This window comes from Cornus florida, unplaced genomic scaffold (assembly GCF_030987335.1).
Source record: "Cornus florida cultivar Cherokee Brave unplaced genomic scaffold, ASM3098733v1 CherokeeBrave_3.0.0_Hap2_Chr05, whole genome shotgun sequence".
NCBI classification, from domain to species: Eukaryota; Viridiplantae; Streptophyta; class Magnoliopsida; order Cornales; family Cornaceae; genus Cornus; species Cornus florida.
In genome coordinates this window covers 22,062,351-22,134,439 of record NW_026775575.1, presented here as the reverse complement: position 1 = coordinate 22,134,439, position 72,089 = coordinate 22,062,351, and the positions used below count along the sequence as shown (strand labels likewise).

The window sequence follows — 72,089 nt, the reverse complement described above, 5'->3', positions numbered from 1 at the left end:
CTCCCAAATTGATGCGGAAATATTTTATGAGACGTGGGAGAGACTTCAAGATTTTCTGAGAAAGTATCCGCACCACCAAATTCCAAAGTGGCAATTGGTGCAAGCCTTTTATGATGGTTTGACAGAACCACATAGGCAATTAATTGATTCTTCATGTGGGGGCATGTTTATGTCCAAAAATCAGATAATGCATGGACTCTACTTGAGAACATAAGCAAAAATTCTATGCAATATGGTTCTCGTAGAACTTCTACATCTAATGTGATTAAACCCTCAAATCCGTGTCAACCATGGACTCTTAGGGAAGAATCTTCTCAAGTGGATGCCATAGCTCACAAAGTTTTTCAGCTTGTGGCACCACATTTCTCATCTTCTTAAAATTCTTCATCAAGTGCTATGTGTGCACATTGCACGAGTACTTTCCATACTGCAGAAGATTGCCCCACACCGGAGCAATTTTCTGAAGGTATGCTAGAACAGGTAAATGCCATGTTCTCACCCTAAAAATAATCTTTATTCCAATACATACAATCCAGGTTAGAGAGATTATCCAAATTTCTCGTGAAGGCAACAAGCCCTACAAAATTCATCATTCTAAGGTCATGGCTAATCAAATCAATCTAATTCTCAGTCCATGAACAGGCCATTTCAAACTTCTTCAAGCTATCGTCCTTCTTCCTATAGTGCAAAATTTTCAAATCAGAATCATGTTCCTTCGAAACAGTCTCAATTGGATGAGTTAGTAATTTCCAATAAGTAGATAATGACTACTCTTAGTGGTTGACAATCAACTGTGCAATTAGTTAATACTCACTCTCAATCAATAGCCAATATTGAAACCCAACTGGGACAAATGGCTAATTCAATAAATCAGCTTCACAAGAAGGACACAGGAAAACTTCCAGCTTAACCTGTGGTGAACCCGAAAGGGCAGTATATGATTGATGAGATCACTCCTCCGAGTGGATCAAATATTGAGCAAGTTCAAGCAATCACCACACTTTGAAGTGGAAGAGTGGTGGACAATAAGGTTGATGAAAAAACTGAAATTCTTGCCCCCAAGGATTCAACTTCTTCATCCAAAAATCTGAAAGATAGTCCAGAAATTCCAAATCCACCAATCCAAAATGTTGAGACATCTTATGAGCCTAAGGCTCCTTTTCCTCAACACCTCATAGAGTCCACACATTTTGGGAAAAAGGGCGATAAAATTCAGGATATGTTTAAAGTCTTTAAGCAAGTAAAGATTAACATTCCTCTCATTGATACCATTAAGTAAATTCCACCTTGATGCCATTAAGTAAATTCCACCTTATGCAAAATTTCTTACAGATTTTTGTACTCAAAAACGTATTTCTAAGAGCAATATTCCAAAGAAGGTAAGGTTAACTGAGCAAGCGAGTGCTATCATTTAGCATAATACACCTCTAAAGTTTAAGGATCCGGGTGCCCCTACAATCTCGTGTGTTATTGGAGACAATGAGATAGAAAAGGCCCTCCTTGACTTAGGATCAAGTGTAAATCTGATTCCTTACTCAGTATACTTGCAACTTAACTTAGGAGAACTTAAATCCACTTCAGTTGTTTTGCAACTTGCGGATAAATCTGTAAAGCGACCTCGTGGTATCATTGAAGATGTACTTATCAAGGTGGACAATTTCTACTTTCTGGTAGACTTTGTGGTTTTAGACACTGAACCAGTCCATAATCTAATAAAACATATTCTTGTAATCCTTGGTTGGCCTTTCTTAGTTACAGCTAATGCTTCAATTAATTGCCAAACTAGGGTGATGGATATTTCTTTTGGAAATATGAAGGTAAAGCTTAACATCTTTAGTGCTTCTCAACATCCTCAAGGGGAAAATGAGTGTTTCTTTTTTGACATTATTGATGAAATGGTTGAAGAATCTCTCCCATTTATTTTAAGTCAAGATCCTCTTGAAACTTGCTTGGCTCATTTTGACTTTGAAAATTATGATATTGATCAATCCATTTGTGAAGTCAACACTTTGCTTGAAGCCAATGTAATCTCAGACTTTCCTCCTTGGAAAGTGCCAAAGAACCTCTTCCATTAATTTCCAGCACTTTTCATGTCCCTTCATTGAAATCTCCACATCAATTTGAGTTAAAGCCACTTCCGATCAATCTCAAGTATGTATTTCTTATTGTAAACAAAACTCTTTCGGTCATCATTGCATCGGATCTTTCAAAAGATCATGAAAATAGCCTTCTAGCAGTGCTACAAGAGTACAAAGAAGCTATTGGTTGTTCGGTGGCTGATTTAAAAGGAATTGACCCTTCCATTTGCATCCACCGTATTCTTTTGGAGGAAGAAGCTAAACCTTCCCGAGAGGTGCAACGTCGGTTGAATCCAAACATAAAGGAGGTTGTCATGAAAGAGGTAATTAAGCTATTAGATGTGAGAATCATTTACCCCATCTCGGATAGCAAGTGGGTGAGTCCAACTCAGGTTGTTCCAAAGAAGTCTGGCCTCACTGTTGTTGAAAATTAAGCCAGAGAACTCGTGCCATAATGTACTACCACTGGTTGGCGTGTGTGCATTGATTACATGGAACTAAACTCTGCAATTAGGAAAGAATATTTTCCACTCCCATTTATTGATCAAATCCTAGAGAGATTAGCTGGTTAGAGTTTCTATTGTTTTCTTGATGGTTATTCTGGTTATAACCAAATGGCTATAGATCCTCAAGATCAAGAGAAGACCACTGTAATACCCCTAGTTTTACAAAGGATATAATTGAAATTTTATTTTATTATTTTATTATTTTTAGGTGCTACGTGGCTATGTGTTTAATTGGTTTCATGTTTTATGTTTAAATGAATTAAGTGTTGTATGACTTGATTTGTTGGTTTTAACGTAATTATATGTTTATTTTTATTTAATTGTTTAATTATAATTTTTAGATAGATTAAATGTGTAGTTTATTTTATTTTATTTTATTTATTTGTTTAAAAGGATGGGCTTGGACAGTAGTGATAAGCCAACCGTTTGGGTCTCATGGACAACTCGGATAGGAGAGTAATTGGTACAGTTAATACCCATGGATGATTATACATAGATTCTTGGGTATGTGTGTATATAGGGTAAATCTAATTATTATGATTTTAGGGTTTTATATAACTATGAAATCCATAGCTGACTTATATATTATATATTTTATATTTTATATTTTATTTTATTTTATTTTCTTTTGTTTTGTGTTTCCTCTTAGAATTAGAATTAGGTTTTGCACTAAGCCTATATAAGTATAATACTACGTCTACTTAGGGTTTAGAAGCAACAAAACCTTTTCTCGAACAGAGAGTTTTAAGAGAAAAACTGAGAGGAAGGGGACTAAGGTTTTGGCCAACGAATTAGGCTAGACCAAGGATGAAGGTTGAGGGCTATTCGAGCATTAGAACCGGAGCAGAGGAGTCCTTGACGGCAGTCACGATCGCCGGAAATACTTTGGAAGACGGCGACGAGGTTTTTATTCAAAAACCACAGAGGCAAGTTCTTTTATTTCTCTCTCCCGTTGGCTTGTGTTCTGTGCACACCTAGATGATCTCTAGGACTTTAATTGGAAATTAAATAAATCTTACATGTTTAATATATGATGGATTATTAGCCTGTATGTGTTTAGTTTTGATTGGAACTGTTGTTGCAAAATTGTATCTCAATGTTTAATCGTAAGCATGTTAAATTGGTAATAGTTTGTATGATTTTGTTTTTTTTTTTTTTTTTTTTTTTATGCAAACTGTTTTAAATAAATAACTGGGAAGATATAAAATAAAATTTAGACCCTTAGGTTCAGTTTTTTACCAAGAACAGAAGGGGTGGAAGCGGCCGGAGACGAAGTAGAAGGCCGGAGGAGGTTGGAGCCTGCTCTATTATTTTTGAGCCTACTCTATTATTTTTTTGAGCCTGCTCTATTATTTTTGAGCCTGCTCTATTGTTTTTTAGCCTACCCTATTATTTTTTTTGAGTCTGCTCCATTATTTTTGAGCCTGCTCTATTATTTTTTGAGCCTGCTCTACTATTTTCTTTAAGCCTGCTCTATTATTTTTGAGCCTGCTCTATTGTTTTTTGGAGCCTGCTCTACAAGTTTAGAGTAGGTCCTGCTTTATTATTTTTGGAGCCTGCTCTACAAGTTTAGAGCAAGTCCTCTCACGTTAATGTTTTCTGGACTTTTCTGGGCGTCGTTTGGATGATTTTAATTCTTTCTGAACTGTGTTGTGAGTATACTGGGGTTCTTAATTCCAATTTCAAGTGTTATTAAAACCTCTTATTGCATAGTTTATGTCCATAGGCTAAAGGATGGAGCAGTAGAAAGGTAAGCAACTTTGCACGCTACTAACGGATAGGAAGGACTAAACTGTTAAATCTTGTTTTAAAAATTTTAATGGATTGTAACAAGGATTCCAAACATTATATTATGCTATATTAGAGCCTAAATTGAATAAATTAATGTCTTTGTGTTCATGGATTTAACCGTAGGAAAGTTGAACCGATTTTGCATGCTGTTAACAAATAAGCAGTATTAAATTGGTTAGTTTTGATTTAAAATTTTAATGGACTGTAGAATAATTTATGAATCATGTTCTGGATGCAGAATAGAGTCATATATATGTTAGAATTTGTTATGACTGTCCTGGACTTTATTTGATGAATTAATAAGTTCTATTCTATCAAATTACCTGGATGTGAGTCTGGATTTTAATTGAAGAATTGTTAAATTATATTATATCAAGTACATGGATGTTGGTCTGGATTTTAATCATAGAATTGGTAAATTATATATTCTATCAATTTTATGAATGTATTCTGGATTTTTAATTGATGAACTATTCAGTTTTGTTTTGTTAATTACATGGATGGATTTTAGGTTTTAAACTGATGACCTATTAAACTTGTCTCGTCAGTTACATGGATACTATTGTGGATTTTTAGTTGATGATCTGTTTAAATTCTGTTTTATCAGCTATATGGATTATGTGGAGTTTATTTAATGTACTATATGAAAAGTTGCATCATTTATGGATCATATGCATTATATGCACCGGTATGGGACGGTAACATACGGAGGGAAGGATTATATCAAAATGCTAATTCCTACCCATTCATACATACGGAATGGATTAACTAAAATAGTTAAATCCTACATGGTTTCATGTCCTGTCAACTAAAACAGTTAAACGACATATTGGATGGTTGTTTATATTTCTATATTAGGAAGGATAGGGATTTAATTAAAATATTTAAATCCTAATTATGTGTTGTGTTTTGACGACGAATAGTTGACCGGCACAACATTGTATTTGGATGGAATTTATATATATAACTATGGTACTGCGATATGAGCTTGAGTCTCAGAGTCGACAGTTAGGGAGCGTATATACAGTTGTATGCGTAGCTGGCTATGGTGGTTAAGGTATACCCTGTTAGGCTTAGATAGTCATGCCCACTCAGGTGCGTTATGCGTGATGTCTTCTATTCAGGTTGAGACCCTCATCATAGTCCAGTGAGAGTCTTGTAGTGTGTATACATATATATCTACGGACTATATAGGTATGGTTGAGACATCTAGGGTGTATCTGCGTATCGAGTCTCTGTTTGGATTGTAGTTAGGATAGAACTTGTTCGTGGTCCTGACCCACTATTATTTTTTCAGGTAACAGATGGTTCCAGGTTTTAGGGCTTGTTCGTGCTAAGCAGAGACGGCTACTCATTCTTTCGATGACATAGGAGTTTTCTCCATGGTTTAGCATTGGATTTTCTTCAGTTGTTGTTTCAGTGTTGGATTCTTATTAGAGGTCCACTAGATGGATTCTCGAGTTGTATTAGAAATTGAGAAGTTGAATGTATCGGAATAGTTTTTATTTATAAAATTTATTCTGAGGTTTTAGTTTCTGGATTATCATTTTAGTTTCTTTTCAGCAATTTTGTTATTCCTGTTTATCTTAATTGTATTTTGTGTTCGTTTACTGTGAATTGATTTGATATCCTTGGGTAATCGGGCGTGGGCCTGGCCAACCTGCATCCGGAAATCCGGGAGTATCAAAACCACTTTCACTTTTCCTTTTGGAACTTTCGCTTATCGTCGCATGCTCTTTGGGTTGTGTAATGCGCCGGCCACTTTTCAAAGATGTGTGATGTCTATATTTTCTGATATGGTCGAAAAATTTCTTGAAGTATTCATGGATGATTTTTCTATCTTTGAATCTTCTTTTGACTCTTGTCTCCATAATCTATCACTCGTCCTTCAAAGATGCAAAGAAACCAATCTGATTTTAAGTTGGGAAAAGAGTCACTTTATAGTACAAGAAGGGATTGTCCTGGGACATATTATCTCTAAAAGAGGGATTGAGGTCAATAAGGCAAAATTTGAATTAATTCATAGCTTTCCTCCTCCCTCTTCAGGGAGACAAATTCGATCTTTTCTTAGTCATGCAGGCTTTTACCGCCGTTTCATCAAATATTTTAGTAAGATATCTCAGCCTTTATGCCATCTTCTTGAAAAAGACACTAACTTCGACTTTGATGAATCATGTTTAGAAGCTTTTAAGAAGCTCTGTTCCCTACTCTCTTCTGCCGCAATCATGAAACCACCTAACTGGTCTCTCCCCTTTGAGATCATGTATGATGCATCCGATTATGCATTAGGTACTGTTTTGAGCCAACGTGTGGATAAAACTCCTCACACTATTTACTATGCTAGCAAGACTCTGTCAGATGCTCAAATGAATTATACAACATCTGAGAAAGAATTGCTAGCAATTATCTATGCCTTGGATAAATTCCGTTCATATCTGCTTGGATCCAACGTCATCATTTTCACGGATCATGCCGCGTTAAGATATCTACTTGCGAAGAAAGAGACCAAACCTCACCTCATTCGTTGGATACTCTTACTCTAAAAGTTCAATATTGAGATTAAGGACAAGAAAGGAACTGATAATGTAGTTGCAGACCATCTTTCTAGGCTTTTATTGAAAACACTTCTGATTTATATCCAGTTCATGACTCCTTTCTGGATGAACAACTGTTCCAGATTTCTCATGAGTCGCCTTATTGGTTTGCTGATATTGTCAACTATCTTGCGGTTGGAAACATTCCATCAAAATGGTCTAAGCAAGAGAAGGACTGGTTCTTCGCTCAAATAAAAAATTTCTTTTGGGAAGACCCAGAATTGTTCAAGTACTACCCGGATCAAATAATCCGGAGATGTATTCCTGAATTCGAAGTCCAAAATATTTTGAAATTCTGCCGCACTCTTGAATGTGGAGGACATTTTAGTGCTAAAAAGACTTCATTTAAAGTCCTTCAGAGTGGATTTTATTAGCCTTCATTATTCAGGGATGCTTACAACTTTTACAAGTCTTGTACACGATGTTAAAAGCTTGGGGCCATGTCTAAAAGGGACATAATGCCATTGAACTCCATTTTAATCATCGAAATCTTTGATGTCTGGGGAATAGATTTTATGGGACCATTTCCATCTTCAAATGGTTATTTCTACATTCTCCTAGCAGTGGATTATGTATCTAAGTGGGCAAAAGCTGAGGCAACCATAACCAATGACCACACTGCAGTGGTCCAGTTCATTCAAAAGAATATATTCAGTCAGTTTGGCACACCTCGGGCACTCTTGAGTGATGGAGGATCTCATTTCTGCAATCGTTATATTCGATCTATTTTCCTTAAATACTCTGTCAGTCATAAGGTTGTCATACCTTACCATCCTCAATCGAGTAGTCAAGTGGAAGTTTCCAATTGGGAAATCAAGCATATTATTGAAAAAAATGGTTCGACTGGACCGCAAAGATTGGTCATTACGACTGAAGGATGTGCTTTGGGTCTATCGAACTGCGTTTCAGATGCCAATTAGCATGTCACCATACCGGATTGTTTACGATAAGGCGTGTCATTTTCCGGTTGAATTAGAGCATCGTGCATTTTGGGCCATTAAGCGGTTTAATTTTAATCTTGATCAGGCCGGCTCTAACAGAAAATTGTAGCTCAGTGAGCTAGATGAAATCCGGAATGAAGCTTATGAAAATGCAAAAAATTATAAAGCAAAGACCAAAGCATTCCATGATAAACATATCATTAAGAAGTCTTTTGCTTCAGGTCAAAAAGTTTGGCTTTTCAATTCTAGATTGCAACTTTTCCCAGGGAAGCTTCGATCACGCTAGGAATGTCCTTTTCTGATCACTTCTGTATTCTCTTATAGTGCAGTTGAGCTGAAAGACCCGAATAATAGGAATCTTTTTAAGGTCAATAGTCAGCGGCTTAAGGCTTACATTGATATCTTAGTCCCGGTCGAATATGTGGATTCTATTACCTTGACGGATCCAATTTATGAGGACTAGAAGGATTCCCATAATGTCTAGCTATCGACATTAAATTTAGCATTCCAATGAGGCATTCTTTCTATTCTAAGCTTCTTTCTATACTTGTTATCATGAACCAAAGATTCTCTACAAATAGCTAAATAGAATTCCCACTTCACATTCTTCAAGAATCATTTACATGTCCATTCAAGTGGCCATAGTGGGTCTCTATAGTCTACAAAGGTTTGGTAACATTTTTGGGTGTCTTTGATAAACAATTCATACAAGCTACAGCAGCTCTCGCATCCGGACGCCATCCCTTGCGTTCGGATGCCACTCATAGCCTCATCTCATGTACGGACGCCACCACCGGCGTCCGAACACCTCCATCTAGAAGCCCTCACGTTCAGACGCCACCATCGGTGTCTGGACGCCGACACTTGATGCTTCTCATGTCCGGACGCCACCAACGGCATCCGAATGCCAATCCACCACCTTTAGCCCCCAACGCCCACGATCAATCATTCATCGCCCCACAACAGTTCGGGTCTGGACGCCATGGCTCGGGTCCCGACGCAAAGGCCCATACAGCAACCCAAGTCCAGCTTGGGTTTTATAAATTTTAATCTCTCATTCCCTTTATTCACAACCTACACCTCCTACTTCCTAACCCTACCTTTTAAAGCCATATCATAATCATATTTCACTCTCTCCATCACCATTTATCCTCTATCCATCATTAAATCATCCTCTTCCATCCTCATAATTCAATCAAAGAGGGCACGGTTTCCTACTCCAAATTGAGGTAAGTTCTTTTCTCTTCTATGTTTCAATTATTGATTATTTCATAAAGATTAGAACTGGATTTGTGAGGGATTAGTTTATTTAGTGAGAAATTAAAATGTTTCAAATCTAGATCTATGATTGTTAGATTCAAATAATCTAATCTTCACAAGTGTTCTTTACTTTTCAGTCTTGCACACCACGTGTTCGACAAAAGTCCTAAACCAAATTCTTTCCCTCAAATGGCTTTTTCTTCTGCTTCTAAGTGCCCTCATAAATCAAAAAGTTCTTCTAAGGAAACTACTGATCCGGATTAGTCTAAATAGCCTCATCAATTTGAAACTACATTTAATGTTAGGAATGTATTTCATAGACGTGCTGATACAGACTGGGCAGTCAAAAATCTCAGGAAACGGGGACTAGCATCCATTTTTCAGCCATGTCATAATGTGGTTCATCCTCATTTGGTTCGTCAGTTTTACTAGAATCTTTCATACAAACCGCATGAACCAACCAAGCTTTTCACTGAAATTGATGGCACCATGTTTTCGGTTACATTAGAGGATATTGCAGTTGCTTGTGGATGTCCAATCAACTCACCAGTCGATGTGGACAGTCAGCCTCTCTTTGCTCCTCTACCAGATATTATTGATTTATTGGATGACCTAACCGATGTTTTGAAAGAAGTAGCGCATAGCAATCTCAAAAGTTTAGATAGCACTTCACCTAAAAGATCTTTTGTTCCACCCCAGATTTGGTTCATTGAGGTTTTACTAGCTATGAATGTTCTTCCAATTGGGAAACCTACAGCAAATAACAGTGTTCTTTTGGTTTGTCTCTTTTCCGCATAGAATGAGTTTTGGTTTTCAGTTACCACTTTGATTATGAATTAAATCCTGAAGGTTTATAACAAATTGATTGTCTGCAAAAAGGAAAGCTCTATGACTTAGTCATTTCCGTTTCCTTATCTCATCACGAAGCTGATTAAGAACCAAGGGTTGGTGATTCCATCTAATGAGAAGCGCGAAACTATAAAAAAGGTTTACAATTTCAAAGATTAGAATGAGCAACTTTTTGCTCGAACTGGTGAAATTGATGGATGATCATGCTCCTAACGGAGCCGACACTTCACCCTTTAATTTGTAGGGTGAATTGATTCTTGTTTTAGTTTTATTTAGTCATGCTATTTACTTTTGTTTTGAATAATTTTAGGATTTGGGCCATATTTGGCATGACATTTGTGGGTGCACTTTTGATGTGCACATATTTTGATTTTCTTTCCCAGTTTTGAATAAAGCATGACATGGTACTTTATATTTTTATCTTTATCTATGTCGATGCTTTTATGCTTAGTGTATAGTTTTCAGAATAGATTCTCAGGTCTAAGTTTGGGGGAAGATATTTTGCTGTTTCACTACCAATGGTTGCACTGAAGTCAAGGTTTCGCACTTGGTAGTTTCTCACTTTTTACACTTCTATGCATGCTTAGTTTATATACTTGTTTTCATACATTGAGTACAATATATCATTTAAGTTTAGGGGTGTTGAGAGTTTGTAAATTGTCATTGTTTAATTGTTAGAAGTAAAAAAATAAAAATAAAAAATTGCATGTTTAGGCAAATGACTTTTGGCGTTGTTGGAACTAAGTTTGAGGGGGGGTTTACGTGATTAATTCAACCTGTATACTTCTATAGAATATCAAGGAATAATTGAAAGTTGTCAGCATGATTGTTCAAATGAAAAAGGTCCATTGCATGATTTAAATGTTTTATTTTGGAATCTTTCATCTCTAAGTGACTTCACAATGCACATTGAGCACACCAAAAAATTACATTCCCTTCCTTGTGGTTTTGCTAAATTGACTTCCTGAATTAGTAAGTCAGATAAATGAAATAATCCTTGGCATATAAATATATATAAATGAATAAAACTGCATTCTTTTAACATGTCAACTGATTAAAAAGGAAGATAAGGAAAGAATGTAAGACGTATGATTAGTTGAGTTTGTAGCCTAGACATTCTGAGTTATTATGCCCTTAGGAGTGTCTTTACACTTAACACCCTAAGACCATCTGGTTTGAAAGTCGTTGGCTCAACGCTTGTTACATGGGGTGGTTAGAGAGCTTAGGAAACTTAGACATTGCACATGGTCATACATAAAAAATTAAAAAAATAAAAATAAAAAATAAAAACACAAAATTTGTTCAAATAAATAAGAATCACAATTTTTTTCAACATAGATGTAGTATGAATTGCATAGTGCATCAACAAAGCTTCATAACCCATAACAGTACTACTATTGGACAACTAAATTTTATAAACAAGTTTCACAAGTTCTTTCAACAGGCATCATGTATCAATTGCATATTACATCAAAATATTTTGATAACAGATAAAGAAAATATACTTTGTAAAGTAAATTTTATAATTCATATTTTAATAAATAAGAACCACAACTTGTTTCAACATGTATCTGCGTGAAGAATTGCATTTTACATCATCAAATGTCTCTAACACGATGTGAATTTTACAGTTGGATAACTAAAATTAAAAACGTTTAAATTTTAGTAAAAATTTTTACACAACCTATTTAATCAATGAATTTTTATAAAACCTAAATCCTAAAATAAATACAATTGTGGATATTGATCAAAACGGAAATAAATTAATATAAATTAATTTGAAAAGCATAATGAATATTTACTTATACATGAAGAACACTGCGAGAGGCGTGTAAACTATAATTATTTGTGTTAAGCCATTCATCACAAATAAACATGAATTCCAAGATCTTAAAACTTCATTATTTTCACATAGTCTATAATGCATAAATATATAGTTAGATATAAATACCTCGATTCATGATATCAAACCTTGTTGAGATTAAATCCAACTTCTAGATCCTTTAACCACGAACTAATCTACAACTCTAATCAATAGGCAAAGGTGGAAACTAGTTTCTCTTTCTTGACCTTTTGCACACATAAAACTTTTATGTGTTGTATCATTAATTGTACATAATTGATGGAGTATATGCACTTTTATAAAGGCAGAGAGAGGACCAGTTTTCCTTATAGTAATATAATTCTACTTTCCATCAAAGTAAGGAATAAGAAAGGAAAACACTTCTCCAATAAGTAATTACCAAAAAGGTAATTATAAGTTGACCAAAAATAAATAATATTAATTGATATCTATTTACTTACCCACTAAGTAATATGTCACGTGTCCAAATCATGTGGGCCACAATTAAATAAATAATCTTACATTCTCCCACTTGGCACATATGATAATTTCTGTAGTGGTTTAATAAAATAGTTATTAATGTGCACCATAAATCAGATTAACTTATTAAATCGATCATCATAAATACCATGGTAAATAAACTACTAATGCGAGTCATGGCGGTTATATGTCCTTAAATGACACAGTCCCTTCCATGTACCACAACACTAGTAATCTATTCAACATAGTCTATAAACGAGAAGTATCAATAATGATCTAACAATAATGTCTTTTCCAAGACTATTCCTATTACCATTTATTAAAGCAATACGTACATGTACATTAATTAATAGGAAATATCATAAACACATTTAATCAGCGCAAAATGTCAAATACATATAAACACTGTTAAGCAATCCACAATTAAAAAATAATCATCATTGACTACATTCAAGACCCATTCTTTCAACACGTTCCATAAATGTCTTGAGTGGTAGTTCATTCGTTAATGGATTGAAATCATAAATTGTGTATTTATATGTTCAATAGATATTCTTTGTTTCTAAACATCTTCTTTAATGATAAAGTATTTTAACTTTAGAGTACCTATCATTTTTCATACAAGAAGATCAACAATTGCAGCATAAATTTTCAGCAATCTAAAAATAGTACCCATAACTCCAAGTCCTGAAATAAATTCTGCAACAATAAATTGTAGCCTCAAAGCATTCTACAAATTAAAAAATTCATAATAGACAAAGTAATAATAAATTACTTTGCACTTTTCATAATATTGTTCCTCCAGCCAAATCTTCTAGAACTCTTTTAATATATGCTTTATGAGACAATTCTAAAAAATCCATGTGATCTATTATGAAATATTTATATTCCTATTACGTAAAATGTCTCATCCATATATTTCATTTCAAAGTTCTTAGAGATAACTTTTAGTTTCTTATAATAAATTAAGATCACTACTAGCAAACAAAATATCATCAATATATATAGAATCAAAAATATAAACTTACTCCCATTAACCTTCTAGTATATACACTGATCAACAGTGTTTTTCTTAAAACTAAAAGAAATAATGGTATCATTAAACTTAATATACCATTGTTAGGAAGCTTGTTTAAATCCATATATTGACATCTTACGTTTACGGACCATAAATTCTTTACCCTCTAATATGAAGTCTTCAAGTTGTTCCATATGGACTTCCTCTTATAAACTCATATTCATAAAAATTGTATTCACATCCATTTGATGTAACTCTAAATCATAATAAGCTACTAATGCCATAATATTTTAAAAGATTCCTTCTTAAATACTAGAGAAAATGTTTCTTTATAATCTCTTCATTCATGACACTGATCCATTTAGTAAAATCATTACTGTTAATGGCTTGTAAATATGTAACCGGATTCGTATATATCTCACTATATATCAAAATCAGATTCTTGCAGATATATCACATAGTCATCCGGAATAGCAGATCTCCTTTCTCTTTGAGATCATCTTAATGTTATTACTTATAATTCTTCTACAATCTATTCATTTGTGACAATCTCATTATAGAGTTGTTGATCATTTAATTGTTCTTCGTTGTTATACGGTTCAACAACTGAAGGAACAATTATTTCCTTATAAGTTATGGGTAAAGATTTTTGTACCCTAACTTCTGAAATGATCAAATTCTTATTTTTATCACTCCCACTGATTTCACCATTCTTAATGAATCTGACATTACCGGTTTCAATAATTATCGTACTATGTTTCGGATAGTAAAACTTGTACCCTTTAGATTACTTAATATCCACAACATTATGGGTAACGAGGAATTATTTAACATACTCCTAACCAATTCCATAAGAGTACGATTACACCTTACAGCTACACACTTCTGCTGTGGCATGTATAACAAATTGTATTGAGCACAAATGGCATACATTTCAAAGAGTTTAACAAACGGTTAGAGTATTAACTTATTTCATCATACTTTACATAATATTCACCACCTCTATATGACCTTATGATTTTCACTTTCTATCTAATTGTTTTTCAACCTCATTTATGTATACTTCAAGGGTATCCACTGCTTGAGATTTTTCAAACAACAAATAGATATATTCATAACGTGAAAAATCAATTATAAAGGCGATAAAATACTTTTGTCCTCCAAAAAATGGAACATCAGAAGGTTTACAAATAATTTCAAGAAGTTATGTACTTATTGTGGCTCATTTCTTTGTGCGTTTAGTTTGTCTACTCTTAATATAATCTATACACACATCAAAATTAGTAAAGTTTAAATTCAGAAGAATCACATCCTTTACTAATTGTCCTAACATTTCACTAGATATTGACCTAGTCTTTTATGCCAAAGATAAATTTTCTATTAATTGAGTTACGTTTAATTCTAACATTATGATACAAGATCAAAAGGATTTTAATAAATAAACCATCAAATTTAAATTTACAGAAATCATCAACAATAATACCATAACTCACAAATTATAATTTCTTAAATAAATATCATTACCAAATTTAAATAAAAAACCATTAACATAAAGTTTTTGAAATAAAATCAAATTATGGGAAATTGAATAAATATAAAAATTTTAAAATAATTTAAATAAAATCCATTGTCTAACATTAAACATAGGGTCACAATGGTTTCAACAAAACTTTTTCCCAATTATCATAAATAAGAAATTCTTATTTGAATTTGTGATTTAGGCCATAAAAAATTCTTGCATCTATTAGAAACATAAATATTAGTACTTAAGTCAACCTATCATGTATTAAAAAGAATTTCAACAAGTAATTCGAAATATACAAAAGCCAAAAGCGTACTTTTCTTTTTCGAATCATTCTTTATATGTCATGTAATCTTTCTAAAAGTGTTCAATACATTAATAACACTTTTTCATTATTACATTACTTTCTTTTAGTAGATTGACCTAAATTTTTTAATTTTGAGTATTGCTCACTTACATTAATGACACTTTTTCTGACTTATTCCCAAATTTCTTTCTAACTTCTTGAGTCATTAGATGAACATAATGATTACCTTGCTACCTAAGTTTTGTCTCCTCATAAATTAACATAATGGTCAATTAAATCACTTTCCACTTGTCTTAATAGTGTTAATTCGAAATGACCCATACTGAATAGACAAGAAATTGAGAATAAATTGAATAAGAAAATTCCCATTCACAATCATCCATAAGGATCTCAATTTTGCAGCAACATTAGTCATCTAAAAATACGATCATACATGGTACGAGTACCAACAAAAAATCCATAGTAGTTATATCAATTAATAATTTTCGTTTTAGATATTTATGTACAACACGAAAACATTCTTATAATCAAATATTCCTTAGCACTATCCCTATGAGAAACAATTATTCGCATAACCATAATACTTAATCTGTTCGATCTCTCCCAAGCTTTATGGAGAATCTTTTCTTCCTCATTATTTTTATCAATAATAACAGTAAGTTTCTCAATTTAAAATGTTAAATTAAGATTTAACATATCTAAATTTTGAACTCAACTTACTCATTTCATTATGAGAAGTTAGTCATATTGAGAATCAGAACAGATGTAGCATGCGCATTAAGGGATGTAATAAAACAAATATAATAAGATAAAATCTTAACAACAATAATACTTTGAGTTAACAACACGTATGTATAACTTAAAAATATAAATACAATGTAAAACTATAGTACCCCTTTGGGTGACAACTATAAAATACTAATAATGATGCTTACATGTATTTATATATATACCTTTATTGGTGATGCATTATTTAATTAAACAAATAAGTTAGCTTTGGATATCCTATATTTACCTAATTAAAAAAAAATACATACGACCCTTTAATTTTTATTTAATCACTTGAAAATCAATTCCCTTTGAGGAATTATTTCTCATAATTAAATAAAATCAATATTCATGAATATCACAAAAAATTATAAGCATCATAACTTATGAAATATTGCAATTATGTTTACTGCTAAAATTAATATTCATTAACTATTATGGTTAGGCCACTTTGGTAGCTACCAACCTTTACATAATATGAATATTAAATTAGATAGTAACTAATTTATGATTAATTATGTCTATTAAAAAAAATAATATTCATCAATCATTATGATTGGGCCACTTTGGTAGCTACCAATCTTCACATAATATGAATATTAAATTAGATAGAGATTAATTCATCAGTAAGTTATAATTACTACTAAATTTAATATTCATCGACCATTACGGTTAGGCCACTTTGGTAGCTAATAACCCTCACATAATATGAATATTAAATTAGGTAGTAACTAATTAATCATTAATTTACCCATTTAACATTATACACACATACTTATACTGATCGATCCTAGTATAAAAAGGTTCGATCCCAGAAACTTAATAGTCCAAAAATTCAATAAAAATATCATTTTTCTTTATATATATATATATAATAAAACATATTGTTTTTGTTTTCGGACTTGGAGATCATAATTGAATCAATCTAAAATTGATTCTCCATCTTGTATATATGTTTGGTACAAAACAATCATTTATTTGTATGTCCAATACAGTCAAATTAAATTTCTAGACTCACATATTATTCTAGAAATTCAGATTTTCAATAAAATAAATAAATACATGTACTTTATGTATTTAATAATTTATTTATTTATTTTATTTTATCATGTACAAAACAACATCATTATAATTAATAGCCAGATTTGCACAGCGGAATAAAAATAATAAATTTCATTCTTTAAATTTATTATGCACGAAAATAACATTCTGACTTGTTTTTTTCATTCTGTATCTTGATTTGTCTCATTATGTAATCAAAAGTTTCATTCTGTACATTGATTTGTCTTATTATATATACACACACACACATAAGTACGTAAAACGAGGCACAACATATAACATCAAGTGTGAAGCTAACAAATCTGAACATTATATATGCAAATAGATTATGGACAGTAATATATATATATTTATTTATTTATATAACTTTCAACTATAAATTTAAAATTCAAGAAACACAATTAATGAAGTCAACAAAACTGTTAATCCAAAGTCAACATAATATACCAGCAGACTTAACAATTTTAAATGAATGGATCGCGTCATAACTATTGACACATGTGTGGAGGTCAATTGCAGTGTATCTTAATCCAATAGATCATATAAATCCAAATCTCATAAATTAAATTATTTAATTTTAATTTAAACTTACATATATTATTTATGTAAAGATAATGAAAAATAATGAGTTCCAAAACAACAGGCTTTGATACCACATGTAAACTATAATTATTCCTGTTAAGTCATTCATCACAAATAAATATGAATTCCAGAATCTTAAAACTTCATTATTTTCACATAGTCTATAATGCATAAATAAAGAGTTAGATATAAATACCTCGATTCATGATATCAAACCTTGTTGAGATTAAATTCAATTTCTAGATCATTTAATCACGAACTAATCTGCAACTCTGATCAACAGGCAAAGGTGGAAACTAGTTTCTCTTTCTTGGCCTTTTGCACACATAAAACTTTTACATGTTGTATCATTAATTGTGCATAATTGATGGAGTATATGCATTTTTATAAATACAGAGGACCAGTTTTCCTTATAGTAACATAATTTTACTTTCCATCAAAGTAAGGAATAAAAAAGGAAAATACTTCTCCAATAAGTAATTATCAAAAAGGTAATTATAAGTTGACCAAAAATAAATAATATTAATTGATATCTATTTACTTATCCACCAAGTAATATGTCACATATCTAAATCATGTGGGCCACAATTAAATAAATAATCTTACAAGGTGGGCTAACTAAATCATGTTCACCATCTGAAATACTGGTTGTGGCATCCTCATTATCGTTTTTGTTCTAGCTGGCTTTTTCATTGTTTTAGGTACCCAATTCGTTCTCACTTTCTTCTTCGGTACAGATTTTTTCCTAACCAATATATTTTTTGGGTATGTATAAAATACTTCTAAAACAAGAGGAATAATATACCAGTTTGGATGAAATAAGAAGAAACAATAAGAAGAAGACCAAAAAACCGAAACCAAAGGGAAGACGTCGAATTAAGCTCGACAGTATTTATGTCGAAACAAGAGACGATACCGGCTCAGAGGGAAGGTGGAGAAATAAGATGAAGCATGGGAGGGAGGAAGAAGGAAGACAAAGAGAAAAGAAGCTGAATAAGTTAAAAATATATATATATATTTTTTTGCCAAAGGTAAAGATGAATTGAGTCCCTCGTAGAAATAAATATTATTATATAAAATAATATTATATATCACTTATGTATATTGTATTGTATAAAAGAAAATTTAGCTCACTAACTTTGTCAATAGACAATGATAAGACAAGTGTGAAGAAGATGGCTTGATCAAAATTGTAGGATCCTAAATGTACAACATTCAGTAACATGGAGACTATTTTTGCCTCAATGCGCACCAAAATCTTTTGCTTGGAGAGAAGGGTTTGTTTTCGTTTACCAATGAAAAAGCCGGTCATTGTACTGTATGGGAAAGGCTAGTTCTTTTCTCAGAAACCCAAAACTCTCGGTTACAAATCACGATAACTGGAAGTCCATCAATTTTATATAAAAATAAAAAATAAAAAATAAAAAGTAAAGGAAAAAAAAAGAAAAAAACGGACAACATAACAAGTCCATCCAATACAAGCGAGACTTGATACTGTACAATACAAATTTTCACATTTCCAACAGTCCCTAAAACCTGACCGTTGGATGATAATAAAAGCTGGCGCAAAATCAAACTAATCTAACCATCTAACAGCTAGGACCATCGTGTCTCATGGGGCGGGTCTTAGAATCAAAAAGAGAAAGAAAGGGACAAAAGGTTATTCCTTGGTGACAGCATCAAAGATTGACAACCGTCAGATCTCGATCAGAGGGCTGCCATGGATATTGGAGCCACTTCCAATCAACAATAGAGATAACAGTGGGGGCTGTCATTTAAACTGGGATAACCCACGTGGTATTTGGTTTGGATCAGAAAAAATCGGATGACAGAGGAAGTTCCATCAGCGAGAAAGAAGCAAAAAAAATGAAACATAGTTATATGAGTGCCACCTGTTGGATCGGTTTTGATAAGGAGGATAATGAAGGGACAAAAAAGAAAATAAGGAAAGATGAAAGGAGGTTTTAGCATTTGACGGACTCTATAAAGGACAGAAGTAAAAATGAGTGAAATACTAGGATCCATTTATATTAAAAAATTTGAAATTATTAAGAATATGTTTGATACACGTTTTATTTTAATTTAAAATAAAATAAATATTTTGTTATAAAGAGTTTTGAATACTAATTGAATACATTTTGGGAACATCTTGTGAGATTTTTAGATGAAAAACATAAAAGAATATTTGGTAATAAAGTGTTGCAAGTTTATAATATATAATGTTTAGTTTAAAAATATTATTTAAGAGTGTTCTAAAAATAAAAAATAAAAAATTTATTGTTCATTATTACAGTATCAAACACTACCGTGCCAAAATATATAAAAAAAATTAAATTGGTGTTTCAATTTTTTGTAATAATTCACGTAACGATTTAGCACTTTGTAAAATAAAACAACTTTTACCAAATAATTTTTTTTCGTTGTTCATTGTTATAATATTCGGCAAAAACAAAAGGTATACCAAACATACTTTAATAGAATATGGCTTAAATTTAGAATAAGAAATTTATGATTATTCAAAGAGTGCTGCCATTTGGTCAGACTAAAAAAAACAAAAAAAGAATCCTGCTACTAGTGACTCCCTATGTGGCTGAATATTTGACACAGTGAAACTCTTCCTAACTTTTATCTCAATTCTCCACATTTTTTCTTTTATTTATCTATTTCTTTATCTTGTCTTTTATTTATCTATTTCTTTATCGTTTCTTTTTTGGTAGACACTTTCTGCTAAGTAATTAGCTCACTCGCGGTTGGCTCACTCTATTTTATTATTAACATTTGTCAGAATATTCATTTTTTAAAATTATTATTATTATTATTTTTATAAGCCTTAGAATGACACGTATATTATATATTGATATAGGAAATGACGATAATGTCCTTAGTTGATTTCGAGTTCGAGTTAAAACTCGGTTAGCGATTTGAACCCTCGGGTTTGGATCGTTACATTGGGTTTGGGATTAATATTTCATATAGTAGGTTGGGCTCAAATTATACCTCAAATTCGTCCAACCCGCTCGAGTTGCAACCCTAATTGAAAGCAACTAAAAATAAAAGTCCTTGTTTGACTCTAATGATATTAATGATAAAGTTGTTGTTTGACTACAATTCTTTAAAACCCAATAAAAAAAATAGGATAAAGTTGTTGTGTAGTTGTTGGGTAAAATAGGAATATGGAATAAAAGGATGTTACTTTCTCGTGAAAATAGAATTTTTTCGTGTTTTATGCAGGAAACGTTTTGAGGAAAATAAAATATTACGAGAATCTTAATTTTTCAGAAGTTATACTTTTCTATCCAAACCAAACTCTTAAAAAGTTTCAAAATTTTGTATTTCCATGAAAACAAACAAGACTACCTCCAACAACATAGCAACTGGAAAAATAATTGGATTACAACCAACAAAAATAGCCTGTTGATTTAATATGAATTTATGGTTATGTAAAAATATTTTATGATTTTTCTGAAAAGATTTTTTTTTTTTTGGTTCTGTTTTGTTTGATATGTGAAACTTCTCTTGTTTCTCTTCCTTTCAGATTGTAATTTTAGCCTAATTGTTTCAGATCTTGAATTTTTAGTTCTAAATTTCTCAGTGCAATAGGAATGAAGTGGGAGATTAGGACTACAAATTTATGCAAAACAAATTAGGGACGGAGTGTGAGAGTGAACTAGAGAGAACATTGCAACAACAGAAGAGTTGAGGCTCCAAATCTATGAGAAAAAAAAAATTTGGGAATGGCGTGTAAGGGAATGGGAGAGAACAGAGGGGTGAGAGATTTTGAGAGATTCATGGCTTCAAATTTGTGCTATAAGGTTGAGTAACAAAGGAGATAGATAGATAGACAGACAGATAGAGAGAGAGTGTGTGAGAGATTGAAGGTCTCGTGCCACGTAAGTTAGTCGGTATGGAGTCGGTAAAAATTTGTTGACCATTATATCACTGTCCTTATTCAAATACGGAGCTTGTTTGCTAATGTTTGTTACAATTTGAATTGTATTGAAACGATTTTAAAAAATTGATCAAAATTGAAAGTATTAAATTGATATTTTTGTTTACTTCTGCACTATAGGAAAAACACTATATCAATGAACACTACCAAAGAAAAAAAAAAAAAGAAAAAAAAAAAACTATTAAATTACCTTTTTAACTGGCCATTTTATTTTTTAAACTTACAAATTTTTTTTTTTAGCAAATTAATATGTTTTTATATTTTTGTTTTCAAAAATTTTACAACAAATATAACGTTACCAAACATTCTTTTGCATAGTTTTGAGTGGCACTACAAAGCAGAAGAGTTGTTTATATTTCGGATCAAAACAAAAGCACGAACCAAAAACAGTTCGCAAACAAGCCTTTAATTTAATATCCTTTCGAGTTTCATGATTTAACTTGAATTAAAAAAATGCAGATTCTATCTAAACGAAAATTAGATCAATTAAAATAAAATTTCCTCATTTATTCACATAGAATATTTTTCCTTTTTGTTGTTAGGTTGGATAAAAAAAGCATAGAATAAAGCTTATAATTTACTGTTGTTGGTTAGGAGAGAATGAAATTTATAATTTTATATTATTTTTATCATTATAACTATCACAATCTAAAATATTGTAATCCATAGTAAAAATTCATATAATTTTGGACAGTAGTAATTAAACCATTCATAATAGTCCCATTTGTGTTCCATTCTTTCTTCAGCCCATATTTAGGGGGATAAAAATTTAGAAAGGATAAGAATTCATTTTTCATTTTTCTTTTTTGTTTTTTCATTATATCATTTTTACTAGAAGAATGAAGTCTATCCTTTTTTTCTTATCTCTCTCCACACCTATTCCTTCGTTTCAACCGAACATAACATAATAAAAGTTACGGTTCATATGGTATATGAAGGTTTTAAACTCTTAAGAGCTTAAATCCTCATGGGTACAATGGATGATCTGGTTCAGAAAGAAACGGTGGAAAACACCCTGCATGGGTGGGCTGTACCATGTCTGTTCCTAGTGGAGTGATTTTCACTTTTTGTGTACAGGACCTATTATGCATAGGAAAAAAATCAAAATTCATACTTTTAATCTTAACCTCAATGTTTTAATAATTTAATTTTTTTCATTCTTGACACACGCCCGTCTCAAATGGGATATTAATTCTCAACCTTTCCTGTCACACCCCAAATTTTAACACACAGACTCTTTGTCTTGTATGTAAAATCTGATGTATAACTTCCACCAATTCTCCACATACATCCATCACAAAATATAACTATAATGAATCCCATCATCCAATTTATTAACATGAGTGTCTGACAAACATAAATTAAATCCATAAATAGAGGTGAAAGTCCCTCTAACACAACAAAACATCTATTACTACTGAAACAACTCGATAAAGTTTCATAAAACATTAACTTTATTACAATAATCATAATAAAGGAAAACCGAGCTAAAATCCGACTTTGGCATGCATCTCCATCACGTTGCTACTCTACGAGCACCTGAAATGTGATAATGGGGTGAGCTCACAAGCTCAGCAAGAAATGCTAAACACAATCATTGTTCAACAAGTTAAACTTACTTTGTATTCCCATATATATAAGCGACTCAATAAATGCATTAATTAATTATGCATAACCCAGTTAATTATAAACTCAATAAATAACCATTATTTATTTTTAATAAATCCGCATATTTCACATGAACCCCGGGCTCACATCCAATAAAGTGGTGTGAATCGTATAATTCCTGACTACCGAAAACACACGTGTGGCTGGATTGTACGTCTACTCCCCAGATGATCCCTGATCACGTTCACACAATAAGGGCTCATTAGACCCATGGCCATAATAATAGGATAGTGCACTCCCAATTAGGCAGGTCCCTGACCATACCCAAAAGTCATCATAGGGTCAGTCCCTGACTACCCCTCCGACTAATCTGAACTCATCCATTAATTGCTAATTATAGTGAATTATGAAATATATTATTAATTAATAATTAAATTAATAATTAATACACACAAATACACTTTTAATTTAAAAACAGAACTCTAAAGACCCAACTAGTGAGAGTACAAAATTTCTAGATAAAGCCTAACATTAAATATAAGACCCTGCAAAATTTCAGAATCTAACTCCTAATAGTTTTTCCGTACTCTCCCTTTTAGTGCTGAAAAATAATACTTTTTCAGGTCTTAATTTCGTAAAACCATCAAACAGTCATTTTACAATCTGTATTTCAGCACAACTAAGTTCAGTGCACTTAGAACTAATATTCTAGAAATTTCCTAAGTTATTGGGATAACAATACTATTTTTCCTAATTTTCTTTAGTTTAAAATCAATTAAAACAGTAATAATTAAATAAAAAGAAAATTATTTTATATTGCACACAGAACCAATCCGTTTCAAATGTCCAGTTTAAACCCACGTCATTCACTAACAAATTAACATGCAATCTGACCCATCTATGTCCAGTTAAATCATTGTTTAGTAAACATATGTATTACATATACCATTATGTACCCAGTAACCAACACCTCCACATGGTTAACACGAATCAATGAATACATATTTTAAAATAATATGTATATATATAACAAAAATTCTATAATTATATATATAATTATTTTCGCAAGTTCATATATATAACAAAAATTCTATAATTTTATATATATATATATATATATATATATATATATATATATATATATATACACACTACAAGAATTTGGGTTATTGGTGACAGTCCTTTAGGGATAGTAGGAAAACTGTCCCTAAAGACACCCTTTTTGGTGACACTATATTCCTTCCTGTCCCTAAAAGACCAAAAAAAAATTAGCACCCCCTCCAATCTGCTGGCGGCAAAACTTAGCTCCAATTTTGGTGAAATTATAACTTTTTTTAATAAAAAATTATCAAAATAGCCTTTTGGGACGGTAATGTTACCGTCCCAAAAGGATATTTAAGTGAAATTATATTGTTTTAATAAAAAATTATCAAATACGCTTTTGGGACGATAAGTTACCGTCCTTAATTAACTGTACATATATTAAAACGACGTCGTTTTTGTCAAGTTAAGTATATATCTATATATATATTTCTTATTCGATGTGTGTCTGAAGATTGTTTCTTGCCAGCCCTATCTCGATTTCTCCTTCCGTCCTCTCTCTCAAATTGGTTTGTTCTTCCCTAGCCGATTTCTTTCTTTTCAATTAAGTATAGATCTATATATGTAATCCATGAGGGATCACTCTGCTAAATTTCTTATGCCCTAGGTCGATTTTCTCCTTCTGTCCTCTCACTCAAACTGGTTTGGTCTTCCCTAATCGCTCTAATTCAATTCAATTGAGAGGCAGCAAAGTCCGTCCATCAACAGGTCCATTATCTTCTCACAAACCCTTCTTTGTCATTTTTGAATATTCTTCTTATGGATTCCGGTGTTGTAAGTGTTAGATGTGCTAATCTTCTTGGTGATGGTCTTTAGCTGTGAATCGAATATTGATTGAATTTGTATTCCGAAGTTGGAATGATTGTTGGCAAATTGATGTCTAAGATGTTTGCATGGTGGTTTAATTCTTTTTTCCTTCTTTTGTTTCGATCTTGGTTCTAAATATCTCAGATAGGTATATCCTTGGAATTTCTCAATAAGCATCTGAACCAATAAGCATCCTTCTTTTAATTGTTATTATTTTATTTATTATTATTTTTCCCTAATATAGCAGGTTTTGGGTTTAGGTTATATTTCATATCATGATTCCTTTCATCTTTCTTACCCACGACATCAGGTCTTGGTGGTGTGCGAGGTGTGGCTTAGGGAAGAGCACGACAGCTGTGGTCGATTGATGGTGCGAGTGGTGCGTTGGTGGTCGATTGGTGGTGCATCGGAGGTTTGGACAGTGGTGATTGAAGGGTTGGGCTCTTGTAAGTTGTAAGTACTTTAAACCCTAATTTTCCTTCTTGTTCTTATGATGAAAATTCGCACAAAATCAGACAAAGCTTCTCTCTCATAACCAAAATAATAATCGTAGTGTGGGTACATGGTACTGTTATAAGAAAATATATGTTTTCAAAGTATAATGATTACCATAATTACATGGTCTTCCATCTTTTCTGAGAAATTATATTAACCTGTAGGCTATTTTGAGTTTAGAATGAAATCCCAAGGTTTTAATTATCCATGTGAACTTACACCATGTAATTTAATTGACAGTTGATGAACATTTGTTCAAAAAAAATAATCTAGTTGAAATCACATATTACATTACAGGTTTCCAATAGAATTAGGGAGTTTAGAGGATGCCTTTGTGTGCTGAGTCGTCGTAACATTAATGGTGATGGAGGGATATGGCGTGACCCAATCTTGGAAAAAAGTTGTTATTGAAACTCCATCTTTTATTACAGTGGATTTGATTTTGCCGAGGAGCGATGAATTATTGATTTTCTGCTGGTTCCAATTTTTATTTTTTATTTTATGTGCCTTTTTTGTTTTTCCGGAAGGGTTGGAGGAATCCCTATGTTAGCAAAAAGCATACTTATGAATTGCTCGGAATACCAGCAAAAAAGAGCGCTGTAACCAACTAAAAAGGGTGTGATCCATCTCTCTACAAACTTCTTTGTAGTTCAAAATCGGCATATTGATCTTGAATTGGCTTAGTGTTGTTTTCAGTACAAATGAATACTGCTCGGGTTATTTGTTGGAAAATAAATGCAGGAATATGGTGTTTAGTGTTTTTAACTGCTTGTTGATTTGCCATACTTTTGGAAGTTGTGTAATTGATAGTTAAACACCAGCAAAGTTAGTTTTTTTCTTTTTAATTTATGAATGCACCAGAAGTTACTTGAACTGATTTTGACATTATAATTACTTCTGCAGGTTTCTTGCCTCTTGGAGAATGATATTGATGTTGTGGTGTAGCTAGTTCAAGATTATGATCTATATCCACTTATGCTTAATTGCCTCATTGATGGGTAAGCCACCAACCATTCCTTTACAGTTTTGCATTTTGCTTTCATTTTTTTCTCATGATGAACTATTGTTTGCCAAAGATTTTGGCAAGATTGTTTTATGGAACATAAAAGAGAGGACCAGTTGGGATTTAATACTTCCAGGAATTTGAGATGCAAGTAGATACAAGGTTTTAAGAGTAGGAGGTTGTGTGGAGAGCCTCGTATCACCTTTCATGGGTGTTTGAACAAAAGAAAAATTAAAATTAAAAAAAATCAAGTTATGTCTTTTCAGTTATTGTTGTAGTTGTTTTTATTTTTTGTTTTTTTGGTATGTAATGTAATATAGTTTTCATCCATTCTGAAATGGTTTCATCTCCAGTGAAGGTCTCAACATAATTGGAATTGATCCTCTCTGTAATTTTCTCAGGTATCTAGAATGCAAGTAATCAAGGCCCTCTTCCCACATCTGAAAAGGCCGTCTAAAACATATATACTACATAATTCACAAGTAAGTGCACAAGGGTACTTATTTTTTTGTAGGATTATGGAGTGTGAGATTAAAAATATAATACAGAAGTGAAATCAGGTTGGGTTCTCACTTCTAAGACTACATGGCATTCTTATTGAGGTTTGGAAGTGTCCAGAAGATGATGGTGTGTCTTGACTTATAAAATTGTTTAATAAGATGATAACAACTAAACAAATGCATACTAATTTTAGCTCAGTCAAAAAAAAAATTATCTTATTGATTTAGGTACGGAATAAATAAATAAATAAATCAAAAAAAGAAAGATCTTAGTAATTTATCCATTACCAAACAAAAAAAAAAAAAAGGATTTTATAACTGTGACTTTTATATTGTTCTCAATTGTAGGCTGTTGCAAAGTAATTTAAACTTAGTGAGTCCGAGGTTGAAACACAGGGAAATGGGAAAATAATAATTTAGTGTTTTGTCCTTGTCCAACCCCAATCTCCATGGCCCAGATTACAACATCACCGGCACTTCAAATTGCCGGTTTATACTGTTAAAATGAGAGTTTACTATAATATACCGGCGAATAAAACCGCCGCTACTTAAACTTTCACCGGCGGTTATATGCATCCGCTGGTAATTATTACAACCTCGGCGGTTTCCTAAAAGCCGCCGGTGAAATCTAGCAGCAGTGCCTATACCGGCGGTTACACCAAACCGCTGGTAAAGGAATTACCAGCATTTTATATATATTATAGCGGCAGTCGAAACCAGAGCTGAAAACCTTATTTGTTGTAGTGAGAGTACTCTTGTTGTTTTTTATAATCTCTAATTTTGTTATCTTATTTTGTTTTAAATCTATTGCTGAGTTTATTATAAAAATCTCTATGATCAAAGGGATTTGTAGGTAAGATTAAATTTGATTGTAAATATTGTTTTCTTTCCTCAGTTTCTTTGAATACTTGTACTTAGTAGTTATATTTTCTGTGTACAAAATTGTCGCTTTAGGCAAGTCTGATTCATTTGTCTAGTTTGTTTCTCATATTTAATTCTCACTAAGAGTTATCTTGTCAAAATGTAAACATTCCCTATCCTGGCAACCTCTCAATGTTTGTTTGTTAATCACTATATTGGAATACATGTTTGTCCCATTCCAATAGCTTTGAGATGTTCATTGGAATGATTGAATTTCAGTTTGTATGGGCTAGTTGATTGAGTTTTTATTCTGTTGTTTTATGGGTCATAAAACTGATACCTCTTTACTAGTTCACTGTGAAAGGAGAAGCTTTTGGCATGTTTCGATGTCTGTGGAATTTGAATTGTCTTGTATTTTGTCTATTTACTAATTTGCTGTTGTCAATGGGGTTGACATCTTGATTATTTAAAATGAAACTATCATCATATAATATGGTAGGCGCTAATGATTGTAAAAAAAGTTGAAATAGTATAATTTCCTCGGATGCTGTTGTCCTGTGCTATTGATTCTTGTTTTATTCTACGATTTTGGGTTTTTTTTATTATTATTTTTTATTTATTTTTTATTTATATATATTTTTTAAAGATTTTCATTGTATACATTAAGATAACGGTGCCTGTATAATTCAATCCATCTTTAGCATGTTCACTATATTTCTCTTTGTTTTCAATCGTCAATAAGAAGCTAATTGCATAAATGGTTCCATGCAGGAACAAGGGAATTTTATTTGTTGCTATTGACCAAAATAGACCTCTCTCAGATCAAGGTCGTTTTGACATTGTTTTGCACAAGGTTAGTGGAAACTTATGTTTGTATTACCACCTCCTCTGTTGTCTGTGTACGTTAATTTTAATTTTACCATAAAGGTCCCAGATGCTTTTCATGTTTTATGAGTTGCTTGTTCTGTTTTGTTGTGTTATGACTTATGATTGATTACAATTATTACCTCTCGTGGGGTTGGTGATGGTTATTATGTATCTCTTTCTAACAGACACAATTACGCATTCTTGCACTTACACACATTCACATGAGTGAACACGCAAATATCGTCAATATATTTTTATTCTTACCTTCTGCATATCTTTTAGGGAAAATATTCATAGATGGGGATAAGATGATGATCATTTTTTGAAAAAAATTTCTCTTATTCTTTTAATGCAGTTATCAGGAAAAAAGTGGCAGCAGATTCTTGAGGTTGGTCCATTTAAATCATTATATGTTCAAGTTTATTATAAGAACTTGTTAGTATACTATTATACTATAATCCCCTGCTTAGTGCTTAGATCTTCTTCTAAAACTTTTTCCTTCCTGTTTCCTTCTGCCAACTATATTGGTTTTTTTTTTTTTTTTATAATTATTATTTGCCTCACCATTGCTGTTGATTTTTCATTAGAATGCCACTCGATTGGTATACTATTTGATATATTTAGACATAATATCGAATTTTCTCATGCGGGGGTTATAAAAAATTGCATTGATAATGTCTGTTGTGCAATCAGATTTCTTAGTGCTTGAACTCTTTCATGCCTGACATAATTTGTAAAATACTGGCTATTTAACCTACCATGAATCATTATCCAATCATTGTGGTCAAACCTACCCATGGACTGTTTTCTAAGCCTTTTCTCTTTTCTTTTCTTTTTTTCCCTCTTTCCTTCGCAGAATATTTTCAGTTTCTTTAAATAATTTCATTTTTTTAGGTTATATTGCTACCCTTTTATATCATCTGAGCAAGGGAGACCTAAACTAATCTTATATCAACAGGTTAATCTTAGTCATTTTTTCAGTAGAAAGTAGGTCCTATTATTTTCCTTCTTGGGTAATAGAGATTTGGAGATTTTGCAGGGTAAAAGTGTTTTCTTGTGTGTGAAATATAACTTTTTGTGATTGACGTGATTTTAAAATGATGGTGGAATATTTGTCGCGCCAAAGTGATTGTAACTATGAATATTGAAATATAACTTTTTGTGATTGGCTTCTTTTTCAATATTCGCCATCTGTATGCTTTTTTTTTTTTTTTTTCTTTTCTGGCCATCTGTATGTTTTTTCTTTTTCTTTCTAAGGTCAAATGACTTGTTTATAATTGATATTCTAACTTTTTTATTTTTTATTTTATGTAAAATGCCAGTTAGATGGATAAGTCTTGGATTCATCATCACACCAGGGGTAGTCGAACCTATTTTGATGGCATAGAAAACTTCATTAAGGTGGCTAGTCGTCATTTACAGATAGGCGGTATTACCCGATGTCCATGTCGTCGTTGCAAAAACAAGGAATATCTTGAAATTAAACAAGTTAAGTAATATCTCTTGAGTAATGGGATGGACAAGGGGTATACCAATTGGATATATCACAGGGAGGTTCCTCAAGCCAACAATAATGTTAATATTGATGCTAATGTTAGTGGGGAAAGTGCCCATGATGAAGATGGAAATGTAGATAATGTATTTGAGTTGTTGGATAACGTACAAATGGGAAACTTCAATAATGCACAACAACAAGAAGATTCGCCTGAAGTTGATGTGGGAGGAGGAAATTTTGCTAGATTGTTAAATGATGCACAGTGTGAATTGTGTGGCCAGGTTGTCAAAAATTCTCGAAGTTGTCAGTGATATTAAAGTTATTCCATGTGAAGGTTATGACTCGAATGAGCAATAAATCATTTGGCATGATGCTTATGGTATTTAAGGAGATGCTTCCTGACAACAATGTGTTACCAAAGTCTCACTATGAGACTAAAAGCTTGTTGCGAGATTTGGGACTCGGATATGAGTGTATCCATGCATGTAAACATGATTGTGTTCTATTCTGGAAAGAGAATGCAGGTAAGGAAAATTGTCCACAATGTGGTGAGTCGAGGTATAAACCTCACAAAGGTAAGGGTAAGAAAATCCCTCAAAATTTTTTTTGATACTTCCCTTTGAAATCAAGACTTCAACGGTTGTTTATGTCGAAGGATACAGCCTTAGATATGCGGTGGCATAAGGAGAAACGTGTGAAGGAGACAAATGAGTTAAGACATCCGGCTGATTCAAAAGCTTGGGAGGATTTTGATAATAAGCATAGTTAGTTTGCTGCTGATCCTCGTAATGTTCGTGTTGGATTAGCAACTGATGGATTCAATCCATTTGGTAACATGAGCAATTCTTACAGTATGTGGCCTGTGATGATTGTGCCTTATAATTTGCCACCTTGGATATGTATGAAAGAATCGTATGTGTTCATGTCATTGCTTATTCCTGGTCCAACCTCGCCTGGTAATGATATTGATGTGTACCTGCGACCTTTAGTTGAAGAGTTAAAAGAATTGTGGAGGGATGGTGTGACGACGTATGATGCCTACAGTAAATGTAACTTTAAAATGCATGCGGCAATGATTTGGACCATTACTGACTTTCCCGCCTATGCGATGGTTTCTGGATGTATGATGAAGGGTTATCTAGCATGTCCAAATTGTAACGAAGAAACATGTTCTTGTTATTTGAAACACGAATGGAAGTTATGTTATTTGGGAAGTCGTATGTTTTTGTCACTAGATCATGTTTTTAGGAAGCGATACAAGCAGTTTAATGGTAAGAAGCAAGATAAAGGGCCACCAAAGCAGTTGACAGGTGATGATATTCTGGAACAACTTAACTGCATACCCGAGGTTAGTTTCGGAAAGGGACCAAATAACAAAAAGCGAACTCGTGAAAATTTTGAACTTAACTGGACAAAGAAGAGTATTTTCTTTGAACTACCTTATTGGCAGACCCTTTTGTTGCGGCACAACCTAGACATTATGCATATAGAGAAAAACATATGCGATAATGTGTTAGGGACATTATTGGACATTGAAGGTAAAACGAAGGATACATTCAAAAGTCGGTTGGATTTAGAAGCAATGAAGATTAGAAAAGAACTACACCTTAAGTGTAATGGTGAAAAATTTGAGATGCCACGAGCGCGCTACACATTGTCAAAGAATGATAAAAAGCAATTCTATGAATGGCTAAAATCAGTTAAGTTCCCAGATGGCTATGCCTCGAACATAAGTCGGTGTGTGAATGTTAATAATTGTAAGATATCTGGATTGAAAAGTCATGATTCACACGTTCTCTTACAGCGCCTCCTCCCCATAGCTATACGAGGATTCTTAGATTCGGATATTTGTAACGCAATAGCAGAGCTTGGTTTATTCTTCAAGGAATTGTGTTGTCGAACTGTTAAAGTGGATGTCTTAGAGGCAATGGAAAGGGACATTGCTATTATACTATGCAAGTTGGAGATAATATTTCCTCCGTCATTTTTTGACATTATGGTGCACTTGGCTCTGCATTTGCCGCGTGAAGCCATTATTGCTGGCCCCGCACAATATCGGTGGATGTACCCCATTGAAAGGTACTGTACTTTTTTTAATACACAAATTTTTTTTTTTTATGACAAGTTCTAATGGTCTGTTAGATTTAATATTTGTAATAGTTTTAATGGTTATGTAGATTTTTGCATACCCTCAAACTGTACGTGCGTAACAAAGCACGTCCTGAAGGGTCCATTGCTGAAGCTTACTTAGATAATGAATGCTTGACATTTTGTTCAAAATTTCTCGGAGGGATTGAGACACGGTTCAATCGAGAAGAAAGAAATAATGAGGGGGATTGCAACAATAATTGGACCACTATTTCAGATCTAAAGCAAGTAGTTCGACCTCTAGGGGCGCAAAGTTTGGAGATATTGTCTCGTGAGGACATGGAAATGGCTCGATTGTACGTGTTACAAAATTCTGGAGTAGTTGAGTCATACGAAGAGTAAGTAACTTATTACATGTCATATCATGTCAGCCTATGTGAATATATAGTCTTTTTAATACATGTACACAAATTTATCTTAACACCATCTAATTGTTTAGAAAACACAAGGTGGAACTTGAGAGACAAGATCCGCGAAATGTTCCTCATAGACATGCAAAAGAATTTTCTAGATGGTTCGAAACACAAGTAAGTTCATCATGTATAAATTGGACTTAATTAATCAAATTCTTTTATTTAATGAAAATGATGTGTCATCATTTATTTAACACTACAAATTTTTTAATAGATCTTGAAAATGCGTCATCATCAAAAGGAAACAACTTGTGATGATCTGTATTCGCTAGCGTGTGGACCTGGATCTCTAGTAAGTCAATATTCTGCTTGTATTGTAGATGGGATTAGATTCCATACTAAGGAAAGGGAACAAAACCGACGAACGCAGAATTATGGTGTGTTATTGGAAGGAGAATGTGAAGATTACTATGGTAAATTAACAGGTATCATTGAGTTACGATATCCACTGGGTAGACAAATCTTCCTTTCAAATGTGATTGGTTTGATGTTAGGATTGGTATACATAAGGATACCTATTTTAAAAGCGTAAATGTAGCCAGTAGAGCTTACAAAAATGAGCCATTTGTGTTAGCAAATCAAGCAAAACAATGCTTTTACGTCAAAGACAACAAATTTCAAGGGACATGGGAAGTAGTTCAAGATATAACAAATAGAAGCTCATTTGATGTACCTGAAAAAGAGGGTGAAGCAGTAATAGAGGATGAAATGCTTAACACTGCAGCGTACCAAGAGAATGAACCAAGCATTGTGGATAGGATTGTTGAAGTGGACTTGGACATGGATCCATTCTCTTTGAACAGGGATGATTTAGAGGGTGAAACCCTTAATGCTGAAGTGATTGAAAAATGTAATGGTGAAGCAGCAAATAATGACGACTTTTGGGTTGACGAGGATGATGATGGAGATGACATTCAATATAGTTCAGATGAGGAACCAGAACTGTTGTCCGAAGATGATACTGATTTGGATGACATATGAAGCTTTGTATTGTTACGCATGTGCTGTATTTTTTTGGAATTATGATTAATACATTATGTGAACTTTATCTAGAATTGAGTTCCTTCTCTTTTTTAATATATTTATCTTTTAGTTTGGTTGTGTGCTTCATTATTTTTCTGATTTATTTAAACTAATCTTAGATCACTTGATTTATTTTCTATTTATGTTCTGAAGTAGCCAATATCAAATAATTACTCAGAATGTATTATGCATATGCTTGTTTATTTTGATTTAATATTACTTGATTCTTCATATCAGCTTGTAAACAGAATTATGGATACTTCTGAGGCACCAATGCATAGAATATTAAGGTCCAGCGTGACTCAAACTCGAACTGAGACACCATCTACAAGTTCAGCTGCCACGCAACCGAGTGGAGAAGCTGATGGTAGTAATTCAATAAGTCAACAGCCTATTATGGAAGGTGATGGTAATACTTCGCAGACGAGGCCACAACCAAGTGGAGGTGATAATTATGCTTCATCATAAATTAACTACAACATTTTTGTAGAATGACTATGTTTTAATTAAGTTGATAATTTTTTTTTTTCAGGCCCAGTACGAAAAGGGCGTGGAAAAGCAAAGAATATAGCCCTACACAAAGCTCAGGACCTCTATGGAAAGGATGTTCCAATTCCGGTAGAGTTTGGGACGGGTTATATTAAACCCGTTGGCAAAAATCACAATTTATGGACGGCTGAGGTTGGCATCCATGCGAGAGATAAAGAAGCATTATTGAAATATAAAACGTGGAGGGAAATTCCAGATTATGAGAGACAGGTCTGCTATGACCATTTTAAGGTAATGAGTTCTTTTATATTTTATATCTTTTTTTTTTTTTTTTTTTTCTTGAATGGGTATTTGTTTTTTATAAATATTCAAAAGAGGAACAATTACAGGAGGAGAAAATCTCCATTACATGTCATAAAGTGGAATTAATGGGTATTTGATTTTAGGAGTTTTTTTTTTTTTTTTTTTCTTCTTTTAAATATAAATCTGGAATTGGAATTTCCTAAATTGCATATTCACCCTCTGTTTAATTGAAGAGAAAATCTAATTTGGAATGAATTTATCAAGACATGTACTTTTTGTTTTATATAGTATTTTTCAAGAACTAAAAACTTGATTAGAGTAGACCAAATAGTTAATTGGGTTCAGTTGTGTTGCCCTTAAAGTTCAATGAACGCCCATTTTGCTACTTCTAAGGTTGCTGAATAAGTTGATCTTTTGTGCTAATTAACAACTAGTAACAGAGTAACACTAATTGTGGTCTATGCTTTTCCCATGTTTACATCTATTCAAGCTAACCTACTCACTATTCATTAGGGATGTCAATTTGACCTTCACCTAATGGGACTGATTTGGGTGTCTTCTAATTCGGTTAGGTGTGGGTTTGGACCAAGAATCAGTACCCGTCTGACCTTGATCCCATCCTGTTGGTTTTAAAATTATACACAAAAAGATATATGTATTTTTGTTCTTTTCATTATCTTTTCATCATCTTTCGGATTTGTAACCATAAAATTAACAGAAATGTATAATTATAATTGTTATATTCCTCTAACAAGTACAAAAGTCATAGCTCAACATAAAATTCCATAATGTCTACACTCCAAGTCTCTTCAAAGGCTTTCCATTAGTAGTGGAGCTGGAAAAAAAATGATACAAGAATTGGATCAAATTAAAGAACATCAATCAAACACAATTTAATCACTTGCAATCATTAAACCACCATATGTTCCAATAATTACCTTAAGTTTTATGCAGTTCTTATAGAACATCATAACATTTGGACAAAAGTTCAGCTACATTGATTGTTATTAAGGCATTAGTACATGCAGAAACTCATCAAGATTTAGTTTCAGAATCAATCTGGATGGAATCAAGCATTGTGATGGGCAAGCAAAGGAAAAGACAACCATGTAAAATAAACCTGTGCAAAACATTCTCTGATTACATTGGTCTGGCTGCATATAGAAGAACAAGTCCGGGTTGAATTCGGTGGTGAAAAAAAAAAATCCTAGGATTGATTAATGTTTTGTTTCATTGAGCACATTTATTAGCTTTATTCTTTATACTCCACAGAAACAAAAGGTGAAGTCCATGAAAGATTTGCAATTTCAGTATTGCTGCCATAATTTTCACTTATTTAGTTGTTTAAATGTTTCATGTGCAATTAGTAACATTAATCATTATATCTTGAAGACAAAGGATGATAAAAAGTTTTCTGCAATATAGCACAAATGAGTATACCAGAGATGAATGCAGGGAAGGCATATTGAATTGTTTGGGATCGTGTAGAGAGGAATAACGAGGATTTGTTGAGAGTATGTTTACAGAGATAAATTTCTTTAATTGATAGGAAGTTCGAAATCTGAGTTTTATTTTATTATTTTATAGTTTAGTTTCCCCCCAAAATTTAATTTCTACCCATTTCAATTGGGGAAAATAATCTTGGTGAGGAACTAATTTTTCTTTAATTTCAATTCTAATGTGTCAATTCGATCTATAATTTCAATTCTAATGTGTGATGCTATAAACATTTTTTCAATGTATTATAAGGGTTCTTTACTGTAAAATAAAGATATCAATCACATATATGAGGGGTCCAGGGAAGAACTCTAGTTTAAGAGAGTGAGATGCCACTCTCTTAAAATACTTGTTTTGTTGACTTGTTAGTTATTTTTCATATTTTCAATGCTATTTGTTTTGTGAATTATTGTGCTCTTTTTAACTTAAATTAAATGTCTATTATAAAGGTGACCTTTGGAGTGGATGCACATGACAATGAAACTGATTTCAAGCGAGTAACTAAGGAAATGTCCTAACGCTTGAGGAAATATAGATATAAATTGAAGAATCATTTTGACAAGCATCTTCCAATTGAGAATGCATGCTTGCATCCTTATGGTATTATTGATATTGATGTTTGGGGAAAAATGTGCGATTGGTGGACGTCACCAGAATTTCAAGTTCGGATTTTTAACCACTTGCTTTAAATTACTTGAAATCATTGATTATGATGCATTGATTGACTAGCTATTTATGTTTCTTAACTTGTATTATTGTTTGAATTGCTATGTAGAAAATAAGTGACAGAAATAAAGGCAACCGTTCGAAGAATAAGATTCCTCATGTTTCTGGATCGATGTCTTTCGCCAGATGCTATAATGTTTATGTACGTAATATTTATAATAATAATTATAAAATTTCCAACCATCTAAATCATATTTTGTGTTGCAGCTGAAAGAAAGTCAAGAAAAGCAAGAAAGGCAAAACGAAGAAGATGAGGAAGTTGAAAGTCCTGAGGAAGGTCCCGCTATTCGCATGTACAAGGACACACATTTTAGGGAAGAAACTAGATAGGTAAGCGAGATAGCCAAACAAAACTACATAAGTTTTTTCCCCCATTTTACTTTCTTTTTATTTTTCTTAATGTGTTATTATTGCCATATTGTTTGATAATAAGATTGCGTGTGTGTGTATGTGTAGTCAATTAGTTACAGTATATATACTTATATGCAGAAAGGTTATATCTAAATTAAAAACTTTACAAATTAAAAGAATCCGTGTGTAAAGTGATTTCAGTACAATGTATATGAATTGGGGCGTTAAGAGTGGTAATTAATCAGATGGGTTTGAGTTCATATCGCTCAAAAGCTAGACCATTGCCTAAGAAGATGGTGAGACGGCTGAATAGAAAAACTTGACATAATAATGTCTATTTTCTACCACGGTTCTCCACCGTGATAGAAAGTCTTTCTTTCTACCACGGTCCGTAACCGTGGTAGAAAGTGTTATATAATTTTTTTAAAAAATAATAGTTTAACCCTTATGAAGCCTCTTTTTTTTCTTCCCATGGTAGAAATAATGTGATAGTTTCTACCTCACATTAAGCCCATGCCATAAAGTGTGTATGTATATATATATATTAAATGGGTAACCTGTCGTCCAACAACATATATCACTCATATCCTACTCCACATACACAACCAAATTGCAACCAACGGCATATATATATACAACAATCACCTAAAATTAATCCCAAACATTCATTAAATAATTTGAAGTAAAAAGTTTCCATCATTGTGAAAAAAAGAACAATCACCAAAAATTAATCCAAAACATTCATTGAATAATTTAGAGTACAAAGTCTCCATCATTGTTAAAAAAAAGAAAACCAAGTACTAACAAAAGATTGCAAAAAGAAGTAGCATCGCCAAGCTTGCCCAACCATCTTCATTCACTGTGCCAACAAAGGATGATCACTAAGGAAGTTAGGCATGTGGTCACTAGCATTACCAGCATCACTGCTAACCCTGAAATGGATTAAAATTAAGATTGTGATCATTGAAGCAAAAGAGCTCCCTTAATTAACATGGTAAAAAACCAATATTGCAGTTGCTAACTAAATGCCAGTTGAACAAACCCTCTACCCAAGGTAAATAACCAATGTATTTATCTTAGAAGCCAGGGGAAAAAAATTACCCTTATGCTAGACAATACATAAGATCTAACAATGAACTATTCGTTGTTTTTATCACGAGCATAAACTCATTATTCTTTTATGGAATGGGTAAAAAAATTATGAACAAACCTTCTACCTAAGGTAAATAACAATGAACTATTTGTTGTTTTTATCATACATATCTTACATGTCCTGTTATTCTTTTGTGGAATGGGCAAAAAAATTATGCATTATAAGATTTGCTTAGATTCTAAAAAATTGAGAGGAAAGAAGAATAGATGTTTGTGTGTGTGTGTGTGATCCACGTAATACTGGGAAGAATAAGCCCAAATCTTAATAGAAAAATAAAGCCCATTATAATATATTAATACACATGTTAATATACAGACATCAAGAGATATATTACTAATAAAAAAAACTTTCACAACTAACTTTTAAATTTTAAAGTAGATAGAACTAGTTTGGCCCCCCAAACAAAAGTTGATGGGTCCACCCCTGATTCATAATAAAAAAAACCAAACCAATAAGATAACAAAACTGCAAATGTTAAAGACATCAATCGAATGAACACAAATACTATGCAGTATCCAGCAATGTCAAAAGCATAACCAGATCATTATGAACTTAACTATAATCGAAAGACCTTGGAGCCAACCATATCATAAATAGAGTTCCCTGGGCATATATTTCGATGCTATGCAGGTCTAATTAGGGGTATACAATGGACCATCATTTCCATCTTACCACCTTGGCAACAAATAAAATTCCATACATTAAAAAGGCTCAAAAATTATTCTGCATTATTACATATTATTTGGACCAGCTAGTTAAACCAATGAATTATGTATGTTTTCTAAAAATTATATATATATATACAAAAAAATCATTAGTTAAAACATAAAAGGAACCTCAATTGGGGAAGGAAATAATAAATAAACAAAAAGGAAAAGAAAACAGTTTTTCTTTCAATTGTTGAATAAGAGGGCTTTATTCAACAAAGAAAATGACCTTATCTAATTCAAATTTTCTTTCTTTTTGACACTTTTTTAGGACTAAAACCTGGCCAGATTCTTTTAGAAAGTTTAGTAGATCTATTGTTTTTTTATAACCTTTCTTCTCTTCTTTTCAAAGGAAGCGCCTGGTTTAATTAAATACTAATTTATCTTGCTATACCTATTTTGGGATATGTTACCAATAGTAATGGAATCAAATAAATGATCTAGGATGGTTTGTCAGCCATATTATATGGGACTCAGGTACTTGTGTCTTGAGTTGGTAAATGTCAAAGCAAGTAACTTGTCTAAGGTTGAATATATCAAATACCTAAATCTGAGGACACTGTTAAATAAGAATTATTATTGCCTTGGATGATAAGTCTTTTATGTGACATTGAGATATATGCATTCTTAAAAAGAATTCACAACATATGATGATGATGAAAAATAATCCACCAGTGCTGTAATAGGATTTAGAACTAAATTAAATTCAAAGAATGAAACTTCAAACTTACATCTGCTTGTTACATGATGATAGGAATTTCCTATAAATGCAAAGCACAACTTTTACGAGCCAAAATGCTCATTCCTCAAATCCTTATAAAATCTGTGCTCTAGGTAATCAGTAATCTGTATAAGAACCAACAATGGAAGTCACTTCAAAAAAAGTCATAGGCACTTTGCCAAGGTTACAAATTTTAGAGTAACTTTTTTGGGTCTGACAGAATTTTTGAACTATCAAAAATTTGTCATTGGGTTCAAGAGATTGATATTTTCATTGCTTCAAATTCTCAATTGCTTTTGACATTTTCTTAATCAATATTTACATTATCTTTACAAGATTTTAGAGTAAATATTTGATTTCAACAGGGGGAAAATTTGAATTAAATAAAAAAACTCCAGAAACTAACCGACTATGAGCATAAAGTTAAGAGCACAAGGCAAGGCTTGCCTTTAAATAAATAAATAGATATTGGCTTCTCTTGTCTCTTAATGTGCCAGGAAAATTGTATTAGACTATTAAGTGATAAATTTCAATTTGAAACCGTAACTAGAAAAATCTTTCAAAAAAAAAAAAAAAATTTGATGGGTTAACTAAAGAACAGTATAGTGGCTGAAAACTTTATATGGTAACTGCAAATTTAAATTTAAATGTTGAATTCAGAAACTTGAATTTGCTTGAGTCGGGATTTCTGATAGAGCCATGAATTGACAATACAATATGAATTGAATTTTCAGAACAATAGCCTCTTAGTGAAAGGGAAGTTAGGCCGTACCTTTGGTATTCGTAATGGATTTTTCAAAGCATAATCACAAAGCTTCCCAATTTTTTGGTCTTTTGGTTCAGCATCCTACAAAAGGTGATTAACATAACAATATCAGAAGCCTCTAAAAGGGATAAACCCTAATTTCATATATACATCAACAAAATTGAAATCCCTAACCTGTTCGTATGCATCCTCTTCAAAAATTGAACTCCTCTAGCCCAATTCTAACATCAAAATCACATAGATGAGTGGTGAGAAGAATAAGAATCAAAATTTATGTATCCATTTTAATCGACCGAGTAAGTTTTGCGAACACACACACACACACATATATACGTGTATAAATAGAGAGAAATAGATTGAAAACAAACCTAGCAGCAGCGGTCGTCTGCAAATCGCCGAACACACCTTCGCGTCTCTAATGGAGGATTCCAGATTTAAGGTTTCTTCTTTAGGGGTTAGGGTTTGCTCTGATGGTCAACTGAAAGAGGCTTGATGGAAAGAGGGAAAAACATTTTCACCGGTTAGGGTTTTATTCCACTAGCACTGTATGTGGCTTTTTTTGTGTGGGTGTGTGGATTTGTCTCTGAGTTTTCGTTCGATACAGCTTAAGGGAATCGTGGCATAGCCATTCCTAATCTAGTCGCTCGCCCTCGCTCTACTGAATATATATATTTTTTATTTTATTTTTTTTGGAGAGGACAAGCATTCAAAGTATCAGCGGGAATAATACCCGCTAATAAAATTCACCTCCTTCCACGGTTCCAGAAGAACCGTGGTAGAAAGAGGCCCTTTTTAACACGGTTTATCATTAACCGTGCTAGAAAGGGCCTCTTTTTACCACGGTTCTGCATTAACCGTGATAAAAAACAATTTTTATCACGGTTCCGCAAGAACCGTGGTAGAAAATGGTCTTTCTACCATGGTTCTTGCGGAACCGTGGTAGAAAGCGTTTTTTACCACGGTTAATGCGGAACCGTGATAAAAAGACCATGGTTAAAAGTTATTTTTCTTGTAGTGGATGCACAAAACAAAATTACACATTGAGTGACTGTCTTGTGTTGTGAGACTGTTGTGTCATTTCCTCTCTATTGGCAAACCATTGAACTGTTCTTCTTGCAATTGGCAACCATGAATTGGGGTGTGTGTGCGCGCTTCATTTTTGTTAATTACACTATTAATGTTGCTACAGTTAGACTGTTTTTATCAGATCTCGATCACAATAAACTCACGTCGTCTAATAAATCAGGAGCCAAGATTAATAAATTAATCAATACATTAATGCTTGACTAAGTATATTAATTTGCTCGCATGGATATATAAAATATATTCTACTTTAATGAAGTCAGATTCCCACTCTTGTATTTGAAAAAATGTACATCATTTGTTTATTTCTTAAACTAATTAAATGACAAAAATGTCTCTCATAGACTAATATGGAGTACCTATTCTCTTATTTGTGAAATTGAAGACAATAATGCTAAACAACATACCAGTACAGCACATTTATTTTGTGTTTTTTCCTAGTGTCAGTATTGAAATGAAAATAGAATACTGCAAATGAGGAAAATAAGCAGGAAATATCAGTAGAGTAAAGAAATGCAAAAAAATCAGAAAAGTGAAGAAAAGGTGACCATAGAACTGAGAACCTTTCTTTAGTTTAGAATGAAAAAAGTTGTCCAGTTATTGATTGCAATATTACTTTTTTATTGACTTATTGATGCTTAACACTACATTAATCTTAATTTAAGGAAGCAATAAAAGAGAAGTTTTCAGAAGTTTCTCACGATTCTGATGGTACCAGTCTTATCGTAAATGATGTTGAGATAGTGGAAAACCAATTAGGTATCAGAAAGGGATATCGTCGTGGGTTCGGAAATGGTTTTGTAGCTCCAAGCCATCAACGTTCATCCTTAACTTTTGAAGAGGCTTCTAGAAAAAGGGTGAAAAATGTTGAAGAAAAAAATGCAGAACTTACGGAGAAAGTTACAAGTTTAGAGGAGAAGTTGGATACAATTCAGAAGCTACTTGAGCAGCAACAACAGCAGCAACAACAGCAGCAACAACAACTCCTTGAGCAACAACAACAGCACCAACAGCCGCCACCACCATGGTTCCACCAATATCAACATTCTCCATCACATTCCCAACAACAGCATGCCCCACCAAGCTGGTATCAACAGCCGCCAAGCTGGTATCAGCAACCACCAACAAGCACCTGAATGAACTATAAAGACAATTATTTTGGTAGATATATTTTGGAGCTTTTTGATGGCTAGCTAGCTGATTTCTAACTATTTTGGTACGTGTATTTTTTGGCCTGCATTTTCATGATTTCATTCAGTTTAAAATGATGTTTTAATTTTTGAGGATGTTTGGAACCATTTGATGTTAAAGCAGCTAGTACATACTTTTAGTTGTTTACAAAATTGGAGAATTTGTAGTTTCATCATGAGATTAATAGCTTGTTTGTTGGCACTTTATTGTTGTGATAATCAATTTTTTTCTTTTTAGAATGATGTTGTGGATGTATGTATTTTTTAGTTCCGGATGTTTTCGTTTAATAAGTTTTTCTAGAACACAAATTCAGCCGAGCAAAAACCAAAAATAATAATAATAATAATAATAATAATAATAATACAAATTTAATAATAATAATAATAATAATAATAATAATAATAATAATAATAAAATCATATTAGGGACAGTAAATCATATTAGGGACAGTACAAGTTGTGTCTAATAAGTATTGTAATTAGGGACAGACAATAAACTGTCTTTAAAATATCGACTATTAGGGACAGTAAATGTCGTCCCTAATAATGAATCAAAAGGACTATTAGGGACAGTAAATACCGTCCCCAATAATAAATCAAAGGGGACGGTATTATTTGGGATAGTAAGTCCGTCCCTAATAAATCGGCATATTTGTGACATTAGCTCCGTCCCTAATAAATCAAACGGGGACGGTCTTATTTGAGACAGCAAGTCCATCCCTAAAGGTTGAACTTTTTAGGGACGGGCAACTTTTACCGTCCCTAAAAATCTTTTGGGACACAACTATTAGGGACGGTCGACTTCGATCATTAGGGATGGTCTTAGGACTTTTAGGGACAGATTCGACCGTCACTAAAAACCTAATTTCTTGTAGTGATATATATATATATATATATATATATATATATATATATATATGTCATCTATCAGGAAATAAAATAACTAAATTAAGGAATACATGTTTTAAAATTGATGTTTTCAAACAATACCCATGTGCCAATCTAAGATTAATCATCGTTAAAATGAACTCTAGTAACTCAGCAGATGACACTAAAATAATATACATCAACCTTGACAAATCTAAACTAAATTTATTTTCGATAAATTCATATGATATAAAACCTTAAATAATATTCTTATCAAGTCACAAATATAATATAAAATTACAAAGCAAGATTAACTTGCCTGAGTACGCAACTCTTTCTTTCCTATATAAAGATTGGATCACCGTCCCTTCTCTCGATTACTGCAGAAGGTAAGAAGTATCGATAACTTCTATTTCTCTCTTTCTACCTTGTTTTATTTCTTCCTTTTACGCAGAAGGGAAAAATAAAATAAAATAAAATAAAACTAATATAAAGATAAGAATATCGGTAGGTGAGCTAATTTAGGATCCCCTTTAAAATTTCAACTTTTTTTAGAAAATAACCTATTATCTCTAATATTCCTTAAAAAGTCAACTAAATAATAAATATTCCTAATAAAAAAAAATACGGATATTACATTTCCTTTCATAAAATGGAGGACGTACCACTTGAATGACTTTGGTGGTTTTAAAAACCTTAAGGTTATGCTTTTGCACTCCAAAACTACTACTCGTATTATTCAAAAGTCTTCATATTCCAGCTTGAAAGAATAATTTAATAATTTTTTAAAAAATAAAAGATATTTCATTAATTGTATTTTTTCTTAAAATCTTATATTTTTCGAAATGGATGCTTATTTGGATGGATATAATCTATATTATCGTATGTGTTGGGGTAGCTGCATTATCTTCTGATATAGGGCCAAGAATTTAAAGCTCCAGGTGACACTTGAGAGGATGGAAATGAAAGATACAGCAAGATATGTCACGAAGTGATTATTATTGCTGCACCAAATCTCAAAACCGGTGACAAAGAGCTGTTAATAGTTGTAGCACACCTAGCCCACTAATACCTAATAAATTTGCTTTAAATTATTTTTTTCCTGGAAAACAAACAAGACTCGAAGTAAAAAAACAAGGCAATACAAAAGCACTAACACTCGACATCCGCCACAGCAAATGACTCAATGGAATGAAGAAGTGAAGGAAAAAACTGATCCGATCCAAGCCCAGGATGTGAAAGAGTAGTTAAAGCATGAGCCACCCAATTATTTTGGGGACGCACATGGGTCAAAGTAGCAGAAGAAAATTGCCGAAGGTCTCGATAAATATCAAAACATAAAGAAGCAATTTCAACTAGACAAGACTCACCACTTAACACCCCATCCACGACCACTTTAGCATCCGATTAAAACCATAAGGAAGAGAAGCCGAACTCTAAAGCACAAAGGGCAGCACGCTGATATACCATAGCTTCCGCCTGCAAAGAAAAAGAAGCATAAAACAAACAAAAAACAATTGCTTGGAGCACAGTACCTCAAAAATCACGGCAAATAGCTCCACCGCTCTCCAACAACGACCTCCGACAAAATGAAGCATCAAAATTACATTTGATAATTCCAGATGGGGGAGGATGCCAAGAATCCACTAAAGTAATGTCTGGCCCTGGATGTAAAGATGAGCGTTAGTTAGTTTTTGGGAAAACGCCAACTCACCCGAAAAGAAGAGAAAGAAAGGCCGGAAAAATCAAGACACAGGGGAGAGAGTTTCCACACCTGAATTGAATGCGGATAAGAAAAGATAAGATGCACAACAGTCTCCTCCCATAAAACACACCGAGGACAATTTTGCTTTAAATTATAACATGTCTGTCTTTGTTAAATATTATGATTTTCTCTCTCTCTATATATACTGTATCATATACATATACAAAAAATATATAGATTGTCCAATACTTGCAGTCACATAAATTTATTAGGTGTTGGGCTCGCGAAAAAGCGCTGGTTCCGCTTTCTAAATTGTGTGGAATGTGGGTAGGATAGAATAGTGGGGTGTACGAGCGTGTTAGGAATTGCAGTAGTTCCAAAGTAGAAATCCGAACAGTAATTCAGTTAGAAATATGTAGGAATCAGGCGATTGTACGAAGGTCTGGAATGACCACCTTCGAAGAGTCTTTTTTGCCTTTGAATAAGGACTTCGAGACTATTCTATGACTAATGGAAAAGAAGATGGTATTAAAGTGCAAGTGCTAAAATTTAAAGTAATTGAAGTGCAGGACTTGGAATGTAAGAAATGAAGTACGAGTGCTGATATTAAAGAAATGAAGTGGGAGTGCTGGAATTGAAGACATACAAAGCTACTTAACAGAAAGTAGTGAAAGGAAGTACTGGACTTAACTCAAATATTATGAGAACTCATTTCTAAAATGAATGCTATATGGAATAGCAAAGTACTAGACTCAACATAAAAATATGTAAATTCATTGCTGGAATGGAAAATACATGAACTAGCAAAAGCAAAATGCTAGGTTTAGACATAATGTAAATTCATTGTTGAAATGAAAGGTATATGAAATAGCAAAGATGTTATGTTGTGTGCATTGAGCAAGCTTTGCAAGCTAGCCTTAAGTGCTTTATTTATAGAGCTTTCCATGCATGCAGCAGCTTGATGTGGCAGCTTCAACATTTTTCACGTGGACTGACTTCGAACTGCCAAGCGCCCCATGTTCTCTTGGCAGTTGTAACTTCTTTCTTCCATATTCTCCCTCCTTTATTGCAGACTTCTTCCCCTCTTTAGATATGATTTCATGATCCATAATCCCACGATTTCTTGTTCCCTTTACTCTGTCGTAAATATCATTCAGACACGATTTAATTAGCTTTGTTATCCATGACTTCTGACAACTTCCCTTCAGTTAGTAGTAGCAGTTGCATGAAATACCACCATTTTCAACTGATCAAGTGTCCCACGATTTCTTGTGGTCCCTTCCTTCTTTAGAGTCCTTTTTCCCCTCTAATTCCATATATACATGCATGTATATAGGAATTACTTACAGACCCACGTTTCCCTTTAAACCTTAATAACCTCTATTGACTGAACTTTCCTACTTGAGTTTTCCATAACGTCGTGGCCTCCTGAATTTTAGCGTCTTTCTCATCGTGGGTTGGTATCCTTAATTCTTGTAACTTCCTTTCTTCAGACTTTCCTTCTTCTAATATAATTCCATATATATCATGCATATATAAGGAAGTTACTTGTAGACCCACATTAACCTTAACCAAGGTAACCTCCTTCTGTTGGACTTTCCATTTAATCTTGGTTTTCATGGCGTCGTGGCCCCTGGACTTCAGCGATTTTCTCATCGTGAGCTGCATATAATACAAATATATATATATATATATATATATATATATATCCATAAATATGTGTCATCCCACGTTTCCTTAATTTTCGGCAACTTCCTTCAACCAAACTTTCCTTTCTGGTTTTAGAATTCGTGATGCCATGCATTCATTCTTTCTAGTGATTTCTTCATCATGGGTTTATATTCCGGTATATATAAATATATATCCAAAATATACATGCCATTTTGTAATGTTGCCGACTTTGCTGAGATAGTTGTTTGAATTTTCCTAAAAATAAGAAGAAAATCCAGCACATGTCTTGCTTGGTCAACCTTGGCCTTGTCGTATTTGGTAAGTCTTCCTTTTACTTAGGAATACATGATCTTTAGAAGCATAATTTTCTCCATGAACCTTCCATAATACCAATTCTTAAAAGAATTGATCTACTGCGATTAGCACCATAGTAAGCTTAGTAGATTTCGCCATGTGTGGTAAAATTCATTCCATATAGGAAGATGTGGGCCCTTGCTTTAAAGATGGCAAGTCCTAATAGGACTCGCCTCTTTCCTTTTAAAATAGAAAACCCCATATGGTAGGATTGTACTAGCACACTTGTTTGTGATTTCAATTACTACGTAATATTATATATCTTCTAATAATAACTTATTAGAGTTGTGATCCAGCGTGGTAAGTTCCATTGGAACTTGCCACATGTTGCCTTTCCATTAGGCAAAAAATAATAGAGTAAACATATGCCACCCAAATTCCATGCCTTGTGAAACAATTTGATGACAAGGTATGGGATTTGAATTTTGCCATCATGAAGAAGAAGAAGTGGAAGTACTGGAAGAAGGAGAGGATGTTTTGTATAAAGCAAAGGGATAAAAAAAAGTTTCTCAGGTACTTTCAATATGGTTGGACTTAACTTGGAATTGCTAACATGGAAATGTATGTATATATAAGCAAGATGAGTAATTTCTAGTATGAATAGAACTTAGACCATGTAATGTAGCCTCTTCTCAATGAAATGCTCCATACTTAGGAAATCAGCTGATCTTGAAAATTCAGCTAAGTCTGTTTCATAACTTTAGCCAATGTACTTTTCCAAGTACTTAGCTTTTCCTTCTTGGAATGGCCAAAGTATGGCCATTACGCTTCCTTTCCAGCTTTCCGGTTTACTTAGAAAGGAAGATACCAGCCATGTTATGTGGCCAGTTAAATGATTGTGGATTTTCAATTTTCATAAATGGAAGGGTGATACCCTTCCAAGTATACACCATTCACATAATACTTGTGGGATCCTCCAGACGTGCCCCCTTTTCTATGCGTTTAGAAAATGGACTTTGTAATGCGAGAGGTCGCTTCGCAAGGTCAAAATATGAATGTGGTTTAGGAAGCTTTTCTAGTTAAATTTACATTTATAAAAATTACTACTACAACTAATGAAGTATAGCAAGTAGGGATCGTCCACAGAGATTATACGTGTTGGAATTTAATTTCAACTCTAATGTATCAATTGATTGCAAAATAGAGAGATTGGTTGATTAAACTAAGATGCAAGAAAATTAAAATGCAATTAAAATAAACTAAGTTGAGTTAGAGATTTAAGAGATGAGAAGTGAGGTCTTGGGGTGCATTGGAATTGCCACCAAGCTTGTTCACCAAACCACACACTTTCAACTAATTTGGGGAAAACATTCTTATGAACAAAATGCGACTACCAATTGCAATATTAAGCATGAACCATCAAATTCAATAATGAATTGCCTACCTAACCAACAATTAAACTAAGTGTAGAACAACCCATCAATTCTAAGCATGACCCATCAAACTAGTCATAATTGTAGCATACATCAATCTAGAGAATCATAGAATTTGCAATAATAAGCCATGGAATATCAAATCAAGTATAGATTGTCTACCTACTTACAAGCATGAATTAAATTGTAGAACAATCCATCAACCATAAGTATAATCCATCAAATTAATTGACAAACCTATTTAATAAAAACCATGTCTAGCCATCACTAGATTCTTAATCAACCACACATAGACATGCAATTAATATAGAAAAATTAGTGTAGAGATCAATTCCCAAATAATCACATATAAAATAATATGTAATCACATAGAGAATCAATAGAAATAATTAATCCATAGAAATCAAAGGAAAGAGATATTATTAAATTCACAAGGCTAAAACACTAATTACAAGATATTATTCCCTAAAAAGTATGAAAGAGATACAGGTTTAGATTACAAACTTGGGGCTCATCTAAGCCCTAATGAGAAGTCTAGCCAATCATAAAGGAGGTGGGTGTGATCTTCTTCCTCTTCTTCTTTGTTGAATTCTAGAGAGAGAGTGTGTTTAGATTTTGAAATGTGTTCTTGGTGCCTCCACTATTCTCTTTTCTTCTAACCCTAATCTCTAATTTTTCTAGAGAGAGAACTAACTATTACAATGTAAAAGTAAAATAAAATTGAAGACAAAAGAATCATTGCATAATGGTTCAATTCCCTTTAAACACAAGGTCCTTGGAGTAGTGAACAAGTCAGAAAATAAGCCCCTAAAATATCTAATCCCGCAGTTATGTGGTAGGTAGAGTTCAGGCGTGCGTGAATAAAATAGCTCGCTGTCAGCTCATTTTCGATCGATCGAAGAAATCTTTGATCGATCGAAAAAATCTCAATCCATCCAAAAATTCAACATTTTTGACCTTTTTCTGGAATCTTTCTGGAACTTTTACTTGACTCCAAAAATGTTGTAATAGACAAATTTTAGCCCGTTTGAACCTTATTGATCTGAAATAGACAAAAACACAAATAAGTACTAAAACAGAAAAATAAAGATAGATGAATGGACTAAAATACCCTCGCTTATGTGCTAAAATGCGTCACATTTGAGCACTCATCACACCCCAAAACTTAGATATTACTAGTCCTTAGTAATGAACTACAAGGAGAAGAAAGAAATAAACATCTAAGTAATTATGAACTAGAAAGAAATTAAAGGATAACGCCACTTTCGTAGGGAATACGATTGCATTTAGCACATGCAACAAGCCTTTTAAACCCCTAGGTTACCCCTAGTGAACGAGTGAAGTCTCGTGAGGGTTTCCAGAAATGATACCCACAAACATTGAGCTCTTTCTCACAATAGAGGCATCAATATACAAAACAAGCATTGGGAGAGAACTACCTCAAGTATACAATTTTTTAACCCTTTCCAAGAAATCCCCAAAATCTCAACATCAAGCAAGCAAGTATGGTCCTCCACACATCAGGATAATGATCATGCAAATCAAAACAACTTTAGAATCCTTTTTAAGTGAACCAGCATCAAATATGTTGCTATTTAAGCCAACCAAAGAAATGATCACATCCGGCCTTAAACTAGCACACAAATCTAGTACCGATCATCAAGACAAAGAATGCACATTTTATTAAAGTTTTATTCATCTAGATGCGCTTATTTTTTTCACTCAATTTTTTATTTTATTTTATTTTTATTTTTTATACTAATTCTAAGGATCAAAGATGGAAGAATAGTGCAATGTGTTGATCTATTAAGCTTTCTAGCGATCTATGATGTCGAGCGTTAGGTCAATGACTCCCAAACTAGACGGCTTTAGGGCATTAGGTATTTAAACACCCCTAAGGACTTACAAGCTCAAATCAATTAGGTTACAAATCAAAATAACATCCATCTAATCATTTCCCACTTCTCATCTTTTGGGAGAAGTCCTCACTTTATTTTTATTTTTATTTTCATTTTTATTTTTATTTTTTAATTATTAACCTAGAGTTTGGGCCCTTCATCTTTCGGCGTGAGAAATTCAGTGCTTGATGAGGCTAGAATTTCGGCTAGTGAAAAGGGTTTGTTATCCACCTTTGTCAAGAATGAAAGTTTTCAATGCACTACTAGCTCAATTGAGATATAACCAAATCAATAGTCAACAAAGCATGTACTCTACAAATGAATGCTAGTGTGCGCCTGTGCTAGTGTAGAATCTTAGAGTGAATCTCAAAATAATCACAAGATCAGGATGATGTAGACCACAAATGCAAGCAAGATATCAATCTTTTAAAAAAATTACACCTAAATGGCATCCACAAAGCATACAAGGAGTATTGGACTCTCAAGTCAAGCAATTTTTAAATTCTAAGTATCATGGTCCTCAAAAGATAAAAATCATAACTAACATCAACCTCAAATCTCAATCATACATTTAAAACTCAACTTAAATAGAATGCAACAAAGCCACCATACCCCCAAACTTAAACCTCACATTGTCCTCAATGTACAATGAGAACAATAAAAAAGATGGAAAGAATATACCATGGTGAAAAAGACATGAAGCTCGGTATTGATCCATTGGGAAAGAGTGCACCCCCAAACTTGGAATCAACAACCTACTTAAATAAGCATACTAGCAAACTCACATCAAATATCAAATGGGATAAGATAAGTAAATCAAGCATTCTAAAGCAATACAACACAAGATGAAAGAGAGATATGAGATCAAGCCCAAGATAAATCATAAAGTATACATGATTATACAAAAGGGTATAATGGTGAATTTTTTTATATTTTTCATTTAATGAAAGCAAGTACATACAAAATGTAAGAAAAATAAAGAAGGTAAAATGTAATGAAAGAATATGTACGATGCAAGAAATGAAAAACAAAAAGTAAGAAAGGATGCAAGAACAAAATAATGAAAAATGAAAATAAAAACTCTTTTTTTTTATTATTTAATTATTTTTTATTTAATTATTATTATTATTATTATTTTTGACATAACAAGTATGTACACACACACAAAAATAAAACAAATACACATGCAAGGAATGAAAATGTAAGGAAATAAGGGATGCAAATATATATATATATATATTTATGAATAGTGCTCAATCGATCGAAAGAGGTACTCGATCGATCGAAAAGCCTGTAGAGTGATGCCCTGGGATCAAAATTTTCCAACACAATTCTGATCAATTGAAATTATTTTTGATCGATTGAGACCATTTTCGATTGATCAGAATAAGCGTTGATCGATCGATCGAACTGGGCGTTGCCTGGGCACAAAATGCTGAATTTCGAAAATTTTTCAAAAGCAGAAATTTTTTTAAGGCCCCAAAATGCATGAATATGGTCTAAAAACCTGATTTTTGACAATGAAGTGCAATGAAACATATCTAGACGATGCAAGAAATGAAAAATAAAAAGAAATAGGAGAGGAATAGAGTTGTGAAACTCTACAAATACTAGTGTTTAACGTCTCTAACAAGATGTCAGTTCGACTCACTAGTTGAACGTATCAAAAACCAGATATGAAACATCCTTATTGACCCTCTTTTCCATTTTCTAATTTATGTCTCACTTACAACAATATACACATCCTCTAAAAGAATGAATTGAAAAGAAATTATGAAAGATGCATTTTGTTTCCTTTCATCCACGATCTTGAAAATAAAATCAATGATGAGCGGCCTTGCACTTAGCAAGGCAAAGTCTTTCAAAGACTCAATTGGATTAATAGGAATTGCACTCTCTTCATCCCTTTTCTCTTCCTCAAAAATCACCATCTCCTCACCTTCTAAGTTAGCTAAGGAGTCCATTAAAGAGTTTATTTCATTCTTGGAGCTTTTAAGGTCAAAACCACAATTTTTATACATTTAAAAAATGCATGCCTCAAGAAGGCCTTTGGAGATAATAAAAGGAAGACCCTCTTCAACAAGTTCCTCCTCCTCCTCTCCTACCTCTATAGTAATCAACATCTCCCCACTCTCTAAAGTGTCAAAGGCCGGAATCAAATCATGATCAAAATAAGAAAAATCCTTATAAGTCATGTTGTGCTCTATCGGACTAGCCATTGGTGGACTCATTAATTCCTCAATTTGCTCACTTGCTACTTCTTCCTCTTCACTCTCATCATCCTCATTTATATAAATTGACGTTTTAGCCATTTTTTCATTTGCCTCTTCCTCCTCCTTTTGACGAGAAAGAGTACTTGTAATTTGCTTAACTTGAGCTTCAAGCTTGGCTAAAATTTGAGAATATGAAAAGATAAGTTGAGTTTATGAATTAAGCTCATTAATTAGAGCTAACATTTTTTCTTGAAACTCGGGTGAATAAGGTGATAGAGGTGGTTTTTCATAAAATGGTGGGGGAGGGCAATAGTCACAAGGAGGATTAAAAGAGTGATCAAGTCTATAATAAAATGATGCATATTGAACATTGGACTCAATCTCATAAGGATTAAAATATGATGGAGAGGCATAAGGTGAAGGGAATAAATTCCCCCCCAAACTTGGATCAAATAATGGCTCCATTCACAATAAAAATCCAAATGCAAGAAAAATTTTGGCCTCCACACTGGCCGATGCTTGGACTTAAAATAAAGCAATGAAATTAACTTAAACAAGGGCTATCACAAGCATGCAAAGAAGTGAAACAATTAAAATACAAGAGTTCCAAGAATTGCTCACAAAGGTCCTTAAGCAACTTCAAATTCCAATGTTAGCTTTAAGCTCTAATGATTGCTTTAAGATCTAAAGTTTGCCTTCCTTGTAGTCAAGTACCTAATTGAACAAATAATATCAAGAATGAGAAAAGAATATACAATGAAAAATAAAATAAAAAAAGAAGCAATCAAATGAACACTATTGTCTAGCCTAATTCCAACAAAATCGTTAATCCCAGGCAACGGCGCCAAAATTTGACGTGCCCCCCCTTTCTATGCGTTTAGAAAATGGACTTTGTAATGCGAGAGGTCGCTTCTCAAGGCCAAACTATGAATGTGGTTTAGGAAGCCTTTCTGGTCAAATTTACATTTATAAAAACTACTACTATAACTAATGAAGTATAGCGAGTAGTGATCGTCCACAGAGATTATAAGTGTTGGAATTTAATTTCGACTCTAATGTATCAATTGATTGCAAAAGAGAGAGATTGGTTGATTAAACTAAGATGCAAGGAAATTAAAATGCAATTAAAATAAACTAAGTTGAGTTAGGGATTTAAGAGATGAGAAGTGAGGTCTTGGGGTGCATTGGAATCGCTATCAAGCTCGTTCACCAAACCACACACTTTCAACTAATTTGGGGAAAACATTCTTATGAACAAAATGCAACTATCAATTGCAATATTAAGTATGGACCATCAAATTCAATAATGAATTGCCTACCTAACCAAAAATTAAACTAAGTGTAGAACAACCCATTAATTCTAAGCATGACCCATCAAATTAGTCACAATTGTAGCACACATCAATCTAGAGAATCATGGAATTTGCAATAATAAGCCATGGAATATCAAATCAAGTATAGATTGTCTACCTACCTACAAACATGAATTAAATTATAGAACAACCCATCAAGCATAAGTATAATCCATCAAATTAATTGATAAACTCATCTAATAAAAACTATGTCTAGCTATCACTAGATTCTCAATCAACCACACATAAAAATGCAATTAATATAGAAAAGTTGGTGTAAAGATCAATTCCCAAATAATCACACATAAGACAACATGTAATCACATAGAGAATCAATAGAAATAATTAATCTATAGAAATCAAAGGAAAACCCAAGATTTATTAAATTCATAAGGCTAAAACACTAATCACAAGATATTATTCCCCAAAAAGTATGAAAGAGATAGAGGTTTAGATTACAAACTTGAGACTCATCCAAGCCCCAATGAGAAGTCTAGCCAATCATGGAGGAGGTGGGTGTGATCTTGGAACCCTCAAGGGCAATCCCCAAACATGGCTCCATCTTCTTCCTCTTCTTTTTTGTTGAATTCTAGAGAGAGAGAGTGTGTAGATTTTGAGATGTGTTCTTGGTGCCTCCACTCTTCTCTTTTCTTCTAACCCTAATCTCTAATTTTTTTAGAGAGAAACTAACTATTACAATATAAAAGTAAAATAAAATTGAAGACAAAAGATTTATTACATAATGGTTCAATTCCCTTTAAATACAAGGTCCTTGGAGTAGTGAACAAGTCAGAAAATAAGCCCCTAAAATATATAATCCCGCAGCTATGTGGTAGGTAGAGTTCGGGCGCGCGGGAATAAAACAGCTCGCTGCCAGCACATTTTCGATTGATCCAAAAATTCAGCATTTTTGACCTTTTTCTGAATTTTTCTGGAATGTTCCCGGAACTTTTGCTTGACTCTAAAAAGGCTGTAATAGACCATTTTTATCCCGTTTCAACCTTATTGACCTGAAATAGACAAAAACACAAATAAGTACTAAAATGGGAAAATAAAGATAGATGAATGGACTAAAATACCCTCGCTTAGGTGCTAAAATGTGTCACATTTGAGCACTCATTACCTCCATCTATGTTCATCAACCTATAAGCCCTTTTTCCAAGGACTCGTTCCACCAAGTAAGGACCATCCCAATTAGGAGTCCATTTTCCATATTCCTTGCCTTTAACTTCAGGTGGAAATTTGACTTGCCATATTAGGTCTCATTCGACAAATGTCTTTGTCTTAACCTTCTTGTTGTATGCCCGCACGACTTTCTTCTTTTGAGCAATCACATATTCTAAGGCATTGAGATAGACTTCATCAAGGTCTTCCAATTATACTAACATGGCATGGTTGTAATTTACTGGAGTTAGCTTATTTTGGAAATCCACCCTTGCAGACCTAATAGTCATCTCCATTGGCAGGACGACATTATGTCCATATGTAAGCATATATGGTGTGACGCCCGTACTTGATCTTTTTGAATTCTTGTAAGCCCAAAGGGCCTCAGAAAGTAGGTGATGCCACTCCTTTGGATGATTCTCAATCATCTTTTCAAGGATGTTGAGAATTACTTTGTTGAAAGCTTCTTCCTGTCCATTTGCTTGGGCAAAATATGGAATAAAGTGATTACTTAGACGCCGCATTTAGTCAATAACTTCACTTCCAACAAAGGAAAGGCTTCTATCTGTAGTGAGAGTCTCTGGAATTCCAAACCTGTGTATAATGTGCTTCTTGATAAAATTAATCACTGTTGACTACTCATAGGTCTTTAGTGAAATGGCCTCCACCCACTTTGTGAAATAATCTGTTGCAACTACCATATAAGTATGGCCATCTGCAGATGGTGGACTTAACTTTCCAATGAAGTCCAAAGCCTACCCTCTGAATGGCCATATTTTCACTATTAGCTGCATGTTTATAGCTGGAACTCTTTGGACCGGGCCATATTCTTGACATGCAATACAAGTTTTTGCAAACTCTATGCAATTTTTCAATATGCCTTTCCAATAATAACCGTACCTTCTCAAAAGCCATCTCATTTTGATTCCATCTTGGTGTGCTCCATATATTCCAAGGTGTGATTCTGCTATCACTCTCATGGACTTGTTCCGGCCAAGACATCTTAGCAAGAGTCCATCTTCTTTATTCTTTTTGTAGAGATCTCCATCAATCAAAATATAATATGGTGCCAAAAGCTGAACTCTCTTGTCCACAGTGGCATTAGGATCCTACAAGAAATGAATAATTGGTGTTTTCTAATCATCCAAGTCTAATCCATCTATATTAGCATTGAAAATCTCCCATGTCCTCTTGGCAGGTTTGATTTTTCTGGCTCGTCAGACTGGAAATGACCTACCATCTCATACTGTGACTCTACAGAAGGAAGAGTCCTTCTTTTGATTGTGATCAAGGTCTCTTCTAAACCTAGTGGGACTTTTACTCGAGAGGCTAGTTATGCTAGATCATCATTTTTCGTGTTCAAATGTCTTGGCCAATATTTGAGTTGGAAATCGTTAAACTGGCATAGTAATTTCAACGCCAAAGAATGCAAAGACCTCAAATGCCAGTTGTGACATCTATATTCTTCATAAAGTTGGCTAAGTATCAAGTTGGAATCTCCAATAATCTGGACCTTATCCACCTTTAGCTCTAGCAGGATTTCCAGCCCAATGATAAGTCCCTCATACTCAGCTTGGTTATTCGTACACTTGAAATCTAAGAAGAAAGAAAATGTGGTTTTCATTCTCTTTGGTGAAATGATGACTATTCCAACTCCTTCTCCATCATGAGTGCTTGATCCATCGAATATGAGAGTCCAAGGTGTGTAGTCAAGGTAGAGATTATCCACCTCATCACATACTTTTGAATTTATCTTGGTAGAAGAATGATCTGCTAGAAATTCTGCCACTGCCCTTCCTTTGATCGCCTTTTGTGGAATATATTTGAAAGAAAATTCCATTAAGGCCAATGACCACTTTCCAATACATCCAGTGATTAAAGGCCTCGAGAGCAAATACTTAATCAAATTTATTTGAGAAATGATATACACGGCTACTGGCAACATGTACGTTCTCAACTTCATAGCCGCATAATATAAGGAAAGACATAACTTTTCAATGGAAGTATACCTACATTCCATTGGAGTGAGCACCCTACTTAAATAATAGATGGCTTGCTCCTTCCCCTATTCATTGTTCTGGGTTAGAAGAGTTCCAATTGATTCATTGGCGGTCGATAAGTATAATCTTAAAGGCTGCTTCTTGATTAGAGGCATCATTACTAGAGGGTTGGCTAAGTAGCTTTTCAACCTTTCAAAGGCTTGCTGGTGCTGTTCTATCCACTTGAATTCTTCAGCTCCTTTTAATTTCAACAAAGGGGAGAAAGCACGAGTCTTTCCAACATGGTTGGCAATGAACCTCCTTAAATATCCAACCTGACCAAGAAATCTTTGTAATTCCTTCTTTGTGGCTGGTGGCTTCGTTTCAATAATTGCCTTTGCTTTATTTTAATCTATCTCAATACCTCTTTGATGGACCAAGAAACCCAGAAAGTTTCCAGCTAAAACCCTAAAAACACACTTTAAAGGATTCATCTTCAACTTATGCTGCCTCATTATTTCAAAAGCCATCTTTAACTTGGTTGGAATGTGGATTTCAATTCCATTTTGATAGTTGAAGACTTGCTGACATGCTTCTTATTACAGACCAGTAAATTGATTAAAACATTGCTTGTTGCTGGTTTTTAGAGCATTTGGCAAGAGAGAAATCGAAGAGAGACATTATATAAATTAAGAACCTCAAACAAAGTTTTCCTAGCTACATCTGTAGTTGAGCTAGAGCTGTGACCATGTAGACTAGACATTATATAATTTCTTTTTCTCTTATGTTATTTTATTTTCTTATCTTTTTATTTACTAGGAAAGGGTGTCCTTTACTATTTTGTTTTTCCTAGTAAAGTTCTGAGGGTATGCCCGGCCCTCTGTGCGCCTGTAAATATTTATTTTTATATATACACAAACCATTTAAGAAAAAAAAGCCCATATTCAGATTATGGAGATGTTGAACCTTGGCCGAGGATTTGATGACTACACCATCAATGTAAACTTTCAAGAAATGGCCGATCATATCATGGAATGAAACCACAATTAATGCACACACAAAAATCTAGAGAAATGTACTACTTGCACTCATAAACATGGATCATCAAACAATAAGAATGGATTGTCCACCTATCTAGAAAATTAAAGCAATACCCCTACAACTATGCTAATGACATAAAAATTAAACTAATTAAGATAAGGAGGTAGCACAATCCATCAAGAAATAAGCATGATCCATCAAACAAACCGCAAGAGTAATCAATTAAGTACCATGCCTTGACCATTACTAAATTTATAATTCCAATACACAAAGACATGTATCAAACTCAAAAAATCTAGAGAAAAGCATATGAACATTCATTCTAGTATACATAGACATATGGATAGAATTAAATGATCAATTAAAAGCATTAATTCATACAAATCATGTAAAAACACAATATATATATATATTTATTTATGTTCAAAATATCAATTACAACTAAAATCCCCAAAAATCACAAAATGCTAGGTTTATGAAGCAAGCCTAGGGGCTACTCTAGCCCCAAGAGAAGATTTAGCCACTAATTGCAGTAGCCATGGAACCCTCAAGGGTTGTCTTCAAGGTTGGCACCATCTTCTTCCTCTTTGTTTTTTTCCCAAAACCCTAGTTCTAGAGAGAAAGACTATCTATTCTATAACTACACAAATTGGTTCATTTAATTTCAATACAATGCCCTTTGAGTAGGCAACAAGTCAGAAATACTGCATTTGATTGGTGGAAACTTGCAGCTACAAAAGTTGCTAGAGACCGGGTGTACTCTGGAATTAGACAGCACATTGCTAGTAGTCACTTCGATCGATCAAACAAGACTTCGATCGATCCAACACTTGCTTCAATCGATCAAAGCTGACGTGGCAAGATATTTTTGATACCTGGTAACTTTATCCATGAGTTGGCACCGCTTTGATCTCGATCGATTGTAGTTACCTTCAATCGATCGAGACTTCCTTCGATCGATCAAAGTTCTTTCAGTGCAATTTTTTATGACTTTTTCCTGGATTTTCTTCTAGCTCCAAAGTTGAGCTAAAAGGCTCTTTTTAGCCTGTTTGAAACTTATTGACCAGAAATAGACAAAAACACAAATAAGTACTAAAACATAAAAGTAAGATAGATGATTGGACTACGATACCCTAGCTTAGGTGCTAAAATGCATCACATTTGAGCACTTATCACACCCCTAAACTTAGATATTGCTAGTCCCTAACAATGAACTACAAAGAAAAGAAAGAAACAAACAACTAAGCAACTGTGAACAAGAAAGCAATGAAATGATAGCGCCACTTTCATAGGGAACATGATTGCATTTAGCACATGCAACAAGCCTTTTAAACCCTTAGGTTACCCCTAGTGGACAAGTGAAGTCTCGAGAAGGTTTCCAGAAATGATACCCACAGACATTGAGCTCTTTCTCACTAAAAAGGTACCAAGATACAAAACAAGCATTGGGAGAAAACTACCTCAAGTATGCAATTTTTCAACCATTTCTAAGAAATTCTCCAAAATCTTAACACCAAGCAAACAAGTATGGTCCTGCACACATCAAGACAATGATCATGTAAATCAAAACAACTCTAGACTTCTTTTTAATTGAACCAACATCAAATATGTTGCTATCTAAGCCAACCAAAGAAATAATCACATCCGGCCTCAAGCTAGCACACAAATCTAGTATCGATCATCAAGACAAAGAATGAACCTTTTATTAAAGCTTTATTCAACTAGGTGCACTTTTTCTTTTCACTCGATTTTTTTTTTTTTTTCTTCATAGGATTAAAGATGGAAGCATGGTGCAATGTGTTGATCTATTAAGCTTTTTGGTGATTCATGAGGTCGAGCGTTAGGTCAATAACTCCCAAACCGGACATCTTTAGGGCACTAGGTGTAGAAACACCCCTAAGGACTCACAAACTCAAATCAACTAGGCTACAAATCAAAACAACCTCCATCTAATCATTTCCCACTTCTTACTTTTTGGAAGAAGTCCCACTTTTATTTGCTTTTGCAAACTTTCTTTTTTTTTTTTTCTTTTTATTTTTTATTTTTAACCTAGAGATTGGGCCCTCCACCTTTCGGTGCGAGAAATTCAGTGCTTGATGAGGCTAGAATCCTGGCTACTTAGTGAAAAGGGTTTGTTATCCACCTTTGTCAAGAATGAAAGCTTTCAATGCACTACTAGCTCAATTAGGATATAACCAAATCAATAGTCAACAAAGTATGTACCCCACAAATGAATACTAGTGTGCATTTATGCTAGTGTAGAATTCAAGAGTGAATCTCAAAACAATCACAAAATCAGGATGATGTGGACCATAAATGCAAGCAAGATATCAATCTTTTGAAAAATTTACACCTAAATGGCATCCACAAAGCATACAAGGAGTATTGGACTTTTAAGTTAAGCAATTTTTAAATTCTAAGTATCATGATCCTCAAATGATCAAAATCATGGCTCAAAACTCTCAAGTCATACCATATGCATAGAAACTAAGTGCGACATGTAAAATATGTTAACACACCCCCAAACTTAATCTGTGCATTGTCCTTAATGTGCAAAGAAGCAACAGACAATAAAAAGAGTATACCAAATGGGTGTAGCAAATGAGACTTGGCAACGGAAGCTTAGCATTGGAAGGCGCACCCCCAAACTTAGATTCCAAAAACCTGTCAAAAAATGGTCACACTAGCAACTACCATCAAATATCGAATGGAATAAGAAAAATCAAACATGTAAAGGCAATATGGCATAAAATGAAAGAGAGAAAAATTATTATGGGACGGCCCAAGTTTTATAAACCCGGTGCGTCAATGATGACTTAAAGGTGACCCAATAACGGATCTAAAATGTGGAAGCGAAAGAAGTAAAATGGCTTCTAGAGATGTACATCATCCCTAAGGCACCCTATGAAGCCATGGAACTTAAACGAGTCAAGTACTGAGGCAAAGATTTCAAACCTGATAAGGAATAAACCATGGGTAAAATGGTCCTTTGAAATAGAAATGGATGCTACCAAGCATACCATTAGAAATAAAACAAAAAATGAATGAAGTTAGACTCAATAATCGCTTGATTCAGAGTCTGGATGAAAAAGATATGAAAATGGAATATGGTGGCATCTTCCGATGAAGAGATACCACGACCCTATCTCACTAAAATTGTCATATCTCTCACTACGGTTGGAAAATTTATGCATGGCTGGTACCATTGGAAATATAACTTCAAGTTAGTGAAGTTAGACTCAAGAATGACTTGATTTGGATTAAAAACGAGTGAGATATGACTTTCTGAAGTTGGCGTAACAAAACTGTCCAAGAAAAACTGAAAAGGGGAAGCTTTAGGGAGGATCAGCAGGCTGATGGCAAAGATTAGCTTGCCGAAACTACATCATCAGCTAGCTGACAACAAGGATTAGCTAGTTGAAATGCCTTGCCAAAGTTGCAAACTCACTAGAATTGATCCCGAAAGGCTATCGGTCGACTGACAAAAGTTGTCAGCCGACCGATGCACCAGATAGTAGCAAAAACTGTTGCTACAAAGTGTGGGGAAGGTGGTTGGTCCAAGCCTAATGCTATTCATACATCCCAAATGTACCAAAATAAGTTTAAAAACACACCATAGCCTAATACAAGCATTAATAACATGCTAAATCAAAAGGGGAGCTTGAAACTTACTCTAATGCATAAAATTTGCATAAAAACTTATAAGTTACCTAAGATAATTCCAAAGCCAAAACTTAAGAGTTTTGGGAGGTGTGAACATGCACATAAACATAAAATGACATTTAAAATGCGTCCCAATAGCCCATGGCCTCAAAATACCGCCAATGCAAAATATGACTTATCAACCCTCAAATTTTCCTAATATTGCCCTAAAATGCAATATATGAAACCAAATTGCAAAAATGAGAACAAAATGGCATTTGGCCCTTGCCACACCTTATACATATTAAATGAATGCCATATAATAAATTTTATACAAAATACACACTCTGGGGCAAAAATAACATGTTAAAACCCTTAGTTTCATTACATAAATGATAAAAGTGTCAAAAGTGAGTACTTAAGTACACATTACACATCAAGGAAGCCACTTTAGGTTCTAAAATACCATACATCCATGATATACCAAAATATAACATTAAAAGTAAAGCATGCTAAACATTTGCATGGCAATATACAAAAAATGTTCCAAATTGCTCATAAGGATGATGAGCATCCAAGGATATAGTCTCCTTACCTGTAAAATAACCAAAACAACTAGGGTGAGTAATCAAGTTACTCGTAGGAAGAAGCATATGCGTATACCTTAAAGTTTTAATATCATTACAAGATTAATATAGACGAATACAAGGGATCATTCCACTTAACATTTATGTTCAAGGTGTTCTAAAGGATCATCTTAAGCTAACTTAAATGATTATATCATATCACAATATCTATATCAATGTACTTAACAACATTAAATCGTCAATAACTAAACTTACAGGTCACAGTTAAGCATTGGCTGTCAACTTGGATTTGAATGCAAAATTAAATAGTGGAAAACTTAGACATTAAATCCCGGAGTAAACCAAGACTTAAATGGTTATTCCGGGCACTAACCCGCTGGGAATACCACCCTAGTGCGCACTAGAAAATGGGGAGAACTCGTACCACCCACACTATAGTCAAACTCTAGCCATGTCTTTGTAACAATGTCCCAAGAGAATCTAAAATTATAATTAAGTTCAAAACTTCTACACAATAATTATGGCATATAAACCACCTTCCATGCACAAGTAATTTGAAACCACACAAACCATATCTTAGGATTCCAAGTCTAAAATGGCATACCAAATGACAAGTCCTTATTATGATATAATGTACAATATAATACTATTAACTTATCTATTTAAATTATACCACAATAATAAGCTTTATATACTAAATCATAACATTGTAGTAATAGGCTTCTAAAATAATTACCAATAATAATCAACAAGAATATAGAATAATCACCACAATAAATATAACAATTCAAGTCAATAAGAATTGTATATAACATTAATAATTCTACACAAGATAAATACATATCATACATGCTTAAATCAACAAACCCTAAGTCAAATGTGAAGATTTTCTATAGTATGCAAGATTACAATACTAAAAGCATGTACACAATATATATTAAACCCCAAAGGGATATAAAACACTTAAATTATAAACATACTACCACCCCTACCTTAACAGAGAATTGAATCTCTATAATCCAAAGCAACCAAGCTTAAAATGGAAAACTGATGCACACAAATGTGTACCACTTAAAAATACCACTTATAACAATAGCACATTCATCATTGCAGATTAATGCTATAGTATGGGGTTGTCGAACCACAAGGATTGCTAATTTATGGCAAACAGAATTGTAAAATTACTTCATAATTTTATAATAGAGATGATACTTCGATTGGTTTGTCACTTAACCTACGAATTTAAATTTCATAAGACAGTAAATAATGTGATTAGAATGGATTGAACTTATAAAGAGAAGGCTAGGGAATTGACTTCACCTCAACCTCATAAACATGTTAAATTGCACTCAACTTGGAGATAGACAATTATATATATATAATGATGTATCGGAACATAAAACTACCACAACATCGTCAAGAAGATCATACATTTCAGGACTAAGCATAACCCATCTTTGGTTAGCATGGCTTATCCACCTAAGCTAGGTTGTGCTATGAACCATCTTCCCTAGGCATGGCCTATCAAGGTCCTTCAATGGTATGTTGCAGCACATGAAATCAATTAAATATCATAGATTATCTTCAATTGGTATGGACCATCTACCTAACTACATTAATCTAAAGGTGTAGCATGGTCCATCTTCCTTAAACATAACCTATATAAATACTCAATTATATGCCAATATAACCATTCCATAAATTCTTTCCCATTGTCACTATAGGAAATCAAGTGTATACTTGTGTCAATGTGGTTTCTAAAACAAGATAATAAATCAACGCAAATATATATTCAATTGATAATCACATACATCAATTCAATGTAAACCATATTAACTCAATGTAAAAACTTCTAATTTATGAAACTGAATTTATACAATAAAAATTCCCAAATTAAAGCACAAATCAATATATGTTTACTTGGTCTAGGTTACATCAACTCCCTAGAAAGGAAGTTAGCCTCTTATGGATATGGCAGCAACCTCCAGGATTGAAGAAGAGAAGAAAATCCTCTCTCTCATCATTGTTGCAAAGCTTAGCCTCCAAGAACCCTAAAACCCCTCTCCCTCACAATATTCTTTTTAAAGACCAAAACTAACTAACCGATATAAGCCTTTTCCCTTCCTTTATCCTACATTAGTTTCCAAATAAAATAATATGTTCAAAATTTGAATTTCCTATCAAGATAGAATAAAATTGGGTTTAATTAAAAAGGAGGCCCATAGCCTTGTGTTCTGACGCGCAGAATGGCGTCCAGACACAAGGTCCTGGTAGTGTGGCGTCTCGACGCCATTCTTGCATCTGGACACAAGGTGTTGAGAGGTGGCGTTCGGACACTAGTTCTTGCGTCTAGACGCGAGGTTGCTTTTTTGACTTGGTCTTCTCTCTTTAGCTCTGATTGCATCTATCATCTATTCAGGTTATTTCTCCTTGAAAACGACTTGATAAATAGGCCCGGTATGACTTGTACTCCAAAAACCCTTAAAACCTTATTCTTATTCCTTTTTAGCAATAAGACCTACAAAAACATAAAAACATGAACATGTAGTTAATCTATATACAAAGATTAAATAATGGACTTAAATAATGCAATTAAAGGCGCTTAAATATGCAATATTTGATGCTTATCAGACCCTAAACTTACATTTTGCTAGTCCCTTCGCAAAACAAAATTGAAACACAGATTTCCCCTCTTTCGTGGAAATGACGATTGCATTTAGCATATGCAACAAGCCTTTTAAACCCCTAAGTATCCCTAGAGAATTAGTGAAGTCTCGTGAGGGTTTACCAGAATTGATACCCACAAACACTAAACAATACGGCTCATTCTAGTGTAAATTGAAATATATGACTTTGGGGAAAAACTCTATCATGAAGACTACGACAAGTATACATACAATGACATCTCAAAACAATATCCAATTCCCAACATTCATGCATCAACAAACTAGTCCACATATATGATCTTCAACATCTCATTTATAATAGAATTTCATCTCAAGTTCCTTAGAAGTGAACCAAAATTTTATTTTCTTTTAAAATGCACCTCTTGTCCTTTTATGGCTCATTCAATGTCTTCCACATCCTTAATCTATCTTTTGAAATCGTAATCGAAGGCAAGTATTTATTTGAACACATTTTGTGTGTTTATTTATTTATTATTTTATGTATGACCATGTGCAATGTCCGAGTTCTTTAAGCTCTCTAATCACCTCATGTAACAAGCGTTCAGCCAACGACTTCCAAACTAGATGGTCTTAGAGTGTTAAGTGTAAAGATACTCCTAAGGTCGTAATGACTCGGAATGGTTAGGCTACGAACACAAACTAATCATACATCTTACATTTTTTCCTTGTCTTCCTTTTTAATCAGTTGACATGTTGAAAGAATGCAGTTTTATTCATTCATTTTTTAATTTTATTTTATTTTTATGCCAAGGATTATTTCATTCATCTGACCTACTAATTCAGGGAGCCAATTAAGTAAAACCACAAGGAAGGAAATGCAATTTTTGGTGTGCCCAATGTGCATTGTGAAGTTACACAGAGATGAAAGACTCCAAAAGAAGACATTTAAATCATGCAATGGACTATTTTTCATTTGAACAATTATGCTTGATGAGCGCTGAAAAGTGCGCATTTAAACCCCTTAAGCTCGAGTATTCTAGGACCTTTATCTATCTTACTTTCCTGTTTTAGACTAATTTCATGTTATTGCCCTTTTCAGGTGTTTATCCCCAAAATAAGTCAATTCAGCCAAATTAGAGCATAAAAGAAGCCATCTCAAGCTGAATGGAAGAATGGAGCAAAGTGGAAGCAAAGTGGTAGAAATAAGCAATCTTCGATCAATCAGGAATATTTTCGATCGATCTCACATCGATCGATCTCACTTCACCAAGATGGATCAGACCCCTTGTCCTTATCCTCAAAGAATTTCCATCTTCGATTGATCCAACTTTTTTCAGATCGATCGAACTTCCTTGATCTTATCCCCACCTACCACTTTTGTCTTTTTCCTAAAATATCCCAAAAATTTCTTAGATTTGTCTTAATCCAAAAAGGTGCCACCAAGGATTTATCGATCTAGCCTAACATTGATGGATCTGGCCACAGTTCGATTGATCTCATCTGAACTCGATCGATCGAACCTCCTTAAGTCCGAATTAAAATAGAGTCCAGCTCATTAAAAGATGGCTCATGGTGCAATCATTGAAGGGACCTTAGTGCACGAGACCTGACCATTGGGTGTCACACTTGAGTTACCTATAAAAGGATTTTGAGCCATTTTTACTGCATATCATCATATCTTGATAGAACATAACTTAGAATTACATATCTTGGAGAGGAGGCTAGAGTTTATAGAGACATACACTATTTTGGGAGTTCTTCCATTCTTCTAGGGTTTCTATCAAGAAGAAGAGCATTTCTACCATGGAGATGGCCCTTGAGGGTTGGATGGCTACATCAATGAGTGGCTAAACATCTTCTTGGGGCTAGAGTTAGCCCTAAGCATGCCTTCTAGACCTTAGTGCTTTGTATTTTGAGGGGATTTGTGTTGTCATGTTGTCTTGACACTTGATTTATATATGAATCTTGTTCTTACAATGATTTGCGTTGATTAATACTTCTAATTGATCATTTCATTCTATCCATATGTCTATGTATGCTAGAGTTAATGTTCATGTGTTTATCTCTTGGTTTTTATGATATTGATGCATGTCTATATGTATTGATGTTATGAATCTAGAGATTGTTAAGGCATAGTGCTTAAATAGAATACCCTTGTGGTTTGTTTGATGGTTCATACTCATTTCTTGATGGATTGTGCTTCTACCTTAGTTTAATTAGTTTAATTTTCATGTCTTTAGATTAGAAGTAATGTAGTTGCTTTACTTTCTTAGATGTGAGGACAATCCATGCTTATTGTTTGATGTTCCACACTTATGAATGTAAGTAGTATAATTCTCTAACTTATTAGTGTGTTGATTGTGAGCTTAAAGGAAGGATTAATGGCTTAGTTTGATATATTGTGCTATTCACTAGGTTGTCTAGACAATGTATGCTTAATTAGTTAATTCATGCTTATTGATTCAATTAATCACACCTCTTTGAATTGCAACACATGTTTCCCCTTATTCATTACACATTAAATGTCTAGAATGGTGATGTTTAGTGGTGACCTCTAGATCCCAAGACCTCTCTTTCTTGTTCTTTACCCTTTTATTTACTTTAGTTGTTTAGTATTGAATTCATTTACATCTTAGTTTAATTAACCAACAAACAATCTTTTGATCATTCGACCTACTAATCCGATCTTGTTTTCATATTAACATAGCCCTCAATCCCTTGGGACGATCCCTACTCACCCTAGCTATATTAGTAGTTAGAGGTAGTTGTGGCTCTTTATAAATTTAAATTTGGCCATACTTTCATTGCAATTTGGGGTGTTACGACACGACACACACCAAGTTTTGGTGCTGTTGTCGGGGATTGAATTGGCAACACCGTGTTTTGGAAACAATTAGGAATTAGTACTCTTTTGATCTTGTCTTTGTTTACTTTATTTTTAGTTACTTATTGTGTTTGTTCTTATTTAGTTAGGTGAATTGAGTAAGGAAGTTGAGCAAAGGAGAATTGAAAGTAAGGAGCTAAGCTAAGCACAAAAGGCTAAAATCTAAAAATTGCAAAGCTAAGCGGAAAAATTGAAAAATGAATTGAAGTTGCTTAAGGACCCTTTGTGAGATCTTTCTAACTCAATCTTTAGTTAAATCATCGGCTCGCGTGGTGGCAAGTTCTTAAATTCTTAGATAAATCGTGAGCCCGCGTGGAGGCAATTTACTTTTCTTTGCATACTGTTCAAGCATGGGAGTATGGGATCATTGTATGTGGAGATTTGTTGATTGATTTGTTGTAGGGGCGAAGGGATTGCTATTTGCTTGTCATTTGTTTTGCTAGTGCATGCATGGTCTTAGGTCATTAAATCCTACACTTGTCCCTCCTAATTTGCATCTTGAATCGGTTGTTCGTAATCCTAGGGGAAGAGGTAGTTCTCATCACTCCATTTCATCAATGGAGGAGCAACATGACGACCATATGGAGGACCTTGGTCACATAGACCAATAAGGTATCCTCCACCCTAATATGCATCATGACAACATCCAAGTACCATTGGGCATGCCTAGACCATTCATCCCACCACAACAACAAGGCTAAATTCCACTGGGAATGCCTCGGCCAAATTTTGCTCCACAACCTCCTATGGTTCAAGTTAATCACGGTGTTTATTTAGCACCACCGGTTGGGAATCCTCCCTTTGCCTTGTGTGATCATTATGTCCTAAATGAATACAATGTACCGACATGCATTCAATTGCTCCCATTTAGAGCACATCACTATGAGATTAAACTGCAAACCATTCAAATGCTTCCTAACAATCATGGACTTTCAAGTAAAGAACCGTATAAGCATTTAAATAAGTTTCTTGAAGTTTGTTCCATCGTGAAATACATGGACATGCCAAAAGAAGTGTTAAGACTCAAACTTTTTCCTTTTACCCATAAGGACAAAGCAAAATATTGGTTCAACAATCTTAGGCCTTTCTCGATAACTTCTTAGGCAGAAATGCAACAAGAGTTCTTGAAGAAGTACTACCCAGTATCAAAGACCAATGCTATGAGAATTTCCATTCGTGAATTTTCTCAAGTGGAAGGGGAACTGTTTCATAAGGCATGGGAAAGATTTAATGACTTACTTAGGAAGTGTCCACATCATGGCATCCCTAAGTAGCAATTAGTCCAATACTTCTTCTAAAGTTTGCCGGATAATTGAAAAGGAATGGTAGATACATCTATGGGTGGTTCTTACCTTGATAAACATGAGAATGATGTTTGGCAATTGTATAAAAGTATGAGTGAAAATTCCATGCATAGATATTTGTCCTCTAAAAATGGTAGAATTCTAGGTGGAAGGAAGAATGTTAGCTTATCAAGTTGACAATTCAAGTGACATAGCCGCCGAGGTGAAATCTTTAACTCAAAAGTTTGATCAATTTTTGGTCAACCACAATTCGGCAAATCAAATGTCTTCCTCCCCTAATCATACTCATCATGCATCTAATGAATCTTGTATGACTTGTTCTAGTGTCTTACATACCACTTCTAATTGTCCCCATGGACATGCGCAAAGTGAGCATTATGAACAAGTTAATGCTGCATTTGTCAACTAAGGGAATAATCCCTATAGCTCACACTACAATCCAGGATGGAAGAACCATCTAAACTTCTCTTGGAAAAGCCAAGGGGAAGGCTTAAACCCTCCCCAAGGTGGTTTTCAAGGCAAGTATGTTCGACCTCCAATGCAAAGCCAAGGTTCTCAAGGTTATAGATATTCGTTTCAATCATCACATGGAAACCAATTTTCTAACTCTCATTTTCCTAATCAATCATCTTATTCCCAAGGAAATTCTAGGAGTTCTGCTTTGGAGGAGAAAGTGTTAACAGCTTTGGATACTTTGGAGGTAAACACTCAATTGCTTTATTCCCATTCTCAATCCATTGCTAAGTTAGAAACCCAAGTCGGGCAAATAGTTAGTACCTTAAATGCTAGAGAGGAAGGGAAGACGCCTCTTAATGCCCCACCAAAGCAACAATTCGTTGTAGAAACCAATGAAGGTCACACAATTGAACATGTTAATGCGGTGACGACTTTGAGAAGTGGGAGAATTATGGACAATCAAATTGGTGTCCAAAATGAAGAGAGTGAACCGGTGCAACCAAAAGTTGACACCCATCCCATTTCACATTCTATTCCTCCTTCATTGCATGTGCATGATCATCTTTGTGAGAAAGTGTTAAAAAATGATTTGAAAAGTGATTTGAAGAATGAGTTGAAAACTTCTTGTGTTAAAAATGATTTTGAAAAAGACTTTGAGCCAAGAGCTCTATTTTTGGACGCCTTGAAAGGGTCCATTTCTATTGAAAAGCAAAAGACCAAGGTGAATGAAATCATCGAAGTGTTTAGGCAAGTGAAGATCAATCTTCCACTTTTGGATTCAAATAAGCAAATTTTGACTTATGCCAAGTTCTTGAAAGATTTTTGCACCCAAAAGAGGAAGAACAAGAGCCAAGCACCAAAGAAAGTGGTCTTGGCCGAGCAAGTAAGCTCTATCTTGCAACACAACACTCTCCCTAAGTTTAAGGACCCCGGTTCACCTACACTTCTTGCATCATTGGTGACCATGTCATTAATCAGATTCTTCTAGACTTAGGAGCAAGTGTTAATCTTCTTCCATACTTGGTATATGTTAAATTGGGCTTATGAGACTTAAAATCGACGTCGGTGGTTTTGCAACTTGCTGACTGATCCATAAAAAAGCCCCGGGGTATCATTAAGGATGTTTTGATTAAGATTGATAAGTTCTTTTTCCCCGTTGATTTCGTTGTCATCGACACGGAACCGGTCCCAAATCCCAAGAATCAAATTTTAGTTATCCTTGGTTGTCCTTTCTTGGAACCCGCAAATGCCAACATAAATTGTAGGACGGGGATAATGAAAATATCATTTGGCCATATGATAGTGAAGTTGAACATTTTTAATCCAACCCCGAATTCAATGGATAAGCATGAAGAAGTGTGTGTTGTGGAGAAGTGTGTTGAAAATGAACTTGATAAAATTGAGTCTTTGCTTAATGCTGAACATTCCCATGGTTTGCTTACTAAAAAGGGCTTAAAGAAAAATGTGTGCAAAGCTAATGTTGAAAGGGCGTGGAAGCCCAGGAATTGCATGGACAAAGGACCGTTAATCTCCTTTGATTCAAATCCAACGAGTTATTTAGGGAACAATTTGTTGGGTGGGATTCAAAGTGCCATTTACCCCGTTAAGGAGGGGATGCATCATAAGATTTTTAATCTGGACTAAAAGAGCCCAACGTCTTGCTAGAGACTTTAAAGACTAGTGCTTCGTAGGGTTTACAACCCTATTCCTCCCTCATTTCTATTTTAACTTTCATTTCTTACGTCGTCTAGATATATTCTGGGTTCATACACATTGCTAGGGACCTTGATTGAGTATGCATGCACTTTCACTTTCAAATTAGGCATTTAGCACCTGTTCGATCGATCTCAAAAGATGTTTGATCGATCGAATTGCCAACCTTGCATCCAATCATCTCTCTGTCCCATCGAGCGTAATTTTCCTGCATATTTTAGCTCTTTGTGTATTGTGCGAACTTCATTTCCAATCGATCTGAGTGTTCCAAGATTGATCGAGATTTTCTCAGATCGATCTTCAGTTCATACTTAGAAAAAATTTTGGAACCTAAGAAAAAGGCCTCTTTGTGCATCGTCCGAACTTGTATGCAGGTTTTCACTTATTGGATCGATCGAACTT

General features: G+C 33.7%; 1 protein-coding gene and 1 long non-coding RNA gene across 4 annotated transcripts; one reads left to right on the top strand and one right to left on the bottom strand.

Moving 5' to 3' along the window:
- The first annotated feature begins 28,323 nt into the window (after positions 1–28,323).
- LOC132306185 (uncharacterized) lies at positions 28,324–37,338 on the top strand. 3 transcript variants are annotated; one of them, XM_059803472.1, is made up of 5 exons: positions 28,324–28,778; positions 29,148–29,180; positions 34,109–34,316; positions 34,404–34,651; positions 37,094–37,338. In XM_059803472.1, the coding sequence occupies exons 1-5, from the start codon at positions 28,683–28,685 to the stop codon at positions 37,214–37,216; spliced, it is 708 nt and encodes a 235-aa protein (XP_059659455.1). In that variant the 5' UTR covers positions 28,324–28,682; the 3' UTR covers positions 37,217–37,338. The 3 variants fall into 3 exon arrangements, with proteins under 3 accessions (XP_059659455.1, XP_059659456.1, XP_059659454.1); XM_059803473.1 differs by lacking the exon at positions 37,094–37,338 and adding an exon at positions 36,610–36,822; XM_059803471.1 differs by lacking the exon at positions 37,094–37,338 and having other exon boundaries at positions 34,404–35,025.
- Positions 37,339–37,883: 545 nt separating this feature from the next.
- Positions 37,884–41,286, bottom strand: LOC132306184 (uncharacterized). The gene is made up of 5 exons (XR_009481851.1): positions 40,953–41,286; positions 40,759–40,805; positions 40,591–40,665; positions 39,829–39,943; positions 37,884–38,169 (listed from the first exon to the last, which is right to left on the bottom strand). It is a non-coding gene; the product is annotated as an uncharacterized LOC132306184 (long non-coding RNA).
- Between the last annotated feature and the right edge of the window lie 30,803 nt (positions 41,287–72,089).

Bases quoted from the DNA above. Each gene is read 5' to 3' on its own strand.
- LOC132306185 (XM_059803471.1), top strand. From the start codon at position 28,683: ATGGTTCCATGCAGGAACAAGGGAATTTTATTTGTTGCTATTGACCAA. The intron at 28,779-29,147 runs GTTAGTGGAAAC...CTTTTAATGCAG, and splicing joins TTGACATTGTTTTGCACAAG to TTATCAGGAAAAAAGTGGCA. The intron at 29,181-34,108 runs GTTGGTCCATTT...TCTTCATATCAG, and splicing joins AGTGGCAGCAGATTCTTGAG to CTTGTAAACAGAATTATGGA.